The sequence below is a fragment of the Pungitius pungitius genome, chromosome 21 (assembly GCF_949316345.1).
Source record: "Pungitius pungitius chromosome 21, fPunPun2.1, whole genome shotgun sequence".
NCBI lineage: Eukaryota > Metazoa > Chordata > Actinopteri > Perciformes > Gasterosteidae > Pungitius > Pungitius pungitius.
The window spans coordinates 2250159-2321458 of NC_084920.1; the positions used below are offsets into that span (position 1 = coordinate 2250159).

Consider the following 71300-nt stretch of genomic DNA (forward strand, 5'->3'; position numbering starts at 1 on the left):
GTGACTCTCTCTCTCTCTTTCTCATTAAAAATGGGTCCATACAACTGGAATGTCCCTTAAAACGCTCCATTTGATGAACACGGGGGATCTGGGGAAGGGGCCATTGTCTGGCTGCAGTCTCTGCTGTGATGCTACATGTCGGATCGTTAATGGAGGTCTTGTTTTCAGCGGGGGGGGGGGGGGGGGGGGGGGGTTGGCAGGAAGTCCCTTCGGCCACTATAAAGCTTACTCATATAAAGAGGTAATCCCCAAATAATTACAGGTGGGGTGCTCCATACACAGGCTCAGATAAAGGTGGAGGCCCCCACCACCCAACTCACCACCCATCCCCCCCCCCCCCCCCCGGCCTCAAACCATGGAAGGTAAAACGCTAATGGGCTGAGGCTAATAGGAGGCTAATATGGCCCTGTTGGCAACAGTTTAACAGGTGCTTTCCCAAACTGTTCCTGATGAGACACCTCAACAAAGCACAGGTGAAGCACGGGATCAGGACGTGCAGTGTCAATCCACTCCGTTTACATGGCAGGGTTACTTCGGGGTTAGGAAGCGGCGTCCCCGTATTGTGCATCAACTTGAGCGTGTGGTTTGGACCCCGGGGGCCTGTTGATACAGTTTCCACAGCAAGTGGTTTAACCTCTTCCACTAATGGCAGCTTTTCTCCTACGTTCTCTCATACCAGACATGCCGACATGGCCCCCGGCTTCAGTTACAAACCAACCCGCATAAAACAACACGGGCCGGTCGATAATTAAAGGAAAAAATGTTACTTAATAAATGAATATAGAATGTGGTTTATTTTGAGTCGATCAAAATGAGAAACAGGCCGGTTGAGTTATTGACTTGAGTTTCTCGAGCTGATCAGGGCCGAAGAGGAGAAATAACGAGAGATGAAAAACAGGCTCTCCACAATGTGTGTGTGTGTGTGTGTGTTGTGTACGTCCAGCAGCATTTAGAAAAAAGATCAGGATAAATTAAAAATACAGACTCTTTACCAAAGATTGCGCTTCTTGCACTTCCTCTGGACAGTGTCACTAGTTCTATATTCACTAAAATGAGAATTCCTTTTCTGTTGTCGATTTCGAGGGGACGTCGGTGTGAGAGTTCGCCTCTTTCACAATATCCCCTGGTCGCACGCACACTGGTCGAAACCACATCTGACGGGACAGTTGCTGTACTACTGTATTGCTTTACAACACCTGATCCATATTTCAAAGCAGGTTTTACTCATAACCCGATAGAGACGTCTTGGACATGTGGTACTTGGCAAGCTCAGTTGGAAATGATGGATGGGGAGTGTAAAAAAAAAAAAAAAAAAGTGTCGAATCGACTCCATAAGCCTGCAACTGCAGCGATGGAAATGGAATTAATGCACGCACTTTGGACGTAACAATAAACAATGACAGTGGTGATATAATATCAAATGAGAAATCGTGGTCGTGGGAGCAAGGTATTCCCTAAAAACACCGGAGGCCAAGTGAAATTGAGCCTAATTCCCTGGAATGCCGCTTCCGTCTGGCCGTGTCGATAAAAATAAAGCTTATTGTGATAGCGGGGGGGGGGGGGGGGTTCAGGCTCCAGGTAGAGTAATGAAAAGAAAACTGGCAGAGCTCCCAATGGGAAAAGCTCACCTTCCACCCTGCTGGCCATGAGCTAGATAACCAATGCACATACCTGTAGGAGATGCATGCACATTTATTAAGAGCATGGGTTGTCTGGAAATGCAAAGTTATGCACTTCTTCCCTGTCGGTGGAAGGAAAAGCCGCGGAGGGAAAGTGAACGAGGGGGGTTTGGAAACCACAACAGGTACTTAAGTGACTGTGCAGGTGTGTCTGGTGGCCAGAGGTGACACGGCTGCCGAGTCCCTCGGGTCGTGGGCTTTACAAGGCGTCTCGGCTGTGCGTCCTGGGAGGGGCCTTTACGAGCCTGACCACGCATTTAATGAGCCTGGCTGGTTTCTGACACATGCTCACGCACACTAAGGCATATTCTCACACATATGGGCACCAATTGTATTGTTTTAGTTTGAACAGAGCTGTCAATAATAATCCCAGTAATACATTACCACACATGCTTAATTCCTATTTAGCGATATGGATCTTCTCACCTAACTCTCGTCAACGTACAAAGGGCATCTGGATAACATAACAGACCATGATTGATGCATTAAGCTGTTTAAGCAACAACTACTCCACTTACAGTACATGCACTTCTTGACTGAGTGAACCTTACTTTAGAGAGTAAGACTCATCGTCATCCAGCCTCACGCTACCATCGGCCCCAACATCGCCTCCCTCGGTGTCTGCAGACCGGCAGCCCCCCCCCCCATGTTTTACGGTCTCAGAGCAACATTGCAACGATTCAGGGCTGCGTTTCCAACGTTCACTCTTTATTTTTAAGCTCCGCACTTACCCCTGAGGGGAAAATCTGCCTCTTTAGCAGCCAAATGCTACACAAAGCTCACCAGCTTCCCGCTGGTTTCCTGCTAAGCAGGTATTTTTCACTCATTTCGCAGGTTTATCAAGGTCACGCGACTCTGAGCAAACGTATCACTTTCTCAAAATCCAAGCCGCTGGTCTTCTCGGGGAAAAAAAAATCTCACCTCTCAGGTATTAAAGTGAGCGCTGCGTGTAACTTTCCATCTTTTGGGGTTGGAGTGGGGGGGGGGGGGTTGCTGTGTGTGGTGGGGGTACCCAGATGGCCCTTTGATTAAAACCAGATGGAGGCAGTGAAAGAAAAATAATGGGACAAATGAAAGGATTCATGAAATACACTAAAAAAAAAATCAAAATATTTTCACCTGTGCAGCTCTTTTTGGTCCAGTGTGTTTGACATGTGAAAGCAGGGAGTACTTGGGTAGTAGAAGTTGACTCATTTGTTGTCAGCATGAAACTGTGACGTAAACAAACATTCTCAAACGCACACAAGAGAACACAAGAGAACTTCCCGTGCTTCACATGATCTTCACACAAATAGCCCCTCCGGCCCGTGTTTTTTTTTCCCGGAGGCGAGACGCTTAATTCTCTCGGTAGTCGATCGCCGCTGAAAAGCCCCGACCGCGGCAGGGTTCTTTTCAGCGCTGGCGTCGGACCCGTTGCAGCTCGACGCCTTCTAATGGCGGCCGATGCGTGATCTCACACACCGCCGCTCGCGCCACGAACCAACAGGGTCTTCGGGGACCTCTCGAAAAAAAAAAAAAAGGGTGTCTCGTAAATGGATTCCCACTGAAAGCCGCCCTGAAGAGGAGTTCTGGTGGGTGAGTAAAACAGAACAAGAACAGGCATCAAAAAAAAAAAACACTCATTCACTACCATTTTAGCCGGCAGCGTTAGCGCTCGAGTCTCTTAGGGTTAGGATTACAAGCGTGGCAATTTGTGAAGGTCAAGCACGCAGGTTTTAACGAGGGAGACATAAACACAATTGTTCTCTCGCTCGTTATGTGTTTTCTTCATTCGGACTGTTACCCCGTTTTTTTTTTTTTTTAGACAACGCTTCAGGAGTCTTTTGCATTCCAGCGAGGTTACAAAAGGCCTCTCACCTGGTTGTTATTATGCGTGATTTGTGCTGCGACCGAGCCCGCACGCCCCTTCAAATAACCGCCTCTTTACTGCTTTCTTGAAATAATAATGATAACTTGCGGTCACGGCACCTCGACACACACACACACACACACACACAGCCCACTGCCAATGAACTCGAACCCAAGGATAACTGTCATTTGGTAGGTTTCTCCAGAGGGGACACGGCTGCATTCAGGGGGCCCGCTTGTGTCAGAGTGTAAACACACAGCACTTCGACCCACCAACATGAGTGTTGACTTTTCAAAGCATGGGGGGAAAGTACGGAGCGAAGCCGGAGGTCACGGCTGGTTCGGGGAGAGGAAAGCATTAAAAAAAGAGGCTTCTTTATTTCACCCAGAGTGGCATTCAGAACACCAGTGTTTAGTTGCTTATGAGATAGGACACCTGTCTGCGTCTCTGTCACTTCGATGGGGTTTTCCCTGCCCCCCATTCCTATCTCCGGTTTCTGGGAATAGTGGGGCAGGTGCACGCTCAGGTGGAGCATTACAGATGCTCTCTATTGCTCCTTACTGACAGTCCACATCTCAGAATGTCATTTTGCTTGTATTGTGAGGTACGGTCTGTACACCTGCACCATTATTTTCTTCCAAAAAAGTAGGTCTTTATACTCGTTTGGAGAGAAACTTCAAAGATATTTTCTTCCCATCCTTCATGTCCAATGTGGATTGCTTTGGTGAGTTCGGAACACTGCAGATTCCACATTCCAGGCTGAACTTCAAACAAATTCATTAGCAGAGAAATGTGACATTCCTTACACCTTAGAAAGCAAAGTTGAACCGGATGAACAACATGATCGGAACGACCTTTGTGGATGTTTAAGGTCCTCCAGCCGAGTGAGTTCCTGTCCAACGGAACCGGTAAAGATGTTTTTCTTTTGCGCGATGATGTACCTCTTCATCCCCGAGAGCGTAAAAGTCCAGATTCACCAACACCCCTCCACTTCCTGCCCGGCGCGACTCTTCCATTGAGCCCCGTCGAGAGGAAGAGGAAACGTGGACTCTTTTCTCCTGCGTCCAGGTGCCCGTGCAGCGCGTCCTCTGTGCTCCTGAGCTCCCAGTAGCCCAGTAACCCGTGCCGGCCTTCTCATTTTGTGGCCCCCCCCCCCCGGGTTCTACTACATGCAGCCGTGGCTTCGGCCATTAGCGCTGGGGAAACCGGGGGGGGGGGGAGTAGAGGACAGGAAGCGTGGTGTTTCCTTCTGGTTTAACTGCGCCGCGTCGAGACCTCGGGGTCCAGAGCGGTGACGCGCACTCACCAGGAATTTGTCCTTTATTAAAAAAAAGAAAAAAAAGAATGTTCTTTGCCACCCATACAGGCCCGAAATCAGAACAAGAGAACAAGGCGGTGCCTCTGTGACACGAAAAAAACCCCAGATCTGGTCCACAGCTCTGCCATCGCCCCGGCGAGGTGTTTTATGGGCCTGCGGGCGGGGCCGGCGAGTGGCATCTGTCATCGGAGCCGTGCGTGCCCCCCCGCCCCCCCTCCGCGCTCCACGCCAAGGGCAGCTTATTTGGTTTGATACGTGGTGCGCTGCCCGTATTTTCACAGGTGCCTGTGTTGTTGAACCAAGAGGCTAAACCCTGCTTTCCCTGGCAGACACAAGGACCTGGTTGTCCAGAACGTCCTCTGGTGGAAGAGGAGGAGAAGGTGTGGGGTGGGGTGGGGGGGGGGGGGGGACTTTAGGAAGTATTCCCCCTGGAAAAGCGGTCCTCTCTCTAAATGCCACTACACCCCCCCTCAATAAATCACCTGGGGGCGAGTTAATGTGGACGGACTCCGTCAGGTGCGGCCGCGCAGTTTGACGTTGGCTTTTAAAAGTCTGTAAATGACGAGAAGTCACTGAGCCAGTGAGGGATTGAATGTGAAGCCTTTCAAAAAGCAATAGAAAGGGCACCACGGATCAGATCCCCTGCTCTCCGGTTATTTTTCGTACTGCAGCAACATATTTAAGTGCAAATGTCCGTGGCGGACACGGTGGACTGGGAATGGTCCGAGAGCTGTCATCATCTGTCATGAATCCGCCTGGCAGAACCACGTCCTGCTGTCAGGTCACGCCACAGCTGGCAGCCCTGATAGTGTGTGTGGGAGGGTGGGGGGGGGGAGAGTCCTTCACATGCCTGTTGGTGTCGATCTGGGGTCAGACGAAGATGTTCTGTTGGCTCGGGCCTCCTTGATTTAACATTTAAAGTGAAGTCAAAGTTCTGATGCGCCATCGTCTCGATGAGATACAATTTGTCTGTTAATTCAATTCAATTCAAGTACACTCCGACCTTATGGAGCTTTGGTGCCAAATGGAGGCCCCCCTGTCCCCGCCAGGTCGCCACTTGTCTTACTGTCGCAAACTTAAAAGACCCAAAGTCCCACTGGAAAAAGCCCCCAGGTCTTTTTCTTAAGAAGTTAAGAATACAAACTTGGGAGGGGGAAAAAAAAAAAAAGGGCCTGCAGACATTGAAGCGTCCTGGTGGACCGTGGAGCCCGATGACGTCCCAGTCTGGACTCATGGCTGACTTTGTTTTCTCTCGGGGGGGGGGGGGGGCTGTCATCAGCAAACCATCAAAACCAGCACGGATCACTCGTTGCACGTTGCTGTCCGTTCTCCCCGTCTCGTGCCCATCATGTCATGTGGTCTCTATTGTGCAAAGTCATCCTCTCTCTCTCTCTCTCTCTCTCTCTCAACCCCCCCCCCCTTGCTCTGGCTCCCTGTCCGTCTTCACAGATAAGTAAAGACGTCCCTCACCTTTTCACATGGCATCACATGGTAGCAATCAGTGGGGGCTTTTGGCAGACAAATTAGGGCAGTTAATGTTGACCGGAGGAAGCTAGTGCTAAACGGCCACAGATGGGGGCCCGGAGTGGACGGAGGACGCAGTACGGTACAGTACCGCCCCGGGTGCAGAGCCCAGAGGAAAGAGGGGCCCTCTTGCTAAATCTAGTTTATTATTAGCGAGAAATGGCAGTGAAGGATGGAAACTTGGAAGACAGAAAAGGAGACAAATGGAGGAGTAATTCACGTCTAAAAAGGACGATCGTTTGAAGGAAAAATTGAATCGGGGCTTTTATCGAGATTAAAATGCTTTAAGACACCATTCTCCCCAGGCTCTATAGTCTCTGTACAAAACATCTTACTCTCTGTCCATTTATAAATTAATCAGGTTTATGTGCTCCAAGGAATGAGTCAGATTTATTTCTAACAAAGCTCGGCCCCCGAGTTCACCACCGAATTATTCCTGTTTAATCCACTGAGACGGCCAATGGGAGTCAAAGCCAAATCCGAACGGACCCTCCTCAGACGCCACGTTTTCAGCCCGTCATCACGTGTGACACGCGGATGAATAATGCTCCCCTTGAACCCATTCATCCAGAATACCTTTCTCCTACAAAATGTGGAACTCGTCCCAATGCGAGCCGTTTCATTTCCATCTTCCAGGTCACGTGACGCGTACGTCCCATGGATTATTACCCGTCGCGGCGGTTCTAACCCGGTGGGCGCAGAGTCCTCTCCGTCCGTGGCGCGCGGTCCAACTTTCTACAGAGTGCGAGGAGATCCATCTTTTTTGACAACTCCCCACCCTGTCAAAACCCACGGCCGAAATCAAAGGCCAGATGCTCTCTCTGATTTCTGTGTCCAGCTCTCATCCCGAAGCCAAGGCTCGACCCCCAAGCGGCCCACCGAGATGCGATTAGAGCCTCCGGGGGGGGGGGGGGGGGGGGGGAGGCAAACCCCAACACTGCAACATGTTGAAAGGGGTTTCATTATACATCATATTCAAGTGAAAGTCCACTAATTACACGGCCCTGAGGCCAGGATTGTGATCCACGGAGCGAAGCTATTAAAAATGAGACGACTCACAAAAGGGCTCACGCAAAATGTTCCAGTGTAATTTCCATTTGTCCGTCTGCACACGAGCCGCTTTTAGTGATCACCTTAACACACACACACACACACACACACACACATTCCTCTTATGTTACCGGCTTTGAAGAGGCAGACTCATCCCCATTTTCAACAGTCCCCAATCAAACACAAAGCTGAGGGGCGGATTAGGAGCCGGCTTGTGCTGCACAATGCTCCTATCAGGGACCACACGGGTTTTAAATTACTCCCTTACTCCTCGCTCATTTGCAATCCCTCACTGGCCCAATAAAGTTTTTTTCTCCGATAGAAAAAGACCCACAAAAAGGACCACGGAATCAGCGGCCTCCAACGCTCCTCTAACGCCGCAGAGATCTGGTCCGATTAAGAGATAAGCGAGAAGAAGACGTTTCCTTTTTGGAGGCGTGAGACGTGCTCTTGGGGGGAGGTGGGGAGATCGAAAGGGGTGACAGATGTGGTCACTGTCACGCGTGTTGGGAGTGGTGTCTCTCCAGCGGACAGCTGGTTTCACTCGGGGGGGGGGGGGGGGGGGGGGGGGGAAGACGTGCAGCAGAGAGCGAGGGAAGGAGATCGGCCTTCACCGCTGAATATTTATGATCTTCCGCACAGATTTCTCGCCATATATATATATATATTTTTTTTTTTCACGGGTTTTCAGTCGGGGTATGCACTTAGTGACCCCCCCCCCCCCAACACACACACACACACACACAGACAGGCTCACACACACACTCCCAGACAGACATACATGAGTGTTCACAGACATTCACACGAGCCTCAGAGGAGAGAAAATATTAAAAAAAGAGGCGGGGGGGGGGGGGGGGGGATAAGTCATGGAGATCATTATAACGGAAAGTCGTGAATGTGGCAAAAAAGCAGCAAAGAGAAGATGTGGGAAGCAGACCCCATGCTGGAAAACGCCGTTGTTGAGCTTTGAAGCGCAGCGGTAATGAGGCTCCATTTAAAGCCAATGAAGCCGCTTTGGCATCTTATGAAAGAACAATTGGTAAGGGCCCCCCCCCCCCTCCCTCGTGTACCGCTAGGTGGTGTGCGTGTGTGCACTAGAATAAGGGAGGGGGGGGGGGAGGTTGCTCTTTTCCAGCGCTCTGAGCAGCAGATCCCCCCCTCTCTCTCTCTCTAAAGAAGAGGAAGATCTCGTCACTGAGTGGTCATCCTGCGGTGAGGGGAAGGGACAAGACATAATGTGACTGTCCTGATCTGTGCCGTGCAGTTGTACGTTTAACGTTGTAATGAGGGGACAAATGGGAGAATCATATGCAACGCTGCACAAGGCGCAGGTTGCAACCCGAGGAAAGCGGGACAATGAATGAGAGATTTGGCGCAGGGGGAATCGTGGAGGAACATTGGGTGCACGTTGAAATCTGCTGGGTTGATTTTCATCCTTTCACACGTTTAAGCAAAGAACTGTTCAAACGCTCGGCAGAAGATGAGCCAGAAGATGCAGAGCGGTCGTCAGACGTGAGTGAAGGACGGAGAGAAGGAAGGTGGGATGTCCACGATGGATGTGTGTCTGTGTGTGTGCGTCTGTGTGTGTGTGTGTGTCCGTGCCATCCCGGCAAGCCTTGATGACCGCAGTGCCCGGGGAGAGGGATGATGAATGGTGGCTTTCCTGTAATTTACCTTTGGCAGGACGGGTGGAGCTGGCCTGTTTGGTTAGAGGGCGAGGGGGGGGAGGGGGGGACCAGGAGGAGAGAGGAGACTGAAGGTGAGCGAGCGGGGGAGAGAAGGAGAGTCGGGAGTTTCCTGCTCTGGATCGGACTCTGGAGTTGGGTTTCCTCGTGTGTGTGTGTGCGTGCGTGCATGCGTGTGTGTGTGTGTGTGTGCGTTCGTCCTGGCTGTTTATTTACAGAGCTTTAGCTCTTGCTATGTTGGTCTGAAGGGGGGGGGGGACCCAGTGTGAGTGGAAACACACCCGTGCATCATATACCTTCCACACGCATTATATCCGCGGCTCAGGCTAATGACCGTAATCAAAGAGACGGATGATCAACACAGCTCATTAACTAATAATTTATTTTTTTTATCATTTAGATTAAAAAGTCAGTGGTTCATTGCCTCAGAGGAGAAATGTACAAGGAAGACTTTGATATACATCAGAAGCAAGAGCAGGACTGAAGCCAAGGGAAGAATCCCTTTAGTTGACGAACCATCATTCCCAGTAAAGTGGTGGGGTGTTGTGTTTGTGGCTCTCTGGGAAAACGGAGGAGGAGGAGGGTCCCCCCCCCCCATCAGCTCGCCCCACATTTCCACTCGATTCTCCTCAAAGTCACTTTAAAAACGGGGGCGGGTGTCTGGAAACAGCATAACACCAAAAAAAAAAAGAGAAAAGGAATACATTCTGTGTAATATCTGAAGCACATCTTCTGGCCGCGATCACAAAAGCACATGTTTCTGGTTTCCACATCACATCATCTGGTTTGTACATCCACACGCGTGAGTCATCCAAGGCCAGAGCCTCACAGAAGACACCATGATGGGCAACAGAGGCCGCTCGCTACATATTTACAACATCAAAAAAAAGACAACAGGAGAGATGGCAGCGAATGAGGAGGAAGAGGGGATCAGGCCGAGGGGGGGGTGGGGGGGGGGAGCTTATTCAATTCTAGAACTTTATCACAGGCTCGTTAATGCAAACAAACAGTGGCAAAAAGTTCAGTTCCCCCCCCCCCCCCCCCCCCGAAAGGTTCTTCTTGAAATGAGAGCTCCCTTACCTCGCCGCACCTTCGGTTCAAGTGCGCATCACACACGGGTACACGGGTTATTTGACACACACACACACACACACACAGACACACATACACATACACACACACACACACCTGTGAAGGCCATAAATGATGTGAAGGGGAGGGGGAAAGAAAGCAAAGCCGTTGCTGCTGGGCCTGTTAAAGTAAAACAACAGGACGGGCCTCCCTGTGAGGCTCACTAAACAGCTTTCACAGGATCACGCTTCCAACAACATCTGGCCACCTCGCTCCTTCATCCCAACATCTGGCCACCTCTCTCCTTCATCCCAACATCTGGCCACCTCTCTCCTTCATCCCAACAGGGTGGGCACCTCGCTCCTTCATCCCAACAGGGGTGGGCACGTCCTACGCGGGACATCTCATTTTTGGGTTGTGTTTTTTCTCCTTTAGAGAGTTTGTGACGGCGTCGATCGGTCGTCCACATTCATAAAAGCTTGGCGATTTTTTTTTACAATCAGACCGGACACCAAGAGTGTTGTTCTTCACAGTTTGACACAACGTTGTGGGAAGACGCGGAAAACAACAACAACTGAAACTACTGTCACTCGTCACAAGACGCTGGATGCGCGACGTGCAAAAAAAATAGGGTCATGGGGGGGGGGGGGGGGAGTTTTGGGGGAGGAGAGACACTCTGGGAAGGATGACAAACCAAAAACACGCTAGGCTAGCTTGTCGTGCCCCTCAAATCTGTGTGTTTATCGCGTTACGCCATTGAAATAAATGGTAATGTGCCTTAAAAAAAATCAAATAACAGCAAAAGAGGCAGATAAAAAAACAGCTTGAGAGCAACCAGACGTCTCTCTCTGTGGTTTTTGTTGGTCCCGATTTTCATGGTCTCTTAATTGAATTCAAAAACGCACTCTGGTTGTTTGGCAGAGGATGACAGGGACTGTGTCCGGGTAGGAAAGAGGGGGGGGGGGGGGGGGGGACGTGGATCTAACATGTTCATTTTAGTTCAGCTCTCGTTGCTCACCGTAAGGTTTTGATGGACCAGCAAAAACCACAAACATGCAAACACAACAAAGCCCAGGAGGAAACGAAACAGGATCCTCTCGTGGCGAAATACAATCAGTGAGCGCTTGAAAAAAAAAAAAAAAAAAAAAAAAAAAAAACCTTTCCAGCCTCATTCATTTTGTCAAGAGAAAAACACGATTATGTTGTTTACCCAACTTTCATTTTACTGCATGGAAAGGAACTCTCATTTCGTCGCGTCGGGACAAATGTTCAGACATTTAAATACACGCAAATGACAGCGGCCACACGCAAACATCTGGAAGGCAGCGGCCCCCGGGGGGGGGAGACATTAATCCACAGAGCAAAAGGTCTCCTTGGACATACTGCTATTGTTCTGAAATGTGTCCACAACGCTTATATCTTTCCTTCCAGAAAGAGGGACAAGCCATGAGTCACGGCGGCGTTGCGCGACTTGACAAACGGCTCAGGGGCGGGACTAGTGGTGAGGAGGCGCAGTCCCGGAGGGGGGGGGGGGGGGGGGCTGGAATGTGACTCACGCATGCTAACAGGGTTTTTTTTTTTTTCTGCTGAAAATGAAAACAAAAAGGGGCCCGGGATGTGGATGGATGAGACCGCGACAAAGAAGAGCAACTCTCCTGGGAGCAAGCGGCTTCCAGTACCTCCAGATATGAACGGCCCCCACAAGCAGTTTTATTCTGTACGGGCCTTCTGGGGGAGGTTCTCTGGTGGGAAATGCTCCCTGCGAAGGGAGCCCGACAAGAGTTTCTGTCCTCAGAAGTTGCTGCAGGGACCCCAACGGCCAATAGGCCATAAGGTTTCAGCATCCGAGGAGTTTCAACAGTGCAACGTGAGCAGGACACTGAAACCCGCCAGTGACAAACGCTGCAGAATGAGGCCCCCCCGCAGAAGCGTGGTGTTTTCTTCCACGTCAGGGCAGGAGACAGCGCTGAGGGTAAGAGGAGGCCGAGGGGGTCGCAGTCAGGGGGCGAGTGGACTTCTCCGCTGTCGTCGTTGAGGGAGGGAATGGCGTCTGGTTTCTTTTTTTCTTCTTCTACACTTCACACCCTTTTTAATGGTCCCTTTTTAAGGCAAACCAAATGGACCAAGAAAAAAAAAAAAAAGACAACCGACATAACAAAAGGAAAAATAATTATACAATTATGCACAACACGTGGTCCGTGAAACAGGTAGGGTACATGCAGTCCTTCTAATGTGCAGTGTTCCCCGTGATGGGGGAGGACGTGGAGGGAGAGGGGGGATCGCGGGGGCGGGGGGGGGTAAGGGTTCATGACGGTGGCCAACGGAGGGACAGCTGTCCCATCACGCTTTGCTGCACTTCCCCTTCTTCTCTTTGCGCTGGAACTTCCTCAGGCGCCTCGTCCAAACGTCCCTCCACTGGATCACCAGGCTGTTCTTATCGGCCATCAGGCCGACGTGCTCCGCCCCGGGACCGCCGGCTCCGCCCCCGGGACCGACCCCGGGCCCTGCTGCCGGGCCCGTCCCGCCGTCGCTGCCGCCCATCACCAGGAATCGCTTGCTCATCTGGATCTTGGGACACTTGCAGGCCAGGTCCTTCATGTGGACCCACAGGACGTTGTCTCCCCGCTTCAAGGGCTCGCCGCGGCTCTTGTACACCGACACCAGATTCACGGAGAACTTCGCCCAGTCCCCGACCGTCTCCATGTCCAGCACGTTCACTTGCACCGCTGGGGACACATTCGGCGAGACACACTCAGGAAAAGCACCCCAAACAAAGTGCATTCATCCACTGTGGTTCTTCATCCATGTCTTACCGTAATCCTTTTTGCAGTATTTTTTCATGTTGATCTTCAGGTTGCCCTTCACTGGTTTACAATAGGACTCACAATCTGCAAAAACACACGGACAGCGGTCACGCAACGCGACGCCGGCTGAGATTTATCTCAACGACATCCATGTACACACCTTATGGCACCCAAAGACTTGAAATCTAGATCAGGTGTGGTTGCATTTTAGGTTTTAGAGTGTATTAGGTGATGCTTTAATAGCAGCAGCACTACATCTGAAAGGCAAAGTTAGACACGCAAGCTGTCATAGGGTGTGAAAATAACTAGTATCCATCCAAATGAACCCCTCGGTGCTTGTTTCTGCACATGCATGGACACGTTTTACGGTCATATTTGTACTTTATACCCCGACGGGAGACTGGATCGGGTCGGACATCTTGGCTTGGTTTCTGTGCACAACTCAACACATCAAACCGCTTTAACAGCCGGTTGAAAAATACCAGAGCAGTAAAAGTGTTCAGTTTGACATGTTTTCGGGGGGGGGGGGGGGGGGGGGGGGCTTGAGAAAAGACAGAGCGCGGCGTAAGCAGGTCACGGATGTGGATAGACCTTGGCTGCCAGCGTGACAACTGAGACCACACGTCGGAGCGATGACCTCCGCTGACCAGCCGCAGCGCCGGGGACGAGGTGTCGGAATGACCGTGGTGACAGTTGAAATGAACCTCTTGGCTCGGCTCTTCTTTTTGGCCGCCTCTCTAACCCTCCCTCGGGTTTAATTCGGAGTAGTTGTCACGCGTCTGTGTGCGACTTCGTTCAGTTCAACACACAAATATGTAAACTGCACTGGAGACAGCAACCCTCTCTGGCTGCAGCCTGAAATCCCTGAAGGCACAAACTTAACCTTCGACCTGAATAACAAATTACTACATTAGTTGAATTAACTTGCAACCTAAAATGACTGTGTACAACAGTCAATGACCGAGAGTTGGAGATTAGCCACATAAAATAAAGCACACACATTTTTATTATTCCATTTCACATAGTTTGTTTCTTGAAATATGTATTTTTTCAACTAAGCATTTAAAGTGTGCTTCTCTGGGATCAAAAAAAGGATTTTCCATGAGCTGAGTGCAGAGGGAAATAAAAAGCTAAGACAGGCTTAACTCAATTAAATTCTGGTCATTATGGCATTTAATAACAATTATAACACGGGTAGATCCAGCGTAACCCCCCCCCCGGAAATCCCACAAATGATCGTTTTGAGGCAACAAACCGGACGATGTTACATTATTGGACGATAAAGTGCAGCCTCTCGTACCTTATCGCTTAGGATATTTGATTGTTTTTTGTGTTTTTTTAATTGTTCTCATGGTAACTACTGCTACCGGAGCAGTGACAATCCACTTATTTGAATGACAAAACTATGAGAAGCTCAAAGCGTTTAGAAACAAACTTGATTCACTGACAATGTGGAGAATGCCGGGTCGAACAGGGTTCCAGTCCGTTTCAGCGAGGGGACACGAAAAGCTGACCCTGCTGGTGACCCGGACGGGGATCCGTGGTTCAAACCTCTCAACACATCCAGTAACGGAGCGTCCCAAAGCTAACCAGACTAAGGGACGCGAAACGACACCCGATTAGAGGAAATGGTCGTCGCCCCCGAGAGAAAGGGCGTTGCATCGCTCGTTCTTTAAGGAAAGAAGGATGGAGCAATGCAAGGTGGAGAAAGAAACCGGGGGTGGGGGGCCCGAGGACCTCATAAAAACGTCCCGGAGGCTTGGCTGTATATCAGAGCGGTGGAGATTTTATTAGCTAAAAGAGAGAGGAGAGACACGGGGAGGAGAGGGAGAAACAGAGAGCAGATGGCGGCTTCCAATAACCTCCAGACAGGGCGACTCTGGAGGAGCGATGAGCCGAGGTGTGGCTGTGGACGGGCGCAGAGGTGTGGAGGGATTTGTGCGAGTGTGCGTGCGCACTGGGCATTACTCACATGCTTTAAATGCACCGTGATAAATATCACAGCCCGCTTGAGGTCTCTTTTTTTTTTTTTTTTTTTTTCTTCATTGCATGTGCGCTTGCGGTTTCACGTGCAGATCATTATCGTGTAAGTGTGCATGCAACTGTGACAGGCCGGCGTTCACATGAGCTGCGCATGGATTTCATTAGATCACCGCCATTGCGTGTGCATGTGCGCGCGCGTGTGTGTGTGTGTGTGGGGTACACATTGGCTGGCTGAAAGGTACCAGCGTGTGTTTTCCCATGAAGAGTCACTTGCTGCTGGCCGTTCACCTGGAAGAGAGCTCTGGGGGGGGGGGCGAATGGGCCACTGACCCAGAAGAAGAGCTCGCTGAGCGTTACCCACGGCGCCCTCGGTCCTCTGAGCGCCCCCCCCCCCTCCCTCGCTGTGCCACGACAAGGACAAATTGCACCCGCCGCCCCTCACACAAAAACCTTCTGGGGCCTCGGGGGGGGGTTCTATGGTAGTTCAGGAAGGGGCCTGAGGTGAATCGGCGATGAACGACTATAATGAGAAATTAAGCTTTGCCTTCTAATTCCTGTGAAATGATGTCAGTGTCGTCCATAGTGGACATCGTCAACCCTCAGACTGTGTACAAGTATCTGTGGCAACGTGTGTGTGTGTGTGTGTGTGGGGGGGGGGGGGGGGCGTGATCCGCAGAGTGAGTGATGACTTGCGGAATAAACCCGCTAATGAATCAACACGTCCGAGTCAACGGCACCATTCGAGTCGAAAACAGCCGCAGAAAGAAAAATAAAAAGGAGGGTAATTGACCGGAGAGTAAATTGGGCAGTTAGAGGGAGAGACCGAACAAATGTTCCCTCAGCCACGTGCCAACACTCTTTCTACACTCTCCTCTTCCTCGAATTCTCCCAGATAAGCTTGAACTGATCACCCCTGCACAGCGAGGCTCCGCTAGCTGGAGGTTAGCGGAAGGGGGGATGAGGGGGGGGGGGGGGGGGGGGAGACGGCTTTTTAAGACAATGGAAAAATCCTGCGGGTCCCGGTGCGCTCGTTCTCTTTTCCGAAGCTTCAAAAGAGCGGACCCACCCTTCATTAATATTTATTCCACACCTTATAACTCAAGTCCAGAAATATGAAAAGGTTTTTGTTCGTCTCGTAGAGAGCCGCGGTACTGGTGGGTGTGGTGCAGGTGGGTGTGGTGCAGGTGGGCGTGGTGCTGGTGAGCGTGGTGCTGGTGGGCGTGGTGCTGGTGAGCGTGGTGCTGGTGGGTGTGGTGCTGGTGGGCGCGGTGCTGGTGGGTGTGGTGCTGGTGGGTGTGGTGCTGGTGGGCGAATACTAACCTGCTGGTTCCTCCGTGCTGCTCACCACGACTGTGGGGTTGACCACTGGGATCTCTGAAACACCAAGAAATCCACAAGTTATTCTGCTGGTTAAATGCAAATCGATGCCTTTGAGGGATGGTCTAAGGAATGAAGTATGTCTGAATCCATTATGGGAAGGTTTTGTGAATTAAATAAAAATGAAAGAGGGGGAAGCTTGGTAATGACTTTGTGACATGTCAACTACACACAAAAAGACACACAGGGCATTGTATAAAACCACGCTAGATAAACACTGACAATTTACACTCATTGGTTTGAAAGGGAGGGCCGTCTCCCTAATGGGAGGACTAATGGGTCACCGTCATGTCTAAGGACTACAGTGAAACACCCTGAGACGCTTTAAGTGAAGGAAAAAGGGAGGTCAAAAAGGAGCCAAAACTCACTAGCGGCACCACACCTACACACAGTAATGGCGCTTGGAGGAGTCGATCCGTCCAATGTCGGCCCCGTTGATTAAAATGTAAAAGGCGTGGCTGCAGTAGATCAGGCTCGTCCACCCCGAGCAGATGCTGGGTGAACACTGCTTTGTAATCCCCGCGCGAGCACGTCTACACAGATGGACAGATGGCGAGGGCGCAATCCTGGTTGGATCGTCTTGAAACAGACGCAAGCCCCGACCTCGCTGGCTACCCCATAAAGTACCTCGTGGAATTCCTCCAGGACTTCTCCTCTAACCAGGTTCAACTTTCCAATACAAATGCTAATGCTAACGACGGGCCCTCGGCTCCTGGTGTAAACAGAGTAACCGGGAGCGGGCTTAGAACCCACCCCGAGGATCGGCTTTTGATTGGATTTAGAGGTTGAGGGTTTGAATCGAGCGAGTGTGTCGGCGGTGTGGGACAGGAGTGTGTGTGTGTGTGTGTGTGGGGGGGGGAGAAGACATCCCGCCAACAAAAACAAACAAGGGCCTTGGGCTTTGCAAAGGCAGGCGCAGCTGCTGCTGGAAGCCACTTGGTTGAAGGCAGGCAGATGATGAAAGGATCATTCAGATGAGGGTTTGCTGCCATCATACTAATTGGCTGCGCTCAATGGGCCTGGTTCTGTCTTCAGGGGCCTCAATAGGAGGTGCGACGCCCAACGCGAGGCCGTAATGACACACACACACACACACACGTTGTCATTAACGCCATCCGTGGTGGATCTAAATACGCACACGCACCATTGTTCCTTTTTTCCTCCCCCCCCCTCACTGGGACGGTTTTTAGTGGCGCTCGAAATGAGCGAAGGTCCGCCATCCACGACCACAGTTGTTTTCTCCTCCTCGCCCGTCCGCCATCTGCTGCTGGAGCGGCATGTTGAGGGGAAACAACGCGGCACCGCGTGGCGCCGCGCGGCGCAGCGTGGCCGAGCGCCGCACGGCGCTGGGCGCCACGCTTTGCTCCGCCGGAGGTTGTCTCGTGAGCGTGTGCGACGTGCGACCGCGCCGCCTGCCGCACAGTGTGGTGGAAATTTGCCGTCTATTACGCATGCCTGCATGTACCGGGGCGGCTGTCGAGTTTCATAAGAGACAGGCGTAAACACGCAGGAAATTAAAAACCTGATGCAGTCGAAATGCACAAACGCACTCATGCATTTCATCGTCGACGACCGAGCAAGTGTTTCTCCATGAAATGACCATTGCATCTTCAGTGGGCGTGCAAACACATGTAACTGTGCATGTGCATAGCGTGTGCTGGGTGCGCCTGCCTGAGGGCTAGAACGACTTTACGCTGTGGGGAAGTGTGCTTTCAATTTACCCTCTGTAATCCGAGCGGGTGCTGCTTCTAGCGCAGTTCCCTTCCGTACCAACTGTTGAGCCTTTTTTTTTGTTCTTCTGTGTCCCCATTACCGGCGTGATTGAATTACCAAGCTTAAGACATGTGTCATGCCCGTGACCGCTAGTCCCCGTGTGCAGCGGAATCACTCACTGATGCAGGGCGCCACGGGCGAGCGGCTCTGCTGGTAGCCCTTGGCGCAGCGGTTGCAGGTGATGCCGGTGACGCCGTCCTTGCAGGGGCACTGGCCTGTGGTCTGGTTGCACGTCTTGCCGGCTGCGCCCACAGGGTGGCAGTCACAGGCTGGGGGTGGGGGTGTGGGGGAGGGGGGAGGGAGGGTTGTGATAGCAGGAAAGAAGGGAGAGAGAAGGTCAAATTAGACATGCTGCCAAAATGACACACAGAGCAGACACCGACGGGCTCCTACGGCGAGTCTCTGCCGTACGGGATTGGAACTGGACATATTCCGTTATTCGGCGGCACGTTTCCACACACACACAAACACACACACACACACTCTCGAGCTGAATGTCTGGCTGGAGGCGTCACGGCGTGAGGTAGCTCCTTCCTGCGCCGCTTCTGTGCTTTGGATTCCCTCAACGCGACGAGGAGAAACACCGCCTGTGTTTGTGTGAACGAGAGAGAAACCAGGCGAAGGCGCCAGGTGACAAAGTAGGGGACGGGGTAATTACTGCGGAGGCACGGTGCGTCCCCCCCCTCCCCCTCTCTGCCCCCGTCTGCCCGGTGACACACGCTCTGATGTTTCATCATCACTTCCCCGAAAGCTCGGCCGATGCCCGGCAGCGAACAAGCCAACAGCAACAAGCGGCACTGCGGTCACCTCGCTTCGGCTTTACGACTTCTGCTGGTTTCGAGGCAATTTAGTCAAGCAACAGAGTTGTTTAAGAGAGCGGGGGGGGGGGGGTTTAAAGAGCCGGCGCGTTGGTCCCAAACCTCCTTACAAGACGTTAAAGAGGATGAGGGCAAGATATCAGGGTGAGAAGTGGAGAGAAAAGGAGAGTCCACACGTAAACATCAGTGGATCCGAGCAAACTGTGGCTACTCGGGCTCCACTGAATAAACAGGCATCTGTTCTTTGAGTAATAAACACATGCTTAACATTTGACAGCAGTCCAGCCAGACAAACACGACCGGTGACATATCAAAACAAATGCAACGAAATGTTTTACATCTTCTGCAGCAAGTTGGTTTCACTTGGAATGAACCGAACGACTCCAAAGGCCAGGAAAGTTTCATTTCCTGTCTTATCTACTGAGGTGCCGCCCAAAATACAACAGACGATAAATGCAAAACCTTATTTTCAACGTATACCCTTGAAAGAACGGCGCAGGCTCGGGCAAAAAAAACAAAAAACAAAGAGGGTGACTCAGCTGTAACAAGAGAGCTTTAATTGTCCAAGCTTATCAAGAAAAGACAAGAAAGACCAAAATTACACTTTGTGGGGGGGGAAAACCCAGTAACCCAACAGTCCTTAAAGGGTTTTGCCAGAGAAGGCAGCTGCTAACATGCCACGGTTTTCTTCCCACAACTCGACGGAACTGCGAATGGGCTTATTTGCGCCGGACATATTTGAGCTGGTAGAAGCGAGGAAAAGCCTGAGGACCTTACCATCTGTCGGCCGGACAAAGAGAGGGTCTGAAAGGGGCGGAAGCTGACCCCGGACTGATCATCTGGGTCTGGCGGGCGAGGTGGAGAGGGATTAACTCGCAGCTAACCCTAACCCTAACCCACAGGTGCACGCGGACGTAAATCTGTACGTTTCAGTTTCTAAAACCCGATGCGCGGAACACGTCAAAACTCAAACCTCAAGCCTAAAGGAAACGGCTGGATGTCAAGGGTCAAGTCAACAAGGGTCTCCCCCCCCCGCAGCAGTGTCTGGGGCTCTGTGCCAACCGGGTAACCAAAATCCTCCTCACCCCCCCCCCCCCCCCCCCGATGCCAGCCCTCATCAGCAGAGAGAATACGGTCTGTCTCGACTTGTGGAGACATGTCGCCATTGTCTCTGAATCCGTCTGCTCGATCCCCCTCAAAGCCCGTTGTCCCTTACAGACAACCACAGGCCAACAGGCAGAGAAACACAGCAGCAACTGCCACATCTGACCGGCCCCCGGTATTGGGGGGGGGGGGGGGGTTGGGGAGGGGGGGGGGGGGGGGGGGGGGGAGTCAGCTCTCCTCCTTGAACTGCTTTTGTGAAGTTTTATGTGCAGGGGCTCGGGCCAGTTAAGAAGCAGTAAAACCGTCCCCTCAGAGGTTTGATGACTTTTCAAGCCTTTGCGCCTTTGCGTACGTGACAAGCGCCGCGTTGGGATTTGTGGTCCTTTTGACGGGCCTCGGGTTTGACCGATTCGCGCTGCTCTGTGTGCAGGGAGGACTGCTTATCGTCTGCAGCTATTGTCAGACGTTGCCCTCGGGTTGAAAAACTTCTGGTAATGAATAAAAGTCAAAAAAATATGTGCCGATTTTTGTATCCATTTCATGACACCCGAAAAGCTATAAATGTGTGACATGACACGTGAAATGCTTTAAGTCAAGAGATAACTAATAAACGCACAGATATATTGTGCACAATTACTTTTCAAATAGATATTAACTGAACAGCTCCTTCCTGTCGGTGACCCCTGAGATTAAGACACTGTGCTCACAGGTGCTGCATAATCCTTGATACGAATGTCAAACCGTCTTATTCGCCCTGGAGGATCACATTTTATGCTACAGCACGGTCCTACATTACTAACCTTAAATTACCCTTAGAATTAAGTCGCGTAACACATTTTCTGTCCACGGGCCTTCACGCTCTGCTTCAGAAAGACATTGGAGCCGCACGGCCAACGTGGTTTATGTTGGCAGAGCGCCGCTTCACAGGGCCTCGTTTCGACAGCGTCCCATCAACCGTCCCCCGCGGTCAACGGATGCCAGCTGTTACGCCTTCGGATTCGCATTTTAAAAAGCTGCCATTCGAAGGGCTCGCACACTGCAGCCAGTGGCTCGATGCTCGTGACGCAGCGAAGGAGGGGTCCGCAGAGAGGTGGTCAGCAGGTATCATGCGTCCTCCCGGCTCCTGTCTGTCGCCTTTAAGAAAACACCTGCGTTTTATTGGTGTAACTCTATTTCAGACATCTGACCCGCCATCTGGACCCCGGGCACGTGGGAGTGAAGACGCAGTGGCTTCCCAGGCTTCGCGGTGAGAGGAATAAAGGAGTCGGTGGAGAAAGAGGAGACGGCGGGTTATGGGCCAACGCGTAGAGATGTAAATAAAAGACAGAGAACAGAGAGGAACGGCAGCAAAAGGTCAAATGACGTCAGCCTTCGAGGCGCGTGCTTAAGTAGCTGTGGAGTTCCTGGCATCACATGACGAACGGCACGACACCTCAGCGCGACTAACGTGGGCAAAACGCGGCCTGATCTCGACCCGTTTCGGACCCCGGGGGTTTTGGGTTCCAGCAGCTGGAGTCGGCTATATGAGGAAAGCTGGGGAGGGGGGGGTGTCTTGCTGCTCTCGCTTGTTCTCGTTTTTCTGGAATTGAGCCTTTACCTTCACCAAGAGGTAAAAAAAAAAAAAACCTCTCTCGCTGCTGTTGATTTGAATACTTTATCTGAGCAACAAGCTTCTGCAAGCTGGTGTTATGCTAGCAATGGGTCCAGTGGGAGGAGGGGAACGCTTCCAGCATCACAGAAGGCTGGAAGATATTCACTGCAAATGTGAATTAATAAAAGGGTAAAAATGTTTTCCATGAGAAATGCCTCGGTCAAGTGATAATATTATGTGGTGTGTGGCATGGCCAGAAAAGCCTTCTCCCTGCGATGGCAAGTCACACATGCTGATATTTTTCTATTAAAATGAACCATGTATGATTCCAAACATAACTTTGAGAAGAAATTCATGATCACACAAGTATGAGCCGCGTTAGAACGTCTCAATCGGCTTTGAACATTTTGTTAACATTCATTCGATATCGCAGCTTAAAGAAATAACCCAAACCCGTGTTCATTTTTGCAACAGAGGAAAAAAGGCTGCAAGTGAAGTTTTGAAGAACGAGACGTCACAATGGAGGGCAGAATGAATGCGGCGCCGCAGTCTCACCCTTGCAGGCCCGCCGGTGGCTGATGGGTCGGGCCAGGTCTCTGTAGAAGCCCTCCTTGCAGTAGTGGCAGTGGCGGCCGGCCGTGTTGTGGCGGCAGTTCATGCAGACGCCGCCGCTCTTCCTCCCCGACAGTTTGTACAGCTCCATGTTGAACCGACAGCGCCGGGCGTGGAGGTTGCAGTTGCACGCTGCAGAGGGAGGGGGGAAGGAGGGGGCGGGGGGGGGAGAGCAGTGAATGTGAGTAAACGGAAAGAGTATCTTCTTCACAGTATTTACGCAGTCGGTGCTGATGACATGCTTACATGCACAATGTGTGCATTGCAGTCAAACTGTACATCACACGGCTCCAGTGGGGCAGATTCATAGAAAGCGGCTCCTCATCTATTCCAAAACTCATCAATCAAGAGTCGTATATATATATATATATATATATATATATATATATATATATATATATATATATACACGCCGGGCTCGTTTTCTCCATTTTTCAGAACTAATGAATTCTGCTTCTACCGGGCCCATCCGTTATTAATCGCTGGATGGAGAGGCATTAATCTCATGAATCACTGATGAGTGAGGACCCCTATGAGATCCATTAAAAGCGAGAGCGTGGGCTGGAGCTGGCTGTCGTCCTAATGGGGGGGGCGAGCGGGCGATATATGGGACGCGTGAAGCCAGGTCATGTCTTTTCGCATGCCCCTCCCCCCCCCCCGGTTTCTCCGCGTCTCTTCGCCTCGCCAGGCTCTCCTTTGACTCCTCCCCCATCGGACCACACTCGTGAGCAACGCCGTGCACTCTCGGGTTCACAACACAACATGACGTTAACCAGAATGAGACTGAGAAAAAACGCTATAACGGCGGATGTTTAGAGGAGAACAGCACGCGATGATGGGGCGTGGGTAATGACGACGAGGCTTATGGGAGTTTGCCCTGTGTGCAACACTGTGGCCATTATAGAAATATAAGTATCATTAAAAAGTAGCAACGATGAGGTCAGTTCAGCAGTGACACTGAGCTCAAGGATCCAAAGTGAATCAATGACTTGCACTAAATGATACGTGACCTGGTGCCACGGTTTTCCTCGGTTTTTAGACCCTGGACAGGAAAAGGAGGGGGAGGTGGTGGTGGGGGGGGGGGGGGGGGGAGACATTCCCAGACTGTGTCCCAATTCCATCTGGTCATTACTTGGCCCAATTTGTATGGAATTCTGCAGTTGATGAAACTGCTGGATGTTTTTGCGTGCTCTAAAGATGAGGATTGACCTTTGACCCCGGGGAAAAGCATAATAAGTGGAGTCTGAAGCAGGATTGTGTAGACTGAGAAAACACATCGATCCAATGAGAATCTGTGTATGCGTGTGTGTGTGTGACCAAGCGAACAGGTCGATTTCTCACCCTTGGGGGGGGGGGCTGTGATTATGATCAAGCGTCTCACGCGCACACACAGCTGTGAGCACTTGTGTCCGTTAACACCTTGCAGCCGAACATGAAAGCGACGGATCACATTCTCTCCGCGGCCTGCTGCACCGACGCCACCTCTTGCTCACGCCATCGCTCCGATTCGCGGGGACGAGGAGGCGTAAAGAAAGCTCCAGAATCGAACCTCTAAACGATGCATCATGTGACGCAGCATGTGACGCAGCGATAACTTTCACAACAGAGACTTTTCTTTGTGACAGAGAGGTGGAGTTAGAGTTTTCTTTTCTATTTTATTCCTTTCCTAGAAAAACTAGAGGAAAAAGTGTGTGTGATTGACTGACAAGAATAAATAAAGCAACTAAGTGTGTGTGTGTGTGTGTGTGTGTGTGTGTGTGTGTGCAGTTAACTTCAGCTCAGAGCTGCCCATGGATCCTGGAATGTTTATGGGTTTGTTTTGAAGTGCTTGTGAACACACACACACACACACCTTCCTCCCCCAACCCTAACCCTTCACCACCGAAGCACCCCCCCCTTCCCCACCATCACCCAAATTAGGCTCAGCGGGGATAACTAAACACTCTTGAAGGCCATTTTTCAATTCATCAACACATCAAAGCCTCACCAGTGTGCTGCAAAAAAAAAAAAAAAAAAAAAAGAAAGAAAAAGAAACACTAATTCTTATCTGTTTGGAGGAAAGAACCAAACACCTCAGAGTTCTGTGGCCGGTGCCGAGTCAGCAGAGGAACTGAGACCCTGCGGTGAGCGCGGCTCCTTCACGGGTCAGCGTCCAAAAATCTGGGTCCTCGCGTCGTCGTGGAAACAATAAACACAAAGCAACGGGCTTTGCGGTGCAAGAAACCCCTTTTGGAAAATATTAAGAGGGTTGAGCACAGATCCAACGGCTCACTCCAACGGGTCAAACCGGGGAACAGTTCAGGTGCAACACACAAATGTTCCTCCCGTTTTCACGACAGCTTCCTCTTAAAATGCGCTCATGGACCCTCATGTCTACTCTGACAAATTGGCCCTCACGCACGGCACTCAACAAATGAAATGCAAGTGTGTTTGTGGAGTGCATCGCCTCCCTGCCCCCCCACATGTCAGGGATAAATACAACCTCGTTTTTCCTTCATCTCCGGCGCCAAGCCGCTACGCACAGCCAATAGATTTTGGATGCTTGTGCAAAACCCAAATCCCATGGCTAAAATTGGTTCTTAAAAATCCAAGGGGCCGCACCCCCCCCCCCACCTCATACCCCCCCCACCACCACCACCACCACCCCTTCCCTCCCGGCCCAGACCTGCTGCGGGCCCCCTCGGGTGACCTCTCCGCCTGGCCAAACAGGCTCTGCTATACAGACTCCTTCCATCATGTGTGTGTGTGTGTGTGTGTGTTGGGTCTGAGTTCCGCCTGGTTGCTCCAGCCACCTGCTCAGGGCACATATGGGGGGGGGGGGGGGGCAACCGGTTAATTAGCTCCTCATTAGAGCCAAGCAAATGTGCAGTGTGGACACACACACACACAAGTGTTATATAGTAACGGCTCACAAAAGAGCAGAGAGACTCAAACACTGCTGGCCCTGATGAGACGTGGACAATGAGCTGAACAGAAGACCCCAACCAGCCCGGCCGTGTGCATTACGCCGGCCGATGACGCGGCGCTCCGACGCTGCTCAGAAGCAGCTGCTCTTCGCTCCTCTTCATCACAGACATCTTTCACTTCCAGCTTTGGACGCCGTGTCTCAACCCTCGCCGCCCTCCGCTGGCTTCTGCGCCGCGGGGGCTCAAGAGCCGGCTCTCGGGGAGCCCTTTGGATCTAAGAGTGCTCTTAATTCCTCTCCCACCCCTCTCCTTAGCGCCCCCCCCCCCCCTTCTCTCCTCTCACTTTCATCAGACCCCATCTTCTCACTGGTCGCTCTCCCTCGGGCCCGTTCTCTCGTTCCACCCTCTCCTGCATCTCCCCATTCTTTCTCTGGGTGGCATCAGGCAGAGAGAGGTTTTAACGAGATAAAGCTGGAGGGTTGCCATGCTGGGGAGGGGAGGGGGGGGGGGGGGACTGGAGTGGTGAGTCGAGTCTCTCTCTCTCTCTCTCTCTCTCTCTCTCTGTGTGTGTCATCTGTTCCCTCACTTTGCCTTCCCTCTCTTTCTTTCCCTGGACTCCTGAGCAAAGGAGCAGGAGTCGACAGTGTCACCGCGAATGAGTAAAAAAATAAATTAAAAAAATCAAGCCTTGACTCTCTGCGTACCCAACGAGGACCAGTCTGGCTGATGCGTGCGAGGCCCGGGCCGGTTTAGAAATAGAAGCAGCAGATGGAACCCGCTGTGTGAGTTCACCACTGCGGCCAGAGACGACAGTTGAACTGCTGAGGGAAAACCTAAAATGTTTGTCTAACGAGTGCTGGTAATCCAGGCCGGTCAAACGGAGGGTCAAATGTGGAGGAAATACTTCCATGAGCTGGGATCTGCGGTGAGGAACACCGTGTCCATTTGAAAATCAACCCAATTTGAGATTATCCCGATGACATGACGAGGGCATAATACTGGTTCAGCAGCAGTTTTTGCTAGAAAAACTAATATTGATCTGCGAAAAGTCACTTGTTTGGGATTCATTTAGCTGTTGTTCCTTCAACTTTGACTGGTAGTACCACTGACAACTAGTAGACAGTAACATCAAATACGTTAGAGTGTTGCAACTGTTTGGACACACTTTGGACTGGTGCCGAATGTCGGATTTGAAACACATTTGCGCGTCGGCTGCAAAGCACAGTTAAAGAGGAGGAAAAGCTATTATCACACATTCAAGAAAAAAACCCTAAAAATATCATTCCTCCACACAGCCTCTGAATGTTGCCGCCACCAGCAACACCGGCTGGCAGCCAAAAACCACATGTTTTCTCAGGCGATGGAGCGCAGAGGCTTGCGACAGCGTTAAAAAGGCCAAAAGAAGAAGAAGAAGAAGAAGAAGAAGAAGAAGAAAGAAAAAAAAGGCTGATTTGAGGAAAAATAGAAAAAGATATGAAATAAAAGAAGAGGCAGCAGAAGGGAAAGCGTGCAGGCAGAGCGTCGGCCTCACACTGAAGGACGGAGGGGAAGAGGGTGCCGGCGGGGACGGGCACCTCGGGAGGTGATTGCTACCATCTGTGGGGGGGGGGGGGGGGGGGGGGGGGGAGCAGGGTGGGCGCGCTGCCGCTCCACCGGTTTGCTTTGGCACGGGGATGAAACGCCACATCGCACTACTGGGTTACATGCGGCTCTCGCACACACACACACACACACACACACACACGGGGCCTGGAGGCAGCCGCGGAGCATTTCCCCAAACGATCCGGAGCTTTGACCCCGGCTGACATCGACGCCGTCACTTGACACCGCGCCGTCCTCCGACGTCTGACTTCGCCGGGCTCTCTTCCCGCCGCAGAAGCCTTCACGGGTGGCTTCGTGGAACCGGAGAGAAACATCAATCCCACTCGCGGGTTTGGCCGGGGACCAAAGTTGCAATTGTGACAGAGGAAATAAAAGCAACGAGCAAAGCTACAGTACAAACCGATTAAACGGACTGAACCCTGCTGGCTGAGTCACACACACACACACACACACACACACACGGCTCATGTGTGTTGGCCTCGCCCCTGCGTCTCACGCTAACTACCCCAGAGGCATCATTTCATAGGGCTGTTGATTTTAGAACAACATTCCTCGGCTGTGTAATTATTTAAAAGCACAGGAGGTTTCTTTTTAAAAATGACTTTCTTTTTTGTCGGCCAACCCCCCCCACACACATACACACACACACACACGTTGTGTGTCCCGCTGTGGGTAATTGAAGTGTCGGCTCCTTGTTAGCCTCCAGCCACGGGCGGCGGAGGTGGGAGGGTCTTCAAGTCAATTAGTGAAATTAGGAACAAGGCACATACATGTAATATCAAGGCAGATCTGGCTTTTTTCATCCTTGACCGTCCATTTTTCGTCATTTCACTTAAACTCCACATCCCGTAGGCCTCTGGAGACGGACAGCTATATTTCAGCTGGCCTGGGATAAAAAAAATTCCGGCTGCTGTGTGCAGTTCAACGGAAAATTCAATGCAACATTGTGTTAGAGGAACAAAATAAAAGGCGTCCCGCCCCTCTCTGTGATCCTACTACACACGAGGTTAAAGAGTTAAAGAATGAGGTCAAATGGGAGATGACAAGGCCTTAAAAAGAAACAGTTCCTGACTGGCCTTGTCCGTGAAAACACACACACACACACACACACACAGCACTGCTGGATACGCACTGCGTTCCCTAAGAAATCCATCTGTCAAATTGTTTCCAAAAAAAAATGGTTGAGCCCAACGAAAACCACGAGCCCCTGAAAAAAAAGGTTTGAGAGGACAGTGACGGGGCTTTTCAACTTAAAAATAAAAAAATGTCTGTTCTGCTTCTCGCTCATTAGCGTGGAAGACATGATCTAATAACATCTATTATGTAACAGGCAATACCTTCTTAGAGGTAATACTTCATTTGTGGGAATTTCCTCCATGTGACGACATGAAAAGTTGAGGGTCGGGATGTGAACACTTGTGCATGTGGTCGATTTAATAGAGAGAAAGAAACCTTCTTAAAAAACAGAATGCCATATCACTCATTCCCCAACTGGACTCAATCTCTCAAACCCTGCTGGAAAAAAAAAAAAAAGCTCTCCACGTCCACACCCAGATGTTGCAGCGGCGCAGGAGCACCGGGCCGCGCGGCTCACCGCTCACCTGCACTTCTGGCAAATCGCCCCCCCCCCCCCCCCGAATGGAAATTTTCAAAAACAGCCTTCCCATGACCTCCGGGTTTCAGCGCTATGAATGCGTGCCAGTGTGCCTGGAGCAGCCCTGGCAGCAGCGCTCCATTAGGGATGGATGGCGTCTGGCCCCGCCGGGGAGGGGAGGGGGGGGGGGGGGGGGGGGGGGGGGGGGGGCGCGTCCCAGAGCGGCGCTGTGGACGTTCTGCAGGGGCCCGGGACGAGGCGAACTCCGTCTCGTCCGGTGACTTCGGGCGCGACGCAAGGCCTGACATTTTGAAGTCAACAAAAAAGTGTTTATTCCCTTCTCAGCCTCGACCACGCCAGCAGAGAAGCCGGTGGCGCTCCATCACCTCCCGTAACCACAACAGCTCGTATCCATCGCTTTCCTCATTTCGGCCTGAGCCTCAAACTCCAGGCGGATAAATCAGAGCCCCCCCCCCCCCCATCATGTCTCCCTCAATACAAACAGACTCGCTCCTTTACGAGGCCGCCCTGCCTGACCGCTGGAGCGGGGGTTTGTAAACCCATGTCTCGAGGCAGGATTCATAGCGCGGGAGGCGGCTGGACGGGCCGTGTGTGTGTGTGTGTGTGTGTGTGTGTGTGTGTGTCTGGAGACGGTGCCCGAGAGCTCTCAGAGCGGTGCATGTCATTTAGTGAGACGCAAAAAAATATATATATACATAAACATATCAAACCGGGTTGTTAAAAAGCAATGCTTCTGTAGTGCAGGGTAAAGATCAAAAAGGCGGGGGGGGGGGGGGGGCACAAAACTCAAAAAGCATCAACAACAACGCGAGAGTGAGCGGCTCAGACTCTGAGCTCGGCCGCCCACCCCAAATACCTCATCACCCACAAACAATCCTCCCGATGGCGCAACCCTGTCACCATCCCCCCCCCCCCCCCCTTCAGAACCCAACCTCCAGCCCATACACCCACATGACCTCGAGGAGGCTCTTGCGAGCCCGAGCCACCGCGGAAGGCTATCGTGTGACCAGGTATATGGCGTGCGGCTTTTCGATAGCCTTCCACTGCCCCGTACCGGCGGCGGGGCGAGGTCATCGGCGCTGGCCCCGCTCGCAGCCCCGGGGGCCTCTCCGGTCCGGGAACCGGTCACTGGAAGTGACGCGTTAATCCCGGCGGGGAGCGCTCTCTCCGGGAAGCGGGTGGAACATTCTGGAAAACAGCTAAAGGGGGACGTCTCGAAGGAGGCCGTGTGCAAAAGGAGACACGGGATGCCGGGTGTGTGTGTGTGTGTGTGTGTGTGTGTGTGTGTGTGTGTGTGTGTGTGTGTGTGTGTGTCTTTGTCTCGGAGAGCAGGTGGGGAGCCAAAGCGAGGTGGCGTTGGCCCGAGAGGGCTTTCGGAACGTTGGCCTCTTGCACCAAACTGGCTTCGCTTCCCTCTGGCTCTGTCACTCTTAAACAGATCTGGCACCCTTCAATGCTAAAAATGAGCTAATGCCAGCTCACAGGGCAATTATAACATGTAAGAAAAATATACACTGTTTTTAAATGTTCCGCTCCTGTTTTAGTTTTTTTTTTTTTCCTCCGGTTGTAATTTTATTTCATTACGGGGGGGGGAAGGTTAAAACGGGGACAGTGGTTTCATAAACGGTTTTATTTTCCTACTCCGACTAATTTTTATGACAAGCAAAATTGACCCGAATTAAGTTCAATTTATACTAATATACAAATTTAACGTTAAAATGAACAACCAAGAAATCAGCCACACATTAGAGAACGTATTCCTACTGAAAACATTTGTGCATTAAACGGGCACCAAATTTCACACTGAAGACCGAGTCACTACAAAACGAATCCATTCAGTTTAACTCGAATTGCCAGAGAAATTGCAATAATTGTACTTGGCGAGCTTTCAGAGCGCGTCTGAAGGACTTTACAGAGCGCGTCTCGAGGTGAAGGAAAACACTGCCAACAAACATTCTTGGATGACTTCGCCGCAGCGTTGTGCCAAATGGCTTGAGATGCTGTCACCCACTGTTTGGACTCGCTTTCACAAGCAACCATCACAGTCGATCGTATTCAAGCCCAGAAATCAGGATTTTTGTTAAAGACGGGGGGGGGGGGGGGCTGTTTTCTCTGTAGAGTGACGGTAAACAAGCGGGGCCTCGTGGAAAAAAAACCCCCAGGAAGCGGGATTGGGCCTGGTGTTTTGAGAGCTCGAACGCCACGTGCTACCAGAACTCCTCACCTGCACAAACACAGACCCGTCCGGTGTGTTCTGGCCGGACTCCTAATTACCCCTGTGTCAGTCAAACACTTAAAGCGCTTCTATTCTGCGAGAATGTTCGTACATTTGATTTGTTTCACGTTGATGGGCGGTGGAGACCCTATCCAACAAATGAATAAAAAACTGTTTGTTTTTTTTTTTATGTTTCCTTGCACACATTGAGCTTACAAATTGTGCAGCTGAAGGAAGAGCGAGTTTCCATGCTCCGTCACTGGAATTTTTTTTGTAAAAAAACGGATAATTCACTAATGACAGCGTAAAATTCATTTTCGCACTTTGCGCTGCATCTAAGTTCACGGAAAACGCCTGTATTGTTAAAAGGGGGCTCCGCAACATTTCCCCCCCGAATCCCCCGCCCACTGGAGCCTGTGGAAAGCGGGATGCGGGACGGGGGGGGGGGGGAGACTTACGCAGACACTCGTTGGCCTCGCGGGCGTTGGCCCTCTGCCACGGCCGGTCGTAGTGGAACGGCTTGCAGCGGTCGCACTCGGGTCCCTCCGTGTTGTGCTTGCAGTCGCACACCAGTTTGCCCTCTTTGTCCTTCAGACAGCGCGAGCCGTGTCCGTTGCACTTGCACCTCCCGCCCACCTGGAAGTCCCCCACCGCGTAGAAGTAAGTCGGCAGCGCGGTCGTCGCCGCCGCCGCCGCCGCCGAACCCGCCGCCGCCGCGTGGCCGTCGTCGTCCCTCCCTCCGCCGTTGGCCCGGAGCCCCAGCTCCCGGGGCAGCTGCGGCCGGCTGAAGACCACGCGGATGTCCGTGACCGTCACCCAGTCCTGGAGGACGGGGCTGTTGTCGAAGTCTTTGCCCGAGGGGCGTCCGTCCAGGGTGCTGAAGGCGATGAGGCCTCCGGACGGCGGGTAAGGGTCCGTGTGGCCGTCGGCGCAGAGAGCCTCCTGCTCGTTCTGCTTGGTGATGGCCGCTTTGTTGGGCCGGTTGTACACGCGCCGGCACTGCGAGGAGTAGAACTGGTAGGGCACCCACGTCTTGCCGTAGTCCATGCTCTTGTGGATGGCCAGCGACTCGGGCCGCGGGGAGCAGAACTGCAGGCTGACGTAGGTGATCTCAAACTTCTTGCCCAGCGAAAGGGTGAGGCTCACGTTGTGCGGCGAGCTGTTCAGGTTCTCCGACTGCCAGCAGGTGAGGTTGTGCGCCGTGTTGTGGTCAGTGAGGTAGGAGGCGGGGTGGGGCGCGCCGAGGGTCCGCCGCGTCGCAGATCTGGCACGCGCGCACCGAGGGCCGGTCGTCGCCCCGCTCCACCACGCTGCAGGAGCGCGACGGGGGGCGGCCGCAGACGCTGGAGACCCCCACCTCCTTGCCGAAGGCCGCGTTGATGAAGTCGGGGATGCAGCGGCGGGCGGCGCCCGTGTCGTCGTAGCAGGGGTCCGGCGGGGTCTGCTGCCCCGCGAAGGGGTTGGTGGGGACCGTGGGCGGAAACGGAGACAACCAGGAGGCACAGGGCCAGCAGGCCCCTCCAGGGATCCCTCATCCTGCTCGAAAGGCCCCGTGTGTGTGTGTGTCTTTGTGTGTGTGTGTGTCGCGGTGGAGATGCGTCCGTGGGTCTCTCCCCGATGGGTCTGTGATTGGGAGTCGATGGAAGGAGGGTGTCTGAGCTCAGTGACCCTTCGCTTCAGGATGACCGGAGTCCTTCCTGTGAGAGAGAGAGAGAGAAGCAAAACACAAAAGGTCAATGTCATACTTTTACCACAACAGGGCATGAAACAGAAAGTGATGCCAGAGCCATTTCTACCGTACGAGAACAAGTGAGCATCTTCAAAATGAAATTCTATTTGCCTGTGTCATCGTATTCTCCCACTTGCGGTCGTACAGTACAAAGCTTTCATTGACTGAAAGCCTGTCGAAAGGAAAAGACAGTTAGACAGGGGCCCCAAGAGAAAGGATGTGACCATTTAAAGAGAGCCATTAGTGGCTACAAGTGACTGCTTCCTGAATTTTAATGCCGGGCCTCTCATTCAGTGCTTTTCCATTCGGGTCAAAACCGGCCCGAGCCCTGCGGTCGTGCTCGAGTAGCGCGGCAGAAGTCACCCCGTAAGCCCTGGTCGTGCTGCAGAGCAGTGGACCGTGTGTGACCCCCCCCCCCCCCCCCGCCAAACCTATTTCTTCATACAGAGACCACGCCTCTAATCTTGAGCTCTCACTCATTGTTGCCCGGCGCTGACCCCGGAGGGGGCGGCGTGACGTTCATTCGGCGAAACCAGAAGGTTCCCCAAAAGTGAGGATTATTCTCGACCTTAGAATAAGCCGAGGCCACGAGGCTCCATTCAAGCCTTTCTAAACCTCCGGGTCAAGAAAGGTACCTGGATGACATCATTCATACGTCTCAAAGCCAGACGAGGGGCCTCTCGGTCCAAAGGGAGAAAGAGGGGGGTGCGTGGGGGGGTGGGGGGGGCCTCGGGTCGAAGAACAAGACAGAGAAAAGCGATGTTTGTAGCCCAAGGCTTTTCCTTCTATAATCCCCTTTTTTTTTTTTTTACTTCCCTGGGTGTCGAGCCCCCATTTCACAAACAGACAGCCGAGGGGTTGAGAAGGCCCCCCCCCCCCCCCCCCCCCCTCTCATACTACAGCATCCCTCTTCATCTCCATAGAACAAAAGGGCGCCTCTGTATCCACTTCAGTCGAGCGGGGTGAGGCAGACTGGCGGATTTAAGAGGAGTCGGAAAAAAACTAAAACAAAAGTTTGGTTCTTTTCTTGTGGGAGGGGGTCCTGAACCAGCCGCCCAGTGGCCCCCGGTGAATAGGACCGCTCTCCTGTGCTCGAGGGCTGAGGCACCGGGCATTGGGCGTTAACCACTCACAATTTAAAAGTGCGTCGTTCCAGCTCAGCGTGAAGATCCGAACACGAAAACGTGAAAATTGCAATATTTAACAGGTGAAGAAATGGATGGCAGGGAGGGGGCCAGCTGGCAGGCGATTGGAGCGAGAGCGGATGAGGACATCGATCAATGAGTCTGAGGACGAGGAGGTTAAAGCGGGCGCGCAGGGGAGGGAGTTCATCAGCCCAGGCACTCCATCAAAAGGCTGGCGGCCCCCTGACACCCACTGGGGAGGGACTGGGGAGACGGCTGATGGAATTAGCAACTCATTAGCATCCAGGGCCCAGCTTCCATCAGCAGCGTGCTCATCCAAGGAAAGAGACAGTGGGGAGGCTCTGAGAGGGAAGGGGGTGGGGGGGGGGGGGGTAGGAAATGACAGGTGAGGGGGGGGGGAGGGAGACGGAATTATTCAGACTTAGTATTTGATGGGCATGTAGAAAAGTTTGTTTTTGTAAAGCAGGAAACTACTTGACCGAGTTATGAGACTGGAAAAGAGGATAAACAGACACAAGGAAAGAAGAGTTTCAGAAGATAAGAAGGGAAGAGGGTGGGGGGGGGTTTGGTGGGGGGGGAGAGAAACAGCGACAGGCGCGACAGTGATAAAGCAGAAGCGACTCGAGGGAGGGCGAGCGAGGACAGATATGAATGAAAGCAGTAGGAGAGAGAGGGGAAAGTGTCAGCGATGGAGGAAGAGAAAGTAAAATATGAGAAGGGGGGCGGGGGGGGGGGGGGAGAGAGGAGGCGGATTAAGGTGGAGAGGACTGCATCGGGTCTGCGTCTGGACTTCGGATGACTAAATATGGTGCGGCCCGTGTGTCCCGCCGCCGCCGGGCCTGCTGGGGGATTCTTCCCAGGGTCTGGTGCTGTCAGACGAGCGTGTAGGTTAAACAGAGGGAGAGCATCTCTATTAAAGAGCGTATTCCAAGCGGTCCATGCTTGCAAAATGTACCTTCCCGGGATCCCCAATAGACAATAGACGGATTTAAAACTCCCAAGCACTAAAGCAAATAATGTATTTTCCAAATGTCCCACTGTTCCTCCCACAGATGACCCCCGTTATTACAAGACGCGCTGGAATGACACCAACCTCCAATCCGGGTGTTGGTTTCCATATGGGGCGACTGGTGTGTCCACATTTAGATCATGTAACGAGCGCACAACCCCGCCACCATATGGTATGTTTAAAAAAAAAAAAAAGAGACACCCGGTGGCTGCAGAGAGCGCGCGACGACAAACACAAACAGCGCGGGCCGCTCGTCGCTGCGACATTCCAGCGCGTCAACCATCCCACAATGCCGCGGCGTTGAATGAGTTTCGCACCATTAGACGGTCAGCGCGCCGACGGCCCCATTTAGAGACGGCAGAGGGGGCGAAAAGGAAAGGAAACCACAGCAAAGTCCCCCTTTCTGGTAGTGTAGTGGGTGCAGAGTAACAGCGGATACGGAGAGACGGGGACGGACAGGAAGGGGAAGAGGACAGGGTGGTCCGGCGGCCTCAGCAACGTTTTTTCAGCTTCTCCCTGTCACCGGGAGATCATCTCATGTTGAGTTGTCCCTCTTTCAAGCGCGGGCGCCTCTGTCAGAGTTCACAGATTAGGAAAACAGAAGTCGCTGAGAGGCATTATTTGGCTTGGGAGCAGAGGGGAGAGGTGGGGGTGAGGGGGCGCCGTGGGAGGTGAGGAAAGGAAAGGGGGCGGTGGGGGGACAGCTGAGCCACTTAGTTTTCACGCCGCTCTGGAGAGTTGGGGGGGGGGTTGCGAGTGAATGGAGGGTCGACTGGGTTGCAGCTCTCTTGAATGACAGCAGGCCGAGGCCCAAACGGGCTCCCCGCTGTCCCTGCAGTCTGCTGTACAGTAATCCCCGTTGGGCTTATTAGCCGAGGAGGACCACCTCCGCTCTCATTACCATCACACCAAGACGTATCGTATGAATATAAATGAACAGTGAGAGCAGCAACAAAGGCGCCTCGCCCCCCCCCCCCCCCCCCCCCCGACCCATTATCCTCTTTTCATAATGAATGACAATATTAATAAAGTTAATTGACTGTCTGTCAACTGACTATTCGATGATTTGAGTCATTCTTTCAGCACTGTGTCCTCACACACACACACACAGATTTAATAGTTAAATAAACCTGTCCAGATGAATCAACATGACTGACAGGCCTCAGGTAACAGGGGTCAGAAATTAGTGGCCTGAATTCCACTTGACGACGATCCTGTTGTTTGTGTAAGCCTGCGTGTGTGTGTGTGTGTGTTCCTTGCTGGCATTCATTAGGGATTGAGGAGGAGGGGGGGAGGGGGGGGGAGAGAAGAGGGCCGAGGGCAGGAGGGGGTCAACTCTCACAGCTGAAATTAGCCGGGGATCACTGAACAGAAATAATAACACATTTGTCAGAGAATCGGTGTTAGTGTCTCCGGAAGGTTTTCCTTTTATAAACCTCCATGTTTTGTTGCTTTACTCTTATTTTACGACCTTCAAAACTCTTCGCAATCTCTCGAAAAAACGCCGCCTGCGACCCGTGAGCAGGGAAACACTCCGAAATGAATGAAACAACCTCTGCCTTTCCATCTCTGCCTCTTGGCAGAAAGAGACACCGTGAGGACGAAAGCAAAAAATAAAAAAAATAAAAACGCCCAGCAGAGGAATGCAGCAGCTTCTGTGGCCAAGCCACGCCGGGGGCCGGCCCGGTGCCGGGTCCAACGGGGGCGCTTTGAGATCAGCGCGACCCGGTGGGATGGGAGGGTCGGGGGGGATCGTTCCCTCGCTGAACTGCGTGGAAGGAGGCCGACGGGACGCGTTGTGCGTTTTTGTGCTGTCGATGAAGTGTTCTGGGTGGGAAGAAGGGGGCGGCGCCCGGGAGGGGAAAACACGCCGAAACGGTGACTCAGAGAGTGTGGGTTATAGGCAGGGTTCATTTGTGAGAAACAAGAGAAGACATCCAGAAGAAGAAGAAGAAGCCCGTGTGTTCCTTTTCACGCGGATTGTACGTGTTGTTGTTTTCTACAGCGAAAACAAGCTGTGCTGCAGTCTGGTGTTTGGAGACAAAACACCAGACTGCGCCGGATTAATGGCAGTAAATCAGACTATTAGAACTACTGCATCCCACAAAACCATCCATTTCCAAAGCAAGTGGAAGAATGCATCTGTGAACTCGAGGGGGGGGGGGGGGGGGGAGTGAAAATGTTGTACTCCGATGTTCAACTTGACAGGTTGATGGAATTGGAAAGCGAAGAGGGACGAGAGCTCGAGAGATTTACAGCCCTTATTGCGTCAAAGTGCGATCCGCGTCCAAACATCGCGACGCGCTTCCTCTACATGTGCCGTCAAGATGCGCCGCTGGAAGAGGGCCGCCGTGCGCCTACTGTGAGAGGGGGCGTGGGTGGACTGAGGGGGGGGGGGCTCATTGATTGAACATTTCCCACGGACCCGAGCACAACACCTCCCCCCCCCTCTCGACCGCAGCTTCGGGGAGAGGCAGGTGAGGTGCACGCGGGAGGAAGTGGCTCGTTGGGAATGGATGGAAGGACTTTAGGAGAGGAGAGGTGAGCGCCGCTTCAAAGCCCTTTGAAGGCTGGCTGCGGTAGGCAAAGCCGCGGTTTTTTCCCCAAAAAGCCCCCCCACAGGAAAACACAGTCTCTCTCTCTCTCGCTCTGTTTTTTTTTTTTTTTTTCCATTGCACAAGAGCAACCTCTACCCCGCAGCCGAAAGCGGCGACCCGCTTTGAACTCACGGGGGGAAAAAATAAAGTAAAACCACAAATCATTTTATTAAGTGCCCGGTGAACTCGCACGGTTTGCGTAGATCACACGTTGTTGACGGACAAACACGCGCTCCCCTCCGCTTCTTAATCCCAATGAGCCCCTCACTCGCACAGTGAGACGCATGGTGGAGGCCGGCCAGAGCTCATGGCTCACCAGAAGAAAAGAAAAAAAATCCTTTTCCACTCATTCCTCCACCTCAACGGTAACGTTAGAGCAGTTACGCTGGCCTTTCAAATACCTAAAAGGTCAAGGGTCACGCTGACATCTGTCTGAGACTCTTCAAAACCGTTGCAAAATTCATGATGTGGTAACGCTTTGGTTGAGGTTTTGTTTGCCTCGATCCTTTTGGCCTTAACCCCTGATCCTTTTGGAACCATCAAATCTCAAAAAGGACCCCACACCAACTGCTAGAGATCCTTGGCTCTTGATGGTGCCGCCATTCTACTTGGTGGGATACCCTCTGCTAGTGAGTTAGCATGCTAGCAAACAGTTGATCCAACTTCACGGCTGCAGCCTAAGTTAATTTAACTTTACATTCGACATGCTACAGAAGCACTTCTGTTGGGCTTCTCTTTGGCTCACTTCTGTGCTCACATGCGGAATACCTGTGGACCGGATGAGCGGATCCAAGCTAGCCGCTAGCTTGGATCCGCTCATCCGAGGGACGCCGATGAGTGGGGACCGAGACACTCTTGCGGACCTCAGACACGCAAAAACGGTACCGTGCATCTGTGATAAAAAATGTGTGGCGTACACATTCAGGGGGGGGGGCGGGGGGGAAGTCGGTTGGACACGAAGCACGCGGCGCTCTGACCCTGGATCCTCTTCACGCGGCGTGAGACATCTCGGGGCGTCACGCTGACGAATGACAGGTATTTCAACAGGAAACACAAGCGCGCGCACACACACACCCAATTTGTCACTTGAAGAGTAAGCACACGGACACGTCAGTAAGTAGGACAGCCTTTTCACCTCTTTAGGAGAGACAATTCACATGGGGGGGGGGTTTTAAACTGTGCACGTGGGTAATTCATCACCAGCTCCTCATCCAGGATTTATTAAATCATATAGGAGCTGGAAATCCCACAGGAGGGAAAGATTGTCGTATTCCTGCATGCAAAATTGAGTCAAAGCACAACGTTAGACGGCAATACAAGAAAAATAGTTTTACATTTGCAGGAGAATGTGTTGCCAGGGGCCGATGTTGCTCCAGAGAAACATCTGTATTATGAGAGGTGATCATTCTGATCCCTCTGATTCCCCTGCGGGGTCATGAACAGAGCTCATTATCGAGCTCATTTGTTAAAAATGACAAACGGTGGACTTTTAAGAGGGGATGGAAACCCAGCAAAAACAGAACGGGAAGGAGAGGCAGAGAGAGAGATTACTTTGCACCGTCAAACTGTCGAAGCCACGAGAGAAAAATACATTGGATGTGTTGACTTTACTCGCTCAGGTGGACGGAGCCAAGAGCTCGAAGGAATCCTGCTTTTCCAAGCAGAAAAAAAAACAACCTGCTTATGTTACTGCAGCTTCCTCCATCTCAATCAATCGGCTTTTCTCTGGGGTTCGTACCATGACTCAAGTGCGCGCACACACACACACACACACACATAAAATCTGCACTATGTTGCCTTGGATTAGCTTTCAGGTCATGTGCCCTCGGCTGCTCCTGGCCCTACCTCCCTCCCTCGCTCGCTCGCTGGGTTCTTGACAGAAGCAGGTATGATGCAGTTATTTAACAAATCGTCGATTTCCAACCTTTGAGTCGCCTGGTTCGGCGTTTTACATTCTCTGTGACCTCAGCGAGTGGTGAGGACCCAGAGGCCGTCTTGGTGGACGGATTCCAGTCATTGGTGGTGAGAAGTAGGTCAAGTGGCTGACACCGTATCAGTGAGCAATGGAGGCATACTTTAGAGTCTAAGATAAGCAATCTGTACTTTCACTCTCCAGGCTCGCTGCTGCTCGGGAGTGTGAGCTGAGGGAACCTGTTTCCTGTCACACCTCGACCACGGTGGGCCACAAATCAAACTCATCCTCACTTTTTTTTTTTAAATCATTCAATTTCCAAAACAAACACACACAAAAAAATAATCACAAAAAGGGTTGTTATCTGTTAAAGCAAAATAAAGCTAATGTTAGAGTTGATACACGTCTTTTGGAGACCTGGGTGCGCCGCTGGTCTTGGCGTCTGCACTTGGCTTTGTCTCCAAATCTCTCTTAAAGCTCACGGGTTCTGTTTCCACCTCTTGTACCTCGTATTAAATCCCCTTTCCATGGGACCAACGGGCCAGCTGCATACACCGAGGAGGCTGACACCTGTCTGCGGCATCAGCCACTGCGATGCAGCGCGCCCCGCTGATCCGGAGCACCTTCTCACCGCGACACGTCTCCGGGCTACAGTGACGTTCAGTAGTGACAGTCATTGTCTTTATCCCAAAACAAATGGTAGGTACGACCAGTTACAGCGACCCTTATGAGTCACCGGCTTCTTTTCTGAGACGATAAGTGGTGCGTAAAATGAAAATCTGCCCGCAAAGAAAACCCCGCGAATGGATAAATAGACTGGCACAACTAACCGTAAAATCATACACTTACCCCGGGTGTCAAGTCGTGCCTGTTGCTGTCTTTAAATTGGAAAAAAAAGAGTGACGCCTCCCACCAAAGATCCACACTAATGAACCTATAGGTCGTCCTGCGGCGGACAGGGTCGTCTCCAAAACGACGAAGTGTCTCGTGTTCGGTTAAAATATTAAAGAGAAACGCGTCAGCCGAGAGGAGGCGGCCCGCTGCATCCGCACCCAAAGCCCGAACCAACTGAAAGGCGTCCTGTACATCCATAGGTTGTAAAGCGACCCCGGGGTAGGCTACTCCCCGTTAAAATCAAACCCAGATTTCTCCCAAACAGGCAAGTTATGCGCGCGCGAGAGAGAGAGAGAGAGAGAGAGGGGGGGGTGTCTAAATATTCCACTGCGCTCTGGGTTTTGTTCATTTGAGTTTCATTTCGCCCTTAACTCGCCGATGCGTATAATTTACTTCCAAAATAACGCGCAGAAGGAACATAAACACTTGACCAAACGACTGCTTGCCTCGGGATTCCTTTTTTTTTTTCTTTCTCAAACAACTCTCGTACTTACTCTCACTTTTACAACAAATACCTCCGCCGCTTTACGGACTAATTCTCACCGTGTTGCCTGCCCTAAATGCCCCATGGCTCGCTTTGTTCACAGCCATATGGAGGTCGTAATGAGAACACGACGTTGAACCTGTTGAAGAAGAAGAGAAGCCCTAAAGGGGCTGTGGGCCCCCCCCCCCCCAAACAACCGGCAGAATGTTATCATTTATCACAATAATAGTCCATTACATGTTGGATTTATTAGTGGATTGCCTCTACGTCAAGGCAGCAAGAATGTTTGAATGGTTATATTAACGTGTAATGATAAAAGCATCGATTTAAATAAATTATTGTATTTCCATCATGACGATAATCTATCGTGTGCGTGAGTGTGGGGGGATGGGGGGTCCATTTTGGCACAGAAAAAAATGGCCATTGGCCATTAAAGCAGCCCATTTCCTAATTAACAGCCTTCACGTGGCTGTATGCCCCTCTCTCGGTGTGCAGGTTTGACAGAGTGTTCCCTATCGGATGTGGCTCATGAGAGTGCGCGTAAAAGCGCGCCGGTTTCACCCGGAGACGTTTTTCATTTAATGTTAGACCCCGTGAACCTAGTTATACCCAATAAGCAGTGGGGGGAGTAAAGTGAACGCGTGTAGACTAACATGTTGTAACAGAAACGATCCGCTCAATGGGTTCCGGGTGATTTGGGGGAGCGCGTGTGGGTCTCTGGGTTTTTCAGCCTTGTGCCGACGGGTCATTCATTATTCCAGCATCACGGCCGATCAAATCCCGAAGCACCTCCCGGCTCGGCTGTAAGCTGATCAACATTCCTCCTGTATTTGCTGTACCATCCTCTGGGGGTGACAGCCCGGCCGGGCCCGGGACAAAACTCAAAACAAAGACCGTTTAGAAACGTATTCGAACCGGCAGATAATCGAAGACACAAAGCGTTAACCCCGACCCTTTCATGTATGTGTGTGTGTGTGGTACCTATAGGACACACCTGAAGCCAATACTAATTAACGGTGTCAGTGACGCAACGGGACAGAAATCAAGTGAAAAGACACAAAAGGGAGACGTGGTGCCGGCAGGCTGACACCAATTAAAATGAATTCGTCTCGAGCCAAAATGCAGGACACTCGAGAGCGAGCGATGCGGAGAGATAATTCAAAGAATTACAGCATCACTGTGAACGTGACAAATGTTCTGTTTATTTATGTTCGTTTTTATCTCCTTTTGGTTCTTCTGAATCTGTGTCCGATTTGATCCTTTACTTTCCCCACATTTCTATGTGCCATTGTTGAGCATTATTATTCCCCCGTGTTATTATCTTATTTGTCTGAATCCTATTTGAAATTCTCCTTTCCTCCTTAACAATTTTATCAGGTCAATCTAAAATGCATTTTGATGGGCTTCATATCATTTTTTTTAATTGAACTTTATTATCTTGTTTTTGCATTTTTTCAGATGTGACGCAACAAACTACACTATTTTAATTCGCTTTAAATGTTTTTAGTTCAAACGCGTTTTAAGACACGCGAGATTAGTGAAGAGAACAATGGGAGAAATAACCAGAGGCTTTTAGTAATTGGAATTGAACAAACTACTGCGAGTCGTTAGCTCAGTAACAAAAACATTGACACATTCTTCATCTCCTCATCTTCTCCAGTGACACCACAATGCGTGTTCACGAGGATCCCGCACACAGGGCCACCTTTGGGCGGAGGATCCAGGGAGATTACCTCCCCAATTACAACCGGGGGAGATTAAACTGCATTAAAGACACGATGAAAGAAAGAAGGACTCACTTGGTGTCAGGGGTGGGGGGCGAGGGGGAGGGGGGCTTCAGGCGGGGAGCTCTCCTCGGTCCTTTACTTGCTGCTCTTGGATCAGTCTGCTGATTTCTGTCTACAAAACAAGCCTCAAGTGGTGTCTGCAAGACCCCCCGCAGGACCTCAGCCTTCGGCTCTCTCCTCGCCTCGATGTCTTTGCCCCCCCTCTACCCTCCTCCGAGGAGAGACGAACACCTTGTTGGTGGTGGTGGGGGGCAACTTGTTTTCAGCGATACAGTAGCGCCACCTCGTGGCTCAGAACCAGTAAAGCTCCGTCATCTTTATGACCTGAGATCCACCGCGCGCTTTGTAACCTCAAAAAATACCTGAAACTTCACGTTGTCGCAGACGCTGTTCCATTTGTTTCTCCCAGTAACGATGCATCCACGTGGGTTCATTTCCGGGGGGGGGGCAGACTGCAGAATACCGGCTACTGTCGTCCAAAGTTTAAATATTTAACCTTTTGGCCGCCCTGCCGCCACGGAATTTTCCAACCGGATGTGACGTATCTCCCTCGCACAAAAAGAAATTTGGAAATATGGTATTTGTAACAACATGCATGACATATGTAACATTTTAAAAGGGAATTCAATTTAATTTAATTCGGAACACTTATCTAGATTGATTAATTTATACATTTTTCCATCACCATAGCAACGCATTGTCGAGCGTGGTCCCCTCGCTGTTGTCTACAATCAGCTGACTGAATGCACGATGCACAAAACATTATATCTGTGCACTGTAGACCTCGTTGGTGAACTTAATAAATTACATTTGCATGTAACGTGTTCAAATCCCATCGCCCTGTTGTTTTCTCCTCTTTTCATTTTTTTTTTTTTAACCCAAATGGGCCTAACACCCTGAAACAAGCGTATCGGAGCATCGAACCCACAAACCCCCGAAACCCCTGACTCCCACCGTGTGTTCGGTGCGGCTCCCTGCTGCTGCCCTTCAGCTCCCAGCAACCAAAGCCCCGTGACACCGCACAGCCAAAACGAAGTGGGCCAAACATGGCGGAACCCAACTGGCAGATAATTAGTTGCTGCTGGCAACAATTCCACAGGGGGGCAGGGGGGGGGGGGGGTAATGGGGTCGGGTACCGCATCGGGAAGGTTACGGCAAGGTTTCGGGCAAGGAAATGGAAAAAGGAAGTCAAAAGACAGCGAGATAGAGAGAGCAATGGGGAGGGGGGAGCGGGGGGCACTTCAAACGACATTGAGGTCCCGTGTAAACAGCTTGAGCCCCTCTCAGCGCACCCCCCCCCCCCCAGTTCATAACGACAGCCGCTCAGGGGGAACCCCGTGTGTTTACTTTCCCTCCGCCGACTCATCTCAAGTCGGGACGGCGTGTTGGCGTTATTGTATACATCCTCTCACACACTCACTCACTCAGGCGGCTCAGCTGCCACTCCACTTCAAAGGCGCGCCCCCCCCCCCCCCCGGGCCTGAGTGGGAACGGAAGGGATATTAATGGGTGTAATACCCGGCGTGTCCTTGTGCAGTGCATGTGCCACACACACACACACACACACACACACATCCATGGCTCGGGGTGTGCGGTATCAGCGTGTCAACATTAAGGAAAGAGAGCTATCAATAGCTCTTCTGCCAGTATTATTGTCCCATCCATCAATTTGACATCACACCACTGAAGGTGGTCTCTTCCCAGCTCACGCTGATGACTCAACCGGGGGGGGGAAGGGGGGGGGGGGTTCTTAGATGAGGATACCTTGAGGCCGCGGCAGGAATCTGCAGTAACCCAATCTGCAGTCCCGAAGACTCGGAGGATGTGGTCCGGCAGTGTATACATGTGTGTGTGTGTGTGTGTGTGTGTTGGGGGGATGAGGAGGGGGGGGGGGGGGACTGTTGACTTGCTGTGGGATTATTCCTGGGTTTGCTGCACGCATCTGACAGCAGTGACGGTCCAGGATGACGGTGGGAAACTGGCGTTCCCCTGAACTCAGAGAGAGCGACTAACCCACTCGAGGGCGGAAAAAGTGTGTGTGTGTGTGTGTGTGTGTGTGTGTGTGTGTGTGTGTGTGCTTTTTAACGTACGTGTCTGTGCATTGAGGAGGGGGTTCAGGTACCTCTCTGGTGGTATTTAGACCCTTCATTTGTGTGGAATCCAGCATCATTATCCCAAAGTGTTGCCAGCTGGAAGCGCCTGGGAGTTCCCATTTGAACTCTTTGTGTGGTTCTGAAGACGCAGAGCGAGCGAGAGGGCCGCGGCGCTCTAATGAACGCTCGCGTCCTGGTTCCCATTGCGCCTCGATATTCATGAGCGCCATGATCTGGCACTGTCCTGTCGATGAGCTAATAGACCGCGCGGCCACAACAATGCCACCCAAGGCTCCGGAGACTCCCCCGCTGCGATCCAGTGGAGCTGGGAGGGGACGATGATGATGATGATGATGATGATGATGAAGGTTAAGAAGTGTTATTAATAACAGCCACATACTGAGTGGAGGCTCTTGTGAAAACTGGGAAGAGATTACAGTTGTGGAAATGGGGGCGTCGATGGCCTTTTGGTCCAGTATTTTAAGGACGTTCACGAGTTTCATGGGATGTAAATTTTGATTAACTTTTAGCAAGTAATGTTATATCTGCAAAACTAAAGTCATAAAGATTGGCCTTAGGTCTGCTTTGTCTTTAGTTAGTTAATGTTAGCTGAGATAAATGTGACACGTGCTTGGAATCAATAAGTTAAAATGTATTTTTGAGCATTTTAGTATCTATTTAAGGACTCCTCACAATAGAATGGCTGTTCGTTTCATAAAGACTTTATTCATTTCATTGTATTCCAGATTGGATTAACTGTTTGAATCAGTTTACATGCAGAGTATTCTGTTTGTAAGCTTTAGTTTTGCTTATTTTGGGATCCCAGCTCATGATAGTACAACTATAAATATAGTGAACAATTAGCACACCGTGTCACCACTAGGTGGCAGTACAGGTCTAGTTTGACATATTCTTCCACCTGTTTCAAGGTTAGATGGCCAGGTTAAAGTATAACACAAGACCATTTCCAGTAATAGTGGTAAATATTGTGTAATAATACAAACTATTTACACTGACGTGGTATTTTTTGCTGCGCTTTTCTTCATCACTGCAGCTCTCTGCGAGTGTGCGTCCCAGCCGATAGAAGCTTGTTTCTTTGGATTCCTGAAAACATTGAAAAGTAGTTTGTTATATAAGAATATAAGAACACTTTCAGCAGATTCAGTTTTTCTTGCTGTTTTTAAAAAAATACTTTTCCTGTGGTCTTTGGCCAATGTTAATGTTTTCTCAAGGGTTTAAATCTTTGGAAAAGAGGCATTCTTTGTCAGGCCCACTGGTCGTCTCCCCTGATCATTTCCGTTCACAAAAACGGTTATTTACCTTTCGATATGCTGCGCATAAGCCGTGAGGAGGTTTTGGGGTTGGTCAGTAATTACAATGCAATTCAAAACCAGCCCTCCCATCGCGAAAAAGGGACGTTTCTTCTCACGAGCTCAGTGATACTAAATGGGCAGACTGGTCGCTTCAGAATCTCTGTCGTAAGACAACACAAACTGACTTGCAATGTTTGTGCTTGTTTGTGAATTTCACTTGACAATTGTCCGGTCAGCTACTGGAGTGTTTACACTGTGTGTAACGTGAACCATACCTAAAGGAGACTAGATGCCCTCTGACACTGACAGGTTCGTGGCAGCGTTCCCATGGGGTCGACGCCTGTGCAATCTGAGCTGAAAAACATCCAATTCCGGCTCTCCCCCTTTGCGTTCACATCGCATCGACAAGTGCACGCGGGAAAGCACGCACACAACACACACACACACCATCACAAAAAAGCCGCCCCCCTTTGAGTCCGAGCCCTCTATGGCCGTCCATGTCCATTCCCTAATTGGTGGTTCTTCTTTCAAAGGAGTGATTATGGACGTATGTGTTTAGAGGCGTCCCCTCTATGCGAGGCGTCTCGATTCAGTCCATCCCCAACGCCGGAGGGGACAAAAGAGGCACCCGTTCCTCCTCTCGGGGGGGGGGCCGTGGACACCAATAAATCCCCCCCCCCCCCCCCCCTCTTTCCACTTCCTCCCCGGTGTGCTGGGGTTATGTCAGGAATGTCCTGGGTCCCATTGTCCCCTGGTGCTCTGTTTTTGGTAACCCGTCACCAAGCATTCTCTCTCACAGCGACCCCCCCCCCACACCCTCTCACAAGTACACACTAACCCACACACATACATTAACATGCGCACACACACGCGGACGTGCGAGCAAACAACCTCCCCCCCCCCCTGGGGTTGTGTGTCCCCTGGTCCCTCGCTGTGAATAGACCACCTCGGGAGTGAATAGGACAGACAGGCGGGCGTCGGGACATCAGGTTCATCGGCCCGAGTCACGCACGGCGGCCCCGTCCGGGTGGGGGGGGGGGGCAGCCATCTTTGTTCACCTGTTGTGTTCCCCCCCGCGCTCTTTGTCTTTTGGTGGAGAAAGAAAGTAAAACAATGGCCCGAGTGTTTTAGAGTCCACCCTTAATGCCCCCTGCGTCGAGGACACGGCCCCCGCCACCCCCTTTTATAGTGAGCGGTGCTAAGGGACACATTCTCACGATACCTCTGCGCTGCTATGTATAGTTTATCCGTCACGCACGGCGTTCCAGAAGATGTCCTAACGCACCTCTGCCCACGTGAGAAAACCATGTCCCACAATGCCTGGCGAATTGTCTTGTTTTCACCAACTGTCTCAGGTCCCACAGGCTGCCACGGCTTCTGCCCAATGGAGTTGAGCTTTAGTGATTGGGGAACATCTGCCTCCCCTGGAATGGATCGCACCTTCAGCGAGGCTGGACTGGAAATACGTCACCTCGTTATTCTGGTCACCAGAAAGCAAAGAGCAAACAGCAACGTCACTTCTGTCGAGAGACAAGTTCGAGAAGAGCCATTTCATTCATTGTCCGCTTGAGGACCTTTTATTGCTCAGGGGACTGAAGAATAATTGCGTTTTTTTTGTGGAAGCTGCCATGAAGCCACGGAGCAGAGTGACTCATTGGACTCAAACCCATGTGTGCACGCAGCCCATCCGCTGACATATGATCCTGACCCTTGACCCTGGAGCCTGGTCTTCATTATAAAAAGTAGGCTGCGTGCCGCGATGAACGAAAACCTCGGCGTGGGGGGCGGCGAAGACGGTGACCACGAAGGAGCTCCATCACCTGCTCGCACAACGCACATTCCCAAATCTCTCTCTTGGTCACACAGAACCATCGGGAGACGCCATGGGTCCGTTCATCGTGAGCCCGCCCCCCCAGACATCACATCCTGCTCCCTCGCGTCACCTGGAGATCGCACCACTGCCAGACCCTGAATGCCAGAGGGTTTGATTTGTTATTTGGTGTGGGCCGATGTAAGTGTGTGTGTGTGTGTGTGTGTGTGTGTCTGTCTGTGTGCGTGCGTGTGTGTGGGAGAAAGAGGGAGTAGGTGGGTTTTACACATGTTACGAAGCGAGGCGCCATTGCGGCCTAAAAAACTATTAGGCTCTGTAAATACACACTGTGGCGAAAGTAAACATTCTCAGCATGCCATCTAGGCGCACAGAGGGGTACTGGGAGACAGCCGCCGGACAGACTGTGAGGGGGAGGTGTATACATCAGTGTGTGTGTGTGTGTGTGTGTGTGTGGAGTACAGCAGCAATCAGTGAGCTGTGAGGCGATGGACATGGAAAATATAGAAAACTCATAAGTGTGTGTGTATAATCGAGTAGGCGCACTAATGATGGCGTTGAGTTGCCAGGTAAACAACTTAAAGTTTACCTGCGTGCGTTGTCATGACGACCAGGGGGCCAATTAGGCATCGGGGGCCGCCTTTGACCGCCGGGCCGTTCCGATTCCAGCGTCTGCCGTGAGATGCTACGCTACGCTACTGGTTTCAGTTGGATGAGGGTCAGTCGGCGTATTTGTGTCCGTCCGCTTTTAGCCCCGGAGGCACAACACCTTCACACGGGTCACGGCCCGTGACGCGGACGCCAAACGCGCCCCCGCGAGCTTTAACGCGTGATGTTAAAGTTAAATCGGGCAGTTGTTACCGTTGATGCGAAGAAGAGGGGCCGTGTTCTGGATTTCCGAGAGGCGGGAGGAAACAGAAGTAACCATGGAAACAGAGCTCAGAATATTCCCAGCCACCCGGTAGCGCTATTTTTAGGCCTTACTTTGGGCTCACAATATCTGTTACATCTAACAAGACTTAAACTGAGTAATCAGCCAGCATGACTACAGATATGTGACTCTGACACTATGCGTCTGATCGAAAGGGGCCACACGGGGGCCGCCTTAGACTGAGGAACGTTCAACGAGGGAACAAAAGAAATACAATTTGAGAGACGTCTTGGGAAGGTGTCTCCGACAGGAGGCCCGGGTACCGATGGCCCGGTGAACTTTGGCCTCCAGGCTGTCCCTTCAGCAGCGGGCCCCCGCAAGCCGAACTTCAAACTCTTGGCATTGGCAGCCTTCTTAATTGCCAGAAGCGGGAGTTTGATTACAATCACCTGTTATTTGACTACGGTCACCTGTTGCTTCCCGGCAAAGACGGCCGCTGCGTTGATGTATCGGCACGTCGTGAGTCCAGTGCCTCCCCCCCTCCCCCCCATGCTGACTCCAGGTCAAGTCAGGGAGCTCTTGCAGAGATTGATGGTCGGCTGATCTTGGATCGGATCACAAAAGGCCTGCGAGTGCATCGCGAGGCCCTTGAAGAAGTTCCACTCTCAAACACAACCACTGAGGTTAAAACACAGGCCTTTTTTTTTTTTCTTCCACGCATAACCATGTTGACAGAAGAGTGTATTAACCAATCAGGGCCAAGCTGGGGTTTAGAGAGCGACCCAATCAATCGGAGACCACCGGGGAGCCTGTAACGGATCTTTGGAAACCGTCACTACGGCTTCTCTTCTCCCCAGGCGCACACACCTCCAGACACCACAAGCCTGGGTTGGTGGTCCAACGGAATGTCGGGTATCATCTGCGGTGACTCTGCTTATGTCTCTGTGTGTGTGTGTGTGTGTGTGTGTGTGTCCTCCCTCCCCTCAGTGCTCCGTCTAATACCCTGTCATCATCAATAACCTCAGCGCTGCTGACTCACTGGCTTTTACTACCGTGGGGTTTGGGCCTTTCTTACAGCCACAGACCCTTGTCTCTGTCTGTCTGTCGGTCCGCTAAACAGCGCGCGGCGGAAAAGCTTGTGTGTGTGTGTGTGTGCGTGCGCGGCCGATTGTGTGCAAAGCATGTACTATGTACTAGGAGACAGAGCCTCATCATCTCCACCCTAATTGTCTCCAGGCCTTTATTTGGTCATCCTGACATGTGCTGTTGACCCGATGACGGATTAGATGTACGTATACGGAGCTTCCAATGATGCCTAATTGTGTTTATTATTGCGTGGTCATTTTAGCCCAATTTGTTTATGCCGATGAATGTGTGACGGATGTTGACGGGGATGCAGAATGCTCTGATTCGTCATGTGAAGGGGAGACATTCTCTTGTTTTTCTCAGCGTAACGTGGAAATCAAAAGCCTGTCCAGTGAGGATTGTGAATTTACCTCGACTGAGTTGTGTCACCATGGTTGATTGATGGATGAATGACAGCATGGATTTTGTGAGTAGGCTGAAGTTGTGTCACACTCGCATTGGTCATTTTGCATGAAGGGAGGAAGAGTCTCTGACAGTTGCTCATTTAAAGGACGGGCATTTTCTGCTATAAGAACAGAACCAAGGTCCACATTGAATCTACACCTGTGTTCTGCATTCAGAAGGTTTCTGGCCTTCGTTTGGCGTATCTACAGTTGGATTTGAAGCTGGATTTTGAGCAAATAGCCACGGGGGTTGGAGTTGTAAAGTATTAATCTCAGAATATGTCATTTAATATGTGTGCCCTAATCCAACATGTCTAACATTTGTATTTTGTTGAAAGGCAAAACAACAAAGTGTTGGACCTTAATTCAAACAGATAATTGTGCCACAGACATCTCACTGAGAATATTCTAGCGTTAATACTCACAAAATAAGGGCACTTATGGTGAATTAAGTAACGATCGATTCATTATTGTTCCGAGGACCCCCCTGCGCTCCCTGGAGGTCCCCGCACCCCACGTTGAGAACCGCTGATCTGACTGGCTGGCGGGGGTCTGCTTCTGAAAGGTGCGCTCCTCACTGGCTGGAGCCGGGGCGGCGTATTGCCTTTCACACGCTTCTAAAATACTCTCCGGGCAGAGCCTGAAAGGGTTACTGTTTCCCAAAGCGCCTCATTCTGCGCAGTCGAGAGGGGGCGGCTGAGTGGCGCCGACGAGTCAGAGACGCACTTTTCTAAAAAACCCCGAGACATCATCAAGAAAGAAGCTGACAGTAAGGAAAGCCGCCCCCCCCCCTCCCTCCCTCCCCCTGCTCCCGCTCCCTCTCCTCTTCCTCCTCCTCCTCCTCCTCCTCCTTTGGCACGCTGCTTACCGAATCCCTGCAGTGGCTCTGTCACAATAATCGGGCAGCAAGTGTCAAATCCAACTCCCCCCCCCCCAAAAAAAAGAATCCCGCTCAGCTGCTTTTAGCTTTCAGACATGCCGTCGCGTCTCTGTTGTAAGACGTTGATTGCACTTATAGAATAATACAAACACCATAACCCCCCCCCCCCCCGCCCCCGCCCTACTTAAAGCAAATTACTCCTCGCTTTCCTTTCACTGTTGACTTCCCTGCGCGTCTCCAGTGGGTTTAATTGGCCATATCTCTCTGCCTTGCAGACAGCGCACAGCCCGCCTCTCCAATTAATAGTCTGCTAACGTCAAAAACAGTTGACCATTGTTTTATGGGCTTTGTGTTTTTTTTTTCTTCCTCTCTCCGGGGCGGTCAGACTTGAATAGGCGCCGGTCTGCTCCAGTCCACCTCTATACAAATACCTCAGTGGAACTTGTGCGCAGCTTCCAGAGCAAGGCGCGCAGACCCCCAGACGCCCCCCCCCCCCCCCCCCGCCCCCTCCCACCCCCCGACTTGCGCACGGACGCTCGCCATTTCATCATCTGACCGTGTTTGAAATGTCTGAATCATATTCTACCCATTATGTTTAACACCTCGCAGCCCCGGGAAGAAAGAAAAAAAACGAGCACGTGCGCAGACAAGGGGAGACGAAAGCGCGCGCGCTAGCCCCCCCCCGCCCTCCTCCCCCTCCTTCTGGCTGGGACAAATGAATGGCAGTTCTTTGGAGGCGCTCGAGGTATGCGTTGCGCATTGCGTCGTAAATCAGCTCCTCTCTCGGGCCGCACTCACCGTGCCGACTGCAGCGCGACCGTTTGCACCTGGTTCCAAAGTCACAAAAAAAAAAAAAACTCACGTTTTCAAAGAATCACATGACATCGGTGTGGCAATTAGTGGCCAAACTTTTGGCCGATTTTGGAGCTCTGGTTTTAGGTCAAACTTTCTCTTTGCAGTGAAGGCTTTTCTGACTGAATGAGACAACGTGGTCAGATGGTATTTTTTACAGCGCACACGCCCCCTGGATAGAGACACTCGTTGTAAGCAACATTGCTCGACACTAATACACGTTGAAATGATAGACTTTATTGCTAAAACGTGTAGACATAACATGTACACTGATATGTTTTATTTTTTTTATTGATTTTATTGGTTTTTTTGTTTGTTTTTAGAAATATTCAAGTAGACATCTCCCATATTTTTTTCTGGTATACTCTGCTATTCTCTTTCCTTATGCTCTATACTCACAATCGTTAAAATAATAAATAAAACGTACAGATTTTTTTATTCCTACAATACTATGTATTCCAAAAAAAGCTGAGTTCACGCCTTTATATATATTTTTAACCTCAACTTTTTTTTTTACAATTTAATTATTATTGATATTAATATTATACAAAAACTCTAGGCAGCATTGCAGTGAAATAACAGTCAGCATCAATGTTCAGTTGAAGAAAGGTTCACCTCTTGGAGAGGTGTAGCATATGCATTGCATCTTCAATGTCTCATAAAAAATATCCAAAAAAAAGCTCTTCCTTATGAAGTGCTCGTGTTCCCCCCAAAAAACACGTTTCAGGGTTGAGAATAAAATATGGTCCTTGTTCAATTAGAAAAAATAGCTGCATTTTTCTTAAATATGTACAATGTTGGTATTTCACTTAAAATGCTATATAAAAAAATAGATTTGCTATGGTGCCCACCTCTGTAGAGAGTTAACAGTGCAATAGAAACCGCATTTCCAGTCCACTCCCCCTCGACCTCCACTACGTCCTTAGAGAAAATCAGCACGAACACTTGCACTCTGAGATGATCGGGTATTGCACTTGTATCCACGTACAGTATTTCTGTCTTAGAAACCCCTGACAATACCACCGGAGGAAAATCTTGTTGATTGACTTGACGGGTTTGCAAGACATCCCCTCGGGGAAGGAGCACGAGCGCTCAGAGAAACAGTTTCCCTCCTTGATGTAACGTGGCCAGAACCTCACGCCCAAATCCTTCCAGGTGTGCACCACGGGGCAGTGCGTATAGGTCCACAGCCACTGCAGAAATTTCCTGCGGGCTTTCTTGCCCACTTTCACCCGCTTTCCATAGGGGGTCTCTGTAAGGTCCAGCTTTTTAATCTCGTTAGGCATGGGCCCCTGCATCTTCACCTGATTGTCTGACGCGGAGAGGTTCACCAGCATGGGCGAGGTGATGGACATGAAGTTGGGGTCAAAGTTACTGCCGAGCTTTTTCCTCAGAGTCCTCTCGGCCAAGTCCTGCTCCCTGGGGTCGTACTCCGGATCGGGGTCCTCCTTGAGGTCCGGCACGGGGAGGTGGTCGCTGGGCGATGGACGGAGGCGAAGGTAATGCTGGGAAACTCCAAGGTGGACGCACACCAGCACGTAAAAGAGCAGCGTTTGTGAGAGGCCCATAGTTCCTCCTGTTTTACGCACCGGTTTTATCTCGCGTTGTGGTGGCGTTCAATTCTTTTCCCGGTCACTGTGTTGTCTGCAGGGACTGGCGCGGGGCTTCATAAATGGTAGAAGTTCACTCACCAGCAAGGCGGCTACTTTTAATAGACCACGTCGGGTTTGAATGACACGCAGCGCAGTTTGCCCGCTGACGCAACTCTGCGGCGCCGAGCGGTGCCCTGCTTCGCGAAATAAGTGTCCGGTCTGCACAAGAAAATGAGCACGGAACAAAACGGGGGGGGGGGGGGGGGGGAACTCTATTGACGCTGTGTCCGGCCTCTGCCCGCTCCCTGGGATTCACTTTGGGTTTCTTTCGGTTGTCATGGTTACCCCGGGGACTCGAAGCCACGACGAACTGTCTACGCTGGATGACAGCGGCCGAGGCGAGAGCTGCATGGAATGGAGTGTTTTCTAAAGAGACAGAATAGATCCGCAGCGTCCCGCGAGAGGAGGGCGTCCAAAAGAGCACTTCACCAAGTTCGAAATGTCACGCGCCCGGCAGTGAGGGATGCCTCAGCCGGTGGTATTATTACGCACGGCTTTTAAAAAACGTGGCTTCTCTTAACGTCGCCCGAAGCTCACGGCTTTGACAAGGTCCCGGGGTGCACCATCCATGGACTGAGGAAACGTTCTGTGCAGTGAGCCCCCTTGTGATATTCCAGCCGTCGGTCTATGTGCACATCTCTGATGTCCACGGACTTTGAAGGAAAAACGCGCCGCGGTTGGGACGCAAACTCAGCCTATGAACGAACAGCCATGCGCCGCTCCACAAGATGGGGTCCCGAATTGCAGTTTGGCTGCAGTTTTACATGCACGTCGCAACGCCGCAGTATTCCCACAGACACCTCGGCTCTGCGATCGGTTTGTGGCGTCGATGCCAGCTGCACAAAGCCAGCACACGTTGCAAGTTCAGAGTTCCTTTCGCCGGGCGGTGCGATGCTGAATCCTCTCAGAAAAGCTCCGGGTCCCACTGTCGCTGCATGACAGGACAATCCACAACCCGGAGCGGTGTTTTTTTTTTGTTGTTGTCCGGGTTCGATTCCCGAGGGAACCTTCTCTGCGCCTTTGATAGCTGCCACAGAAGCTCCTACTGAGTCGCTCCTACTTCAGGAGTCTGAGAGACTTGGCGCTGGAGCGTTCCTTTGCGTCGGCACACTGTGTGTGTGTCAGTGTGTCTGTAGCGAGCGCTGCTCAGTCCCAAGTTAAATATCCCCCTCCGACGGCACCAAGTGTCAGAGGGGCCTGCCCACCCCGGCCACTTTCACTATGATTGACAGCGCCCCCCTCCCCCTCCCCCCACACACACACCCCCGCTCCCTCCCCTCACAACGTGGAAAATATCAGCAGCGATCACAAGGATCAACCGGGTCCTAAAGCACCAGGTTTACCTCGTATTAAAGTGTGATGTTCCACAACACCAACGCTGTTATTATATCACAGGACGCCCGAGGTCCCTCTCACGCACACACCGGAGTGTCCGTGATGCACTAATGGCTTCAATACGCTGTCAATACACAGCTGACGTGTTCACAAGAGTTTCCCTGGCCCGAACATTCCCGTGAAATTGATGGGAAACGTTTAGTAACTTGTCTAAAGGAAAAGGGGCTTCGCATTCCACCTTTGTTCGTCAGCATTTGGGTGCACACAGGAATTGGCCAGTTGAACTCAGGGGTCACAAAATAGGCGAGTAATTAAGGGCTATAAATGGCCATCGGTAACTAAGCAGTACCTTTTCCCATGCTATGCAGTCATTAGGCCGCGCTGGAACTACTTTAGTTTGAACGATGTTCCGTCTTCTAATACCACGTAAAATATTTCAAGTTTCATTTATTGACTGTAAAGTTCATGTTTTTTATTTTTTTGTTTATAGCAAACTGATATTCAAATAAAATGATTGTATGAATAATACATGCTTTTATTACCATTATTAGTTTATTAAAGTCAGACCTGATGTTTCCTGATAGTTTGACACTGACTCGATGATCCTGCAGTTAAGGCTGAACAGGTTTATTGGTCACTTCGACCTGTCATTGTGCTTCTCTTTTGTGGCGGTCACTAGAGGGCGTCGATTCAGCGCGCTGTGGCCCCCGCAGCAAGGGGAACACTCTCCATGTTTGACTGCTCATGTTTGAGTGCGTGTGGAAGGAATGTGCACCCATACATAGTTATGCTGCAGCCCAGTAGAATTTCCTCAAAGATCAAAGAGCTAACAAACCAAAGTGGGATCCATTTTGCCAAAATGAAGTAAATGGCTTTTTTAGAATCATAATACCAGGCACAATGAGACGGTTGGCATCCGTCGTGTGCATCCTGTCGGTGAATCACCCTCGACCCCTCGACCCTGCAGACGGTCGTACTGCGGTTAATGATTAGGGTGCCAGTGTAGACGGAGCTCAGTGGGCAGCGTGGACAGCGAGGCTGAGCTGGTTACTGTAGAACCGGCAATTTCCATTGTCTCCCTCCACAGGTCTTGGCGTGCTGGACTGAGACAGAACCCCCCCTCCCCTGCAGGGAGGGACACCTCCCTTCTTCCTCGTCTCAAGCACTAATACTGTCCAGCAACCAAGCAATGAGGTCCACCCCCCATCCCAGGCTAATTACCGGAGATAAAGACAAGGAGGGGACAGAGGAGGGGACCGGTCAGCACAGTGGGGAGGGGGCGCTGGTGGTGATGATGTTGAGTAAGTGGCGGCGGAGGCAGGAGAGAGGCAAAGAGAAGAGGATGGGGGTGAGGGGGGAGTTGGTGGTGCCGGATGACAGTTTGCTGTGGAATGGCTAATTAAATAACGCCATAAAAGGACCCCGGCTCGCTTTAACGAAGCCCGTCGACCTCTGACGAGTGGGGCCGCGGTGCTGCGATGGGGGTGGGACACACCGCGGAGGAGAGAAAGGTGGGGCTGGTGCTGAAAACTGGGCTTGTATAACAAGGGGACTTAGCTCTTTGGTTTTGCAGTGATTGTTCACGCTCCCTTAGGTCTCAATAGAGCGCACGGTGAGGGTGCGTTGGGGGGCAGCCCTTAGGCACGGATAGGACCCCCTTCTCCTCTACTGCCGTGAATGCTATACACACATACACACCGACACGTAACACATACACAAACACACGCACACACTATAACACCCCCACGGTTCCACACAAAGGCCTCTACCCAAGGTTCAGGCTTATCCAGGGCAGGGGCACAGCAAGGGGTGGGCCTGGCCAGACTGGCTGGCTGTGCCCACTGGGGACTGGTAGAATGGCACGGGGGGGGTGGATGGAGACGGACAGCTCGCAGAGCGGAGGCGGGAGGAAGCAAGAGGAGGCTCAGAGGTGGACTGCGAACATTTTTTTGTTGTTGCCTTTCTTATCGTGCGCAGGCTAGCGCTGAATGAGCTAATCGTACGCTAATAAGTAAAGTTGGGGAATTGGGCAAGGGGATGGGGCCATTTGGAATGGACGTCTTCAGAGTAAAACTCGCTGTTGGCTCTTTGGCAGACGGAAAGATTTCAGGACCAACGGGAGCCGTCACAAGTTTTCTGAAATTGTCAACACTTGAACAAAACAATTCCAAGAGCCCTCAGATTGGAACCACAGCATATTTGTTTCTGGTGAAATCCAGTCCCTCGGCCCATTTAAATATCTTGTTGTAATAGCTATGAAAAACAAGATCAACTTATTGTATCTTTGGGATGACTGGATAGATACTTATCGTCTTGCATGCGTACACCCCATGCCTCAATAATTCAAAACAGACCAAATGCAAATGATAGCTTTTTACCGCTGCCTGTCCATAATCTCTCTGTTCCCTGCTGCCCTCGCCTTCTTCTCCAGTTTTACTCCCCTCTTCTCTCTCCTCCATATTTGACTCTGTCTCTTAGCCTTAACTCAAAGCAGATGGGTTGGGAAGCATTTCAAAAATCTGTCTCCCGTTAACGCTACTTTTGAAGCCCCCTCTACACTATTTTTTTTCTCTCCCCTAAAATTCATCATAAAACATTTTTGCCAAATACCCAGTAAACAGCATCAAAGTGATATTTCCCCGTCTCCTCCTGACGACAGCGAGAAGAAAAGAATAGAGCACATAGTAAATAGCTTGTTGCTGTTATTCAAAGGACGCCACAACACTCTCATGTGCAATCTGAAGCCAATCTGAGCGTGGCCCTCGCATCCTTTGTTTCTCCCGTGGCATTCCACTCGTAATGACACAAGCTGTGATCGATAGTGATTCGATCGCAGGCGGCCCTCGGCTTTGCGATTTGATGGCAACATGAATGTCTGTACCATATTGGCAGTCCATCCTGCGTTGAGATATTTGAGCCAAAAAAGGCTTTAGACCTACTGTTGGCACTGCAAGAAAATGTTGGCAATCGCCACGATTCGTAGGATGGTTCTTTGGGGACCATGAGTGTCCGAGTGAAGTGCAATGCCGATCCGATGTAGTAGTGGTAGTCGAGGTGTTTTCGGGAGGAGGGAACCACCAACCGTCAATTCCACCATCGGACCAACCAACATCCCAACGTTCATGCCGCTACCATGGGTGATTAAAATGGATAAATGGAATCACCCTTCAGCTCTTTGCAGAAACGTTCAGCGGTGCAAATAGAAAGGTCCTACTGAGAAGGTCCTACTCAGAGTTATTGTGTTGGGCCTGTGGAGTTACGTTCCGTAAGCCTTTGCCCCCTCTGTCGTCATGAATCAATCCCGTTCTTCTGTAACGGTGCTCAGATACTTTTAATTGGGGGGGGGGGGGGGGGGGGCTGCAGGACACCCGGAGTGATTCCCGCTTTGTGACAACTTGCAAAGTCTGAAGCTAAAAGCAAACTCCCAACAGCTCGGATCGTCTATCCCCTCTTCTTTCGGTCTTGTTTGTTCGAGTGCCCGATCTCTTTTCTGCTCCCTGCATCTCCTCCTCCTCCTCCTCCTCCTCCTGCCCTCCCTCCTCCCCTCCTCCACCCTCCCCGGGGACCGATGGGGAATTAAATTGATCACCGCCTTCCGGGAAACAACAGGAAAAAATAGTGCATTCCGAAGGCCAGGAGGGCGTTCCCCCTGGTCTTCCCTACGGCGGGATGACATCATTGGCCCGCCGCCCAATTCCCACTGTTCACAATAGGGTCACTGTTGCCTTCTCCACGGTGGCACAACAGCCAAGAGAGGAAGAGAGACGGAGAGAGCGGGACAGACAGAGACGGGGAATGGAAGGGGGGGGGGGAGGATAAAAAGCCACTTTAAGACCTAAAGGCCTGCGCTTTATTCACCAGAACACACAAACGTCTTCAGGCTGACCAGCGAGCCGCATTCCTCTGGACCGGTTTGGAGGGTTGAAGACATCAAGCGGTGTTTGAATGAACGCCACGTCAGATGGGAGCTGTGATAGTGGAACATACGGCAAATCACGGTTCACTTGGACGGTTAACGTCGACTCCTCGAGGTTCGGTCCGTCGTTCTGATCTACGTTCTCATCAGTGAGGTCACCGCTGCCGCGCTGCGTCCATCTCACTCGCCGTGCTCGCTGTTGTGACGTCGCTTCCAGCGCTCGCGGGTTTTGCACAAGATGATAAATGGAAAAGTAACGACAGTGGAATAAAGTCACAGTTTGGAATGAAAAGGTTACAGCTCCACTTTTGAAACACAAAATGTGTCAAGACCAATTTACATACCCTTTTTTATATCCCTAACTACAGAGTGGTTTAATGTGAGATGTGAGCGCGTGTCTTTCAGAAGCTTTGTCCAACTTAGGTAAACCCTGACCACAAGTACTGGCAATTCGGTCATTCTCCCAACCACTAAGCCATTGTGGTGCCACAGGCCATCTTGTCGAAATGAAACCCGTTTGCCCACAGCCACCGACCACAACAGATGTTCCCTTGCCCGACCCTCTCCGCGGCATGTGTGTTCTGTTGAGTCTAGAGCCAAGATACTTTCATAGACTGGCACTAGGTAATAAAAACAAAGGGAAGGGAAATTCTACGACGGAGTCTCCGCCGGCCTGCGGAAGCGATTCAGATGGCGGTAGCCCCCCCCCCGCACTGAAATCCACCGCCTCCCGGACGGGACGATGGTCAAATGATCACCACGGAACGATCGGTGTGTCGCGACCCCGAGGGAGCCCCGACCGCCCCTGATCCCCCCCCCCCCCCCCAATCAAGCGTGTCGACAAGCGGGCGGCGCTGGCCCCGCCTGCCCTCTGGCCCCCGTGGTATGTTTGTGGAACACGCAGGAGGGCAAGACGGTGACGGCCCGTCCGAGATGCCAGGAGGACTGGGAAGGCTTTGGGAAATGTCTCGCCCGCGTGTGAGCGCGCACTGCCGCCCGGGGGGGGTGCCTGGCTGCTTGGGAACCGGACGGAAAGGGGGGACGGGGGAGACGGGTGGGGGGGTTGGGGGGGGGGAGGTTTGACAACAGGCTGAGTGTGCGCTCAGTGAGATAGTTTGTCCAAGGGATGTACCAGATGTTGACTCACATCGGTTTGCTAATCGGCAGCCACAAGACCCTGGAGCCACGAGTAAACAGGAGCGTCTGCCTTTCTCCACGGGGAAATGGAACCGGGCTGGGAGGTGGGCGAGGGGGGGGGGAGGGTGGATGGGGGGGGGGGGGGGGGTCTTATGAAGACTGAGAAATTGTGGTGCTATGGTTGAAGAGCTGCGGAATAAAAAAGGCCTACTTCCCCCTTCGACCTTCACCTCTAGCTGCTTATGTCTCAATCAAGGATTAAGGTTTTTTTGGGAACACCCATTCAACCCAACTGACACCGCAAGCCATCTCTTTTTAATGAATGACCCTCTAATGAACGTGTGCGAGGGAGTTTAGAAGCAGACAGCATAACCCAATGACTGACAAGGGCCTTGAAGTTGAACTGCAGCACCTCTTAAGAAACGCCTAAGAAATGAATGATTACTAAAAAAAAAACAATTTGAAATGGGCTGTTTCTAGTTTTCATGAACTATGAAAACAACACTCCAAGTCTGTTACCACCTCTTATTCTAACCCTAATCATGTTATTACAGTTATTACAACAGATACTTTCTACATGCAAGGGGGCAGACAAAGGCTTTACACTATCAGCAGCCACACTCCAATAAAGGCAGAAAGAGAGAGAGAGAGAGAGAGAGAGAGAGAGAGAGGGAGAGAGAGAGAGAGAGAGAGAGAGAGAGAGGGAGAGCCTGGCCAAGCAGATCAACAAGGAGCTTTTGATACCAAGACTGTGCTGGTGTCAGTCTGTTGGGATCAAAAACAAGATCACAATTGAGGTTTGTGCTCATGAACTCGCTGACTTTATTTAACCTTTGACCCGGCCGGTCGAAAAGCTCAGACAATACAATTGTTCCTTTTAAAACGGAAATTTGTAAAAATCCATGTTTGTGTGAGTGGCCTCTGAATCTGACTACTCAGACATACGTCACGGTGCGGCCTCGGCATCTTACAGCTTAAAAGGGTGTTTTAGGGATCCAATTTCGGATCCAATATGTCAACTTGATAACGCTCCCGTGCACAGACGCTTAAACCTCACACAAATATCAGCACACACGTCTGGCGTCACACGTCAAATTCACGTGTGCACGTGCTGACTATTTCCTGTTTCATTTCTGTTATTTAGCGATTTCCTGTGTGACAGGTCGGCGTTTTAGGTTCACATCCCTTCTAGAAATGGTTGTAAATATCCGTTCTGAGCCGGGAACCTTTCTCAGTCTGTCTGGTAACGGTGTGTGTGCATGCATGAATGTGTGTGTGTGTGTGTGTGTGTGTGTGTGTGTGTGTGCGTGCGCGTGGTGTAATTACAGCCAGGGCCCCGGCGCGGAGCCCAGTAGAAGTATCGTCAGTCTGTCTGTGGCATGCGGTGGTGCTGACCTTCCCTCTTTCCTCTCTTCTCCTCAGCCTGGTGACTCTCTGACTGCTTCTGGCTCCACCAGACCCCCCCCACACACACACACACACACTAAGGCTCACACACAGGTGCCATCAGGACAGTTGGCTGCTCGCAGGTCCAGTGGAGTCTTTTCCCTATGAATGCGTCAGTGTAATCGGATTGCATTGTGTGCGTGCTGATGTTCAGTAAATGCCGATGCAGCACAGAGTCGCAGCTCCTGCGCAGCAGCGACGTGTCTCCATGAACCGTGCTCCAACTGAGCTTTCACTAAGCCGCCATATGAAAGTGGGGATTCAGTCGGCTCCAGACGCCAGTACTTGTTTGTCCAATATTTGGTCAGTTGATCCAACCAGCTAGCTCTCACGTCTTCATGCTAGGCCCAGGGTACACACACACACACACACACGCACACGCACGCGCGCACACAGACACACACGCACACACAGGCACACACACGGCATTATAATGAGTAAGTCTGACAGTAATCCGTAAGGGTTTGGTCCTCAGCAGGACACGGCTCAGGGCCTCGGGGATGAAGCCGAGCTGGACGTTTGTGATATCACACACGGTGCAGGAGAATAGAGGAGGATGACGATCAAACAATCTGATCGTGACGGGCCACCAAGAACCCGGGAGGTGGTGCGCCGAGGCCAACCTGGATCCTGCACAGCACTCCATGCATTTCAGTAGAGTGCTTATTTATTTGCATGTGTGAGCAGGCTGTGTACGTCAAAGAGCGTGTCGGTACAGTTTTGCATAGCTCTGTTTGTGTATTCAGGGTGTTTGTTTAAGTGTGTGTGTGTGTGTGTGTGTGTGTGTGTGTGCAATCAGCACAGCCTGGAATGTCTCACGACATTATGAATCCTGATGATAAACATGGTGATCCTGTGTTACATGTGTTGCATGCTCGGAGCACGCTCACCCGAAGTGACTAAAACTTGTGTCCCGGTGAGACGAATGAAGCCATTTACCATTTAGGAGGTGAAAGTACAACCCTTCAGGACACAGGAGACCCGGCAAAGGGGGTTTTATCCCTTTGGTCCATGTTCACTTGTGTGTTATAAAATGATACACAGACGTAAATTAAATCAGTGTGTATTTAAGTAACCTTAAAGAACCCTTCACTAAAAGAGCTGAAGTATCTGCAGCCACACAAGGCCACACAGACACACTAGATCTTCTAGATTTTCCATCTAAATGTGGATATCGGACAGCACAGGTGCGATTGTGCGTGTGTGTGTGTATCTGTGTGTGCGTGCCCGCATGTATGCCTGCAAGCCCCCCCCCCCCCCCCCACCCCCCCCCTCACTGCATCCAGGGGGATTTATTTGACCCCTTATTGCCAGCGGTGAGCCTGTGGTGGAGATGAAAGCATGCCTTCCCAGTGTGGCCCCAGTTTCTATAGCTATGGACACAGACTCACACTGGTCGGGGACAATGGAGGGGCCCTGCCACTCGCCCCCGCCAGAGCCCTCTCCTCCCCCCACCCCATCCGTCACCGCAATCATATTTTCAAAACAATAACACAGCCGGGGGGGGGGGGGGGGGCGTGGGCATGATTGAAGTGTGTGCGTGTTTGATCTGCTGGTATGCGAGTGTGCGTCTGTGTGTGTGTGTGCGTCGTTATTTTTAGGCACGTGTTTGTTTCATCCGGGTGGGGCCGCGCTCGTTCGACTTGTGTGTGTCGGGAAGCAACTGTGTGGATGCCTACTTTGGTGTGTGCAGATAGAAGTATATGTGTGTGTGTGTGTGTGTGTGTGTGTGAGCCTGGGCCTTTGATGGCGTGGTCAGAGCGTGCCTAATGTGACTGTGTGTGTGTGTGTGCGTTGAGCCTCCTGCCCTCGTACTGTCTACCCTGCCGTGGCCCAAGGCTCCCCCTGCAAACTTGAAAGGACCAAAGGAATCCCCCCCCCCCGCCTAAACCCCCTCGACGCCGCCCCCCCCCCCCCCCCCCCCACATGTTTTCAGAAGGCATGACATCATCCTCTGCACAAAGGGGGCCGGAGCTGGGCTTAATATGGATGTATGCGTGAATGTGCGCGCGGTTCCGTGTGTGCGAGCCCATCGGTCACAGCGCTCGGACCCTTCCGTCCTCCCCCGTCCTTTTTTTTTGCATTTCCACCTGAATCTTCAAGGTCCACGCACACGCACACACACACACACACACACACACACACACACCAAGCCGAGCCCTTTCACGGCAACGTTGGATTTGATCCTAAATGTCTCTCAGGTGCACAGAACACGCTCCGCCCGTCTTCTTCTTCGTCCTCGTCTCTCCTTGATGCACCCCAACTTCCACCGGAGACCCCCCCCCCCCCCCCCCCCGGCCCCGGCATGCTCGACACTCAGGATAGGATAGGGGGGGCGGGTGGGGAATTGGAGCTCTTTCAAGCAAATGAGTGTGATTGATATTTGGTGGAAGCATCTGGGTTGCAGTTCCAACAAAGTTGGACGAATTGCTTCTCCTTTGACCCCCGTCAGGAGGAGTCTTATCTCACCATGGAAGCGCTTTGTATTCTGCCACGAGAAGCACTCGCTGAACAGACCGCGTGGATCGGCGGCCCGCGCCAGAGCGACCAATCAAACGAGGGCCGGACGACGCGTCGACATCCGCCGGGTCAGCCTGGATTGGAAGGTGAGAACACGCCCCTTTTTGACCCTCGGAGGGGGTGATTGAGAGTGAAGGCACAGTCAAAGCCACCTGCGTGGCTGATGTCATGGCCACTCGCTTGTAGCTGCCACTCCCAACACACACACACACACACACACACGAATCTGCACTCAAAGCAGCCCACAGACACACACTCGATCTACACGTGAGTTCCATATTTCCTGATTCCTTTTATCTCCTCCCTCTCTGCTCCCACAAGTGTTACCTCGTCGCCCTCGCCTCTGTAAATGGGCCGTCCGTTTGCCAACTGTTCCTTTGAGGGTGCCGGTGCGTCGGGCGTCGGGGGCCCCGGGATTTGGGAGGGAGGGAGGGCCGGTGCCGCTGGATCAGACAGATGGAGGGGGGTCCGGCTCCATTCATTTAGCTCTCTCTGAGAACAACAGAGCCCCACTTCAAACAACAAGCACGCAACCTGCTGGCTCCATCGTCTGCGAGCGCATACGCAGACACACACACACACACACACACACACACACACACACACACATGCGCGCACATGCCAATATACATGCACGCTTGTGCTCGGACACATGTGCTTTAATTAGAACTTTCTAAACTTGCATTTGATGTGATGAAGATAAAGATGCCGCTGTTGCGGGGTTGGACAGGGTGGGTGTTGGGGGGGGCATCAAAAAAAAAAAAAAAAACCCTCCCTCCCTGGGACACAGCCCCCCCCGAATTCACTGGCACTTCCAAAAAGCTCCGAGGCGCCAGCGGAGCGGGGCTCATCTCTTGGGAACAATAAAGCCAGATCTTCATAAAAACTTCAAAAAGGCCTCGCCAAGTGTTTTATAGGTGCTTTAAAGGTTTATGGGCCCTGGGGAGGGACGGGTTGGAGGGGGGGGCGGGGCGGGGGGAATGAGAAATGAGTGATTCAGTGGTGGCAGGCTTCAGTTTTCCCACACACACATGCCGGCGTACATGTGATGTGCTGCTGGTCCTCCAGCGAGGGCGGTGCTGGTGGCGAGGTGGGGAGGGCGGGGCGGTGGACGGGGCTGATGGTGAGGTGGGGAGGGCGGGGCGGTGGACGGGGCTGATGGTGAGGTGGGGAGGGTGGAGGACGGTGCTGGATGCGAAGGGCTCAGGGATGGGCGGGAAACAGGTGATCAGCTGGTGGGTGGGGGGCGGGGGGGGGGCGGTCAAGTTGAAGGGCGTAGGAGGAGATTGGGGCCTGAAGCTGCTGCTTCGGTTCATTTGCACACAAACCGTGACCCCCCCCCCCGGAACCCCCCCCCCCCCCCGTCGAGTAAATCTCCAAGACGCACAGCTTCCCTTTGTGTTTTGATGAGTCACACAGCCTCCCTTTGGACTTGTTTTAGGTGCATGAATAGCGACTATTCAGGTCCTTCTGGGAATGTTTTCTTTTCAGGCATTCAGATGCAGGCCAGGTTTATATTTAGCTCGGGTCCTCCTGGAGTCACGAGGTTTAAAATTAGGAGGTGTACAATTCTTAAGTTACCGTCAATAAACTGTAAACGGCTGCTCTTAAAGGCGCAGTGTGTGACAGTGTGTGTGTGTGTGTGTGTGTGATAAGCTGTGGGTGACTTTACAAAAGTGTAAATCCTCTACGTGGTACACACGCGTGTATCTGCAGATCTACATGTCAGGATTCCTGGGTGCGTGTGCACCGGTGTGTGTTTGTGCGTCCATCCAGTGTGTGTTTGTGCGTCCATCTGCACATTAGTGTTTGTAGGATCTGTTGACAGCGAAGCATGCAGCTTTTTATTTGCTCAAGGGCTGAAAAAACACATGGCGCTAGAGAGGGCGCGGCGTGAGGCGAGCCCGCTGAAAGCCACCTGGCCGGCCTGGCTGCAACCCCCCCCCCCCCCCCCCCCCCCCATCGCCATCTAACGAAACCCAAACCAACGGAGCGGCCCACATGAAGCCTATTTATGTTCATACGTGTATTTATGCATATGCAGAATTCCGGATATTTTTAGCTCCATTACTCGTGATTCTAAACACATTTCTTCGTACCGGGGAGCTTTTTCCTTTCAGCGGTTTAACGGCAGCGTTACGCCAAGATATTTCTGTCGATTGAATTCTAAACATCTGGCTTTGCTGCAGGTGTGCCCCAGCGGACACTGTGACATCACGGATGGGCGTGGTCACGGGGGCATGCACCCAGGTGCACACACACTGGGGTAGTCAGAGGAAATAAAACCAGCGTGGATGGAGGTCTCACATTCCCTGAAGTTAAACATTTGGAATATATTTAACTTCATACATTTAAAAAAAAAAATAGATACAGGACCTCAGCATTTTTAAACATATTTCTCATTTAAAAAACACATTTCAATATCTTAAAAAATAAAACAAGGGCATGGGTGTATGTTATATTTTATGCTTGGTGTACCAAGCATGCATATGTCTACAGGACTGCATTGAGAAAGTAAAGCTGGCGTAACGTAAATCACCCTGAAGCTGTCGGAGGGTTGGTCATTATGTCGAGTATTATCCCCAATGCTTCAAATTCAAATCTGTCACCAGAAAAAAAAAAAAAAAAAAAAGAGTAAGATGACTGTTCATCCCTGGCTAACCTTCATGTGGCCGCGCCCACCGCTTGAACCGTGAGATCCCCCCGCAGCTGCCCACCGCTCCGTTTTCATCGAGTGGCAAGCAGTGATGAGGTCATTGGAATATTTCGCATCTGCAGCAACACGCGCTCTCTATCCGTCATTCGCTGTCATTCGGGTCAGATGAACGGGCGGCTGTGGGGGGGGGGGGGGGGGGGGGGGATCGGACACGCGGATGAAACTCCAAGCTGAGGGAATAAGCCGCAGAGGAAATGTGACCTGCACACACGGGAAACACAAGCTTGTTATGAGCCTCACGGCGGGAAGGAGTTGGGACTAAATACATGATGAATGAATGAAACGCGTTGGTCAGCATCACACACTCACACACTGGACTCACAGCAGGAATCGGAACGTCCTGCACTTGTGTGCGCGCCGATCTCTTAAAAGCAAAGAAAACCCTCGTAAAACAACCGTGGCTTTTATTTTGTAATGTTCATTTATTGTTCAATAAAAAATAGATTCTAAAAAAGTGACGTGATGTCTCCTTCATGACTTCGCCCGATGGCTCCTTGTAAACGTGGGGCTTTACTTTTCAACTGGAAACTGGAATATAACCCCCCCCCCCCCTCTACCGCTTTAGCTTAGTCTTCACTGACCTTTGACCCCAGCAGTGATGACAGCCCCACATTCACCTCCTTTCACATTGAGGGCAGATACAGTACATTCATCCCCTGGTCTTGTTTTGTCTATTTACACGGTTTCAGTTTGTGGTGAAAGCTCTTAACAAAGTGAATAAAGAAGACATCTAAGCGCTAACACAACAGTTTGAGCCATTAGAACCAATTACAACTTAAAACAACATCTTCATACAGTAGTTGCACGTAAACACATCCTGTAAAGTGGAAGGAGACCCTCCCTGTGACAGCGGCAAGCGCTACGATAAGCGAGGCCAGGTCCGCCGCCTCCGCCTCGCTGCTCCTCTCCTTCTGGACCTTTCTGCTGCTACATTTGGAAATGCTGCGGGTCATGAGAGCCCTGTGTCGTCTAAACGTGTCCCCAAAGAACGGCAAAAAAAGAGGTGGATCAGATTGCTAAGAGGCTTGGTTTATTATCTCGGTCAATGTAATGCTATTCATTCCTAAACTATAACATGTTCATCGGCGTTTTGGTAATGGACGTCATCCAAATACCAGAGAGCGTAGAAGAGCAAGGGTTGAGAAGCTAGCGCTGCTAGCATGCTTACTGCTAACTGGATTTGTGTAATGACAACGCGAAAAGTAGGAAATTAGAAGTAATATAACAAGCAAATGTGAACGAAGTGTTTATTGGTGTTTTGTTGACTGACGGGATCCTTGCATGTCATGTGATGTCTGCATGAAGGTTGGTGCTGTGTGTGCACCCGAAGCTCCTCTCATAATGTCACGCTGCTGTTCTCCACATCGCAGGTCATAGCGCTTCGTTGATGGGCTGAAATGTGTAGTTAAGGCCTTGCATATATAACTTGAGTCTGTAGTATACGATATGTTATTTTGCCCCCCCTTTGGCCCTGTGGGAGACGCTCTGCAGACACGTGGGCACCATTCTCTGATGCTTCGGGGAATACCTCCAAACACGACAAAACACTCAACTGGTCAACTTTTAGCACGGCATGGACTACAGTACTGAGGAGGAGTACAAATCTGGAAGGTTAACATGCTTTTTCTCCCATCTATAAGAAAAACAAAACTCAAGTATTGCTCGTGTTTGCTCCGTTGTGAAAACCCAATTGTTTTTTATTTTGTTTGTTAGCTACACTACGACTGAGTCTACTGTACAGAGGTTCTACTGCTGCAGGAGTGAGCCACCGAGCACCAGAGAACCAGTGCCATGTTGTGAACCTTCCTCCTCCTCCTCCTCCTCCTCCTCCTCCTCCTCCCCCCATGGCCTGCAGACAGCACAGTGGCCAGCAGCAGCTGAGTAACGGGCCGACGGGCCAAATCGCCGGGCCGATCGCTTCCTCGAGCCGGGACGCCAGCTGTGCTCCTCCCTTCCTCTCGGCCCCTGGAGCCCGTCCAGAGCCACGTCCTGGGAACGCGGGGCCGGCTCTTTGGGGATCACACAATGAGAGAGTTCATGGCGGAGGCCCGAGTCTGACGGCTACAGACGCTTTTTTTTTTTTTTTTCTTCATTGTTCCGTTGGGTGTGTCCCCCGTGGAGGTTTTAATTGAGGACACAGCAGGGGAGAGCCGTGCTGTAGCTGCATCAGTGAGGCGTTGGAGTTAAGGAGCCCTGTTTTGTTCAAACGCTACAGTTCCTCCATTTCCATACACGTCGACCCCGAGAGAGATCGTGGCACGAAGGGTCACACGGTGGTGGCCCGGCTGTGTTTGAGCGCCAGTGGCGAATACTCCTTGATGCGAACGCACAGTTTCCCCCTGAGCCACGGGTTCTGAAGCTCCAGGGGACAGAAGTCGTCCTGGAGCCACTTCTCTCTGTTGTCGACCACCAGCACGAGGGCAAAGTGCTTCAGCTGCTCGGGGCCGTAGCACACGCAGCGCTCCTGCTCGCCGCCGCCGCCGCCGAGCATGCGCCGCGACACCACGTTCATCTCCTGCACCACCAGCTGCACCATCTCCCGCGCCGACGTCCCCGGAGTGACGCACAGCTGGAAGGACACGGGCAGAAGATCAGGCGAGCGGGCACAAACACAACGCCCCCCCCCCCCCATCGACGGGCCCCCCGTACCTTGACGCTGGTCTCCTTCGGCAGGCCCGTGCGGTACTGCGGGTGCACCCTGAGGGTGCTGTGGCAGCCTTTCCTGAGGGCGGCGGGCGACTGCGAGGAGAGCCTCTGCGTGCCGCTGTCCTGCGACAAAGTGCGCGCCTGCGGCAGGCAGCGCTCCGCCGACGCGGGCCGGCGCTGTGGCGAGGCGGAGGGCGAGGCGCAGCTGGTGTGGTTGGAGTAGGGCTGGTGGGCCGACGCGGCGGAGGGGAACTCCAGGCTGCTGGTCCTCACGCAGAAGGCCTGCCGCTTCTCGGTGATGTGCAGCAGCTCGATCTGCCTGCTGGGCAGGATGAAGTCGCTGTCAAAGAGCTCGGGGCCCCCCCGGCGCCGCTCCACGCCGCACCGCTCGCCCTCCCTCCCGGGCGGCGGCTCCGAGGCCTGCAGGACGTCCGGCGTGGAGCCCCTCAGCGACCCGGCCGCGCGCCCCCCTCCGCCCGGGCACGTCCCTCCCCCGGAGCCGCTGCCGTCGCTGCGCAGGAAGCCGCGGGGCTCCAGTGGCACGGAGGAGGAGAGGGGCGAGGGGGGCAACAGGTCCAGCTCGCGGGGGCTCTGCGCGCGGCTGGAGTCGTAGTCGCTGTCGGTGGTGAGGAAGACGTCGGAGCCTTCCTCGTCCGAGAGTCCGGCGAAATCGGCAGAAATATGAGGAAAGGGGCCTGAAATGAAATGATGTCGAGTGAATAATGGAAACACAACTTCCTGCAGCACATGCGTCCAACTCGCTTCCGATCAAGGTGGCGAGTATCCTACATACAGGTACCATGTGACGTTTGAGTCAGATTGTGACCTGAGTGCTTGCGGCAGGGCTCCGGCGAGGGCATGAAGTCCGGCTGAGAGGAGGTGGACGGCGGCTTGTCGGACATCACTTCCTTGGAGAAGTCAATTATCCAGCTCACGGAGAGGCCTCCTGTGGGCTGCTTGTAGCGGGCGTACTGCAGGGCGTCCATGATCCACCTGGCGTCGCGCCACACCTCCTCCATTTGCTGCCGTACAGTCAACAATATTAAATGCAATATTTAATGTTCTTGAATGTGTATATATATATATATATAAAGTGATGTTACCTGAATGTGTTCCTGGACCTGCTGGTGTTTCTTCTTAGCGGCAAAGAGCTCGTCCTCGGAGAAGGCCTCCCTTAGGGCCTGCTGGGACATGAGGGACTCCAGCTCCAGCAAAGCCGACACTCTGCAGTACTGGCCAATGAAACTGGGGCTGTAGGTGTTGAAGTGGACTGCGGGGGGAGAGAGGGAATCAAACCAGGGACTATTCATGTGAAACACTGTGCCATCAAACACAGAAGGGGCACGCGGATGCAGAGTTGTGATGTACTGACCCAGCTCAAAGATCTGCAGGGGCAGCGTGAGGAAGCCAGAGCGGGGGGAGTACGGGTTGTTCTGACCGGGAGCTGTGCACACTTCGTCTGAAGGTGGGAGAAGGAGCAGGAAGGACACTTTCTCCCCAAACTCCACCACCTCCTGGCTATAGAGACGGAAGTCCTGCATCTGGAGACACAGAGACAGGTGATCTCGGGGCGGGGGGGGGGCATTTTGGAAGGAAGTAAACCTTAAAGCAGTCAACGGATACTGAAAACATGTTTTCTCAAATCTATGGTCTCATAACTTCCAATATTTTAAAACATATATTTATTTTATTGGTTATTTCTGCTGAGTCTGAGATGGACGCCTGCCACAGCTACAGGGTGTAGATTACAGGCCAAGATCAGGACAATCTTTCCCTCATTCAAGTATCTTGACAATACAACCGAGCTCATTTCACTTCCAATATTGGAAACCAGAGGTAAGAAAAATGCACAGCGGACGGGTTGTTGTAATTTAGGGTTATTTGTACACCACTAATACACTGTTGGGCTCTCTGGTTGAGAAGGTCAAGAGCAAAACTATCTTACTGCCAGAACCCATCGATACCTCCTCTAGAAATAAATAAAGGTTTTATCTCTATATTCTGAATGCTCTGATGTTTGTCTCCACGTAAATTCCCATTTGTCTCATTTCTATTAATCGCATCGTATCCGTCTGTATAGTGTTGGAAGGTAAAAGGTCAAATGGACAATTGTTGCCATTTTGCTGGAATTCAAAACATGTTCTTTTACAGAAACCATGTAGAATTAGTGGTCTAAGCCGAACTGGCTGAATATCCATTGGAACCACGTTCACTGGAACTTGGCTCCATCGAGTTTCATCTGGTTCCACAATATCAGACAACTCAAAATATCCTCTTTTTCTTTTTTCTTAGCATTCGGTAAAGGAATGGCCTTAAATATCACCGTACAATAATAATAACACAAACTCTTTCGTTCATATAGACCTGATTGCCGAGGACGTTGATGTGAGCCATCAGGTCTTTGATGGCGCCGCGCAGGTCCTGTAGGAGGCG

The 71300-nt window shown here is 51.7% G+C and overlaps 3 protein-coding genes across 5 annotated transcripts in view; all 3 read right to left on the bottom strand.

Moving 5' to 3' along the window:
* Nucleotides 1–10142: 10142 nt before the first annotated feature.
* On the bottom strand, nt 10143–40106 carry ntn2 (netrin 2). The gene is given in 9 exon segments (XM_037463261.2): nt 10143–12902; nt 12990–13064; nt 16284–16337; nt 18233–18382; nt 22182–22370; nt 31035–31809; nt 31811–32044; nt 32046–32273; nt 39818–40106. Coding segments are annotated over 8 exon segments (1929 nt in total). The 5' UTR covers nt 32112–32273; nt 39818–40106; the 3' UTR covers nt 10143–12516.
* Nucleotides 40107–51699: 11593 nt separating this feature from the next.
* nog2 (noggin 2) lies at nt 51700–54332 on the bottom strand. Its single transcript, XM_037463397.2, has one exon. It carries the CDS (start codon nt 53065–53067, stop codon nt 52432–52434), a length of 636 nt encoding a protein of 211 aa, XP_037319294.1. The 5' UTR covers nt 53068–54332; the 3' UTR covers nt 51700–52431.
* A 12269-nt stretch (nt 54333–66601) lies between these two features.
* Nucleotides 66602–71300, bottom strand: part of LOC119212574 (ankyrin repeat and fibronectin type-III domain-containing protein 1) — a 74115-nt gene continuing 69416 nt past the window's right edge. For 2 of the 3 annotated variants that reach the window (XM_037463126.2, XM_037463125.2), the window contains 6 exons: nt 71232–71300; nt 70240–70408; nt 69971–70137; nt 69694–69889; nt 68871–69562; nt 66602–68790 (listed from right to left, as the gene is read on the bottom strand). The exon at nt 71232–71300 is cut by the window's right edge and continues 82 nt beyond it. In XM_037463126.2, the coding sequence (XP_037319023.2) occupies nt 68488–68790; nt 68871–69562; nt 69694–69889; nt 69971–70137; nt 70240–70408; nt 71232–71300 (1596 nt within the window). In that variant the 3' untranslated portion in view covers nt 66602–68487. The remainder of the gene's footprint in view (nt 68791–68870; nt 69563–69693; nt 69890–69970; nt 70138–70239; nt 70409–71231) is intronic. The other variant, XM_037463130.2, reaches the window with a different exon arrangement.

Coding starts and splice junctions, on each gene's coding strand:
- nog2 (XM_037463397.2), bottom strand. CDS start 53,067: ATGGGCCTCTCACAAACGCTGCTCTTTTACGTGCTGGTGTGCGTCCAC.